The sequence below is a fragment of the Teleopsis dalmanni genome, chromosome X (assembly GCF_002237135.1).
Source record: "Teleopsis dalmanni isolate 2A chromosome X, ASM223713v2, whole genome shotgun sequence".
NCBI classification, from domain to species: domain Eukaryota; kingdom Metazoa; phylum Arthropoda; class Insecta; order Diptera; family Diopsidae; genus Teleopsis; species Teleopsis dalmanni.
In genome coordinates, this window is record NC_051848.1 from 2340164 (window position 1) to 2412252 (window position 72089).

At 29.4% G+C, this 72089-nt stretch overlaps 2 protein-coding genes across 2 annotated transcripts; both read right to left on the reverse strand.

Moving 5' to 3' along the window:
* Positions 1–13074: 13074 nt before the first annotated feature.
* LOC119687384 (uncharacterized protein PF11_0213-like) lies at positions 13075–14784 on the reverse strand. Its single transcript, XM_038101673.1, has 2 exons — positions 14769–14784; positions 13075–13493 (listed from the first exon to the last, which is right to left on the reverse strand). The coding sequence occupies exons 1-2, from the start codon at positions 14782–14784 to the stop codon at positions 13075–13077; spliced, it is 435 nt and encodes a 144-aa protein (XP_037957601.1).
* Positions 14785–24201: 9417 nt separating this feature from the next.
* Positions 24202–24976, reverse strand: LOC119662696. Its single transcript, XM_038072390.1, has 2 exons — positions 24517–24976; positions 24202–24445 (listed from the first exon to the last, which is right to left on the reverse strand). The coding sequence occupies exons 1-2, from the start codon at positions 24813–24815 to the stop codon at positions 24412–24414; spliced, it is 333 nt and encodes a 110-aa protein (XP_037928318.1). The 5' UTR covers positions 24816–24976; the 3' UTR covers positions 24202–24411.
* Between the last annotated feature and the right edge of the window lie 47113 nt (positions 24977–72089).

Here is a 72089-nt window from a genome sequence, read left to right on the forward strand (position 1 = left end):
AGACTTAAGTAAATGCCAGTTTGGTTCTTCATATTGATTTAAGGTTAATTATAGCTATCAAATAGATTATGCGTTAATGTGCGGAGCCTTGGAGGTCTCTTAAAAGTCTGTCCAAAGTAATATTTTGTAAGTGAAAGAAAACTCAAGATATAATGGCTTCCTCTAAATATTACGGAAGAATAATAGGTTCCGATCATAACCGTAGCCTTGAAGTTATATCCACAGCAATATGTTATAATTTATAGTAATAGAAGTTCATAATGTTTTTTAATATAAAGTAGATAAGATAATGGCCTTCTCTTCTTAGAATTTTTGCACAACAAATAAAACATATTGTTTGGATTTTTTTGGATTAAAATAAAATTCGTGAGTGGTTACAATAATAGATATTGAACATAACTATAGAGAATTTTTGTGTTGAATGATAATTTTTTTTTCTCTTCAGTTTTTATGTGGTTACGAGTATGGTATATTGGATCCCTATGCTCAGTTTTTTAGATGAAAATTGCCCAACGAATCTGTTTTTGTTAACATGACAAAGAATTACAATAGAGATGAGGCAATGGATACGTCTCGGCAGTTTGCGTCTTGGCACTCGCTCTTAAGTTATATACTAATAATATAAATAGAATAGTTTGAATTATGTATCTTACTCGTATCACTAAATAGTTATGGTTAAATGCGATAAGTAGTAGATTAGTAGATAAGTAGTATGCTCTCTTTAAGTAGAGTCACAAGTCCAAGTTCATGTGGCCCCATCCGGATACCTACAATCATCTGTGTTTAGTGAACCAATATGTGCAGTATAAGGAACCAATATGTGGATGTATAAGGTAGTGTGTCAACATTGAAACTCAACATATAAAACATCGCTCCAATGAAAACGAAGAGGAAGTTCCGGGTAAAACACCACATTTGCGGAAGTAGACGTCCGTATCTTCGGTGGAAAGATCAGATGAACAACAATATGAAGGCACTCGGGTAATAACTGATGACTGACTTTTCGGGGCTTGTTGACAGTGGTACTTGACGCGATCGAGGACGACTTACGATTGCAATGTAAGTAAGTAAGTAATTCGATATAGGAAATGTCTGGCTAAAACAGATGTATATATATACATATATATGTATATATATGTACGTACTATGCATTACTTTACTTGACTCTAATTCGTATCAAGATTTATACTTACACCTATACATAGTCACACACATATGTATATGTATTATAATATATTGTGGCTTACTGAGAATTTTTCATAAAATTAAAAAAAGTCGTTAAAATATAAATTAAATAATTTATTACTCTCTTTCGTGTTGTTGTGAGTTAATAATTTTGTTGCCAAATTTTTTTACTCTAAACGTTGTTGTTGGTATTGTTTCTTTAATTGTTTGCTTATTATTCGCTTTGAAGGGTGTCGCTGTTGATGTTGTTGTTGCATTCTGGTTTGGTCTCATTTGGTTTCGGTATTAAGTTCGATTTCGATTTCATTTTTGATTTTTTTCCTCACATTTTGTGTTTTTTTCTTTTTATGTATTGTTAATTTTTGTTCTTGTTTTCGTGTGTTTTTTTCCTGGTGACATTTTTTAAGCCATTCACCGCACCATTCTTATTCATGTCATTTTATTATTATTGTTATTGTTATTATTATTTTCTTAATATAAGCTTTTATATTGTTTTTTGTTGTTGTAAATTCATTTCTTAAATGAATTTTTTTTGCACCACTGCTGCCATCGCCGCATTTGTTCATATGTTTGTTGTTGTTTTAGATGTTGTTGCTGTTGTTGTTGCTTTTATTTGGCAATAAATTGTTGTATCTGTGCTTCATTATGATTTTGTTGGCTTTTAAGTTTAATTTGCACTCGCACATCTTTTGATGAAGTTGACCTTGAATTTGGTTAAAATCTTTTTTTGAATTTTGTATTATTATTTCTTAATACACATAATACTTTTTTTTTGCTTTTTTTGTTTGTTTGTTTGATATTTTATTGTTAATTTTTTTGGATGCAAGTTTGGTTCTTAAGTAAAATTGGTGCTGAGTTATTTTTGTATAAAAAAATTTTTTTTTTAAGTTAATTTTATTTTTTTTCCTCTGCTGGTATTGGTGTTAAAGATTATTTAAGAATTTTTAAATAAATTTTAATATAATTTTTAACAACTGAATATAAAGCAATGAAGTTGTGCAATTTATTTTATATATACATACATACATACATGTGTACATTTTTATGTACTCCTACATTCATATATGTATATAATTTCTAATAATATTATGGTAATGGTGATGGTAATGATAATGGTTTATTTTTGAAGCTAAGGCCTTTATGCACTGCGACTAGCTTTATTTATTGCGCACCCCTTTTGAAGTTCTTCGTTCTCTAGTTGATATGCACCTAATATTTTGTTTCTTCTATGACCTAGTATATCACAGTTGGTGATCAGATGTACTATAGACTCTTCCTCATCACACCAGAATCTGCAAATATTTGTGTCGGATATACCTACATATTTTGTGAAGGTGTTTATTGCAGGCGGTGTGCCCTGTTATTGTCCAAGAGAGTGATTTTAGATTAGTCTTGTTTAGATTAAGAAAGATATTTGCTCTTTTGGCAGCAATATTCAAGAATTTTTTGGAGTTATTAAGTTCTTATGTGCCATACCAATATTCTCTGAAATTTTGTTGTGACCATTTTTTTGTCTTATAGGCTCACCTTTTTGTGGCTTTATATCCGGATTCCCAAATCAGAGAGACCTGGTTGCAGGTGGCCAGTTGATTAATGTGCATTGTTATACTCCATAAGGACTTTTGATGTGAATGTATAGCAGTTTCTGTAAACAGTTGAACTGATTAACTGTCTGAGAGTATTTTGATTTTAACTCTCTTAAGTCTTCTTTTGAATAAGTACTCCACGGTCTCTATTATAAGATAGAGTTTCGCATGGATATTGATAATATAAATTTTTATATAACTTTATTTATATAGATATGTACGTACATATGTATATGTTAAAATGTATACACATGAGTTCATATACTTATTTACTTACTGCTGCCCTTCTTTCGTAAGGGAAGCATAGGGCCTTAATTTCGGTTTTAATCATCTGGATACTCAAATGTGAATTTGACGCCTCTACATTCGATGTGCCTATTGCTGTAGCAGGGGAATTAGCCGTGAACTGGTTGCGATACAGTTCCGCTGTGGTTTTGATTCATGTTTGTTACGAGTATATGAAAAGATTAGTCAATGAGTGATGGGTTCAAAGACTATTGTGACTCGCTTTCTTAGTGAGCGCCAGTAGAGTTGTTTGCCCTCACCTACTTTCTGAGACGTTATAATGTTCTAAAAGTCATTCAGATTAGCTGATCACGTTCCCTTCTCCCTTTTCAAAGGGGTTTGGGATGGGCTATGGCAGAGTGAGTTCATATAGTTATATACATATAACTTATCATAATATTTGTCGGTGAAGTTCTTAAAAAAATTTTTTTTCTTTTATTTTAATTAAAAATTAAATTGTTATTTATTAATATACATATGTGTATACAAATTTTTGCTATAAAAATATACTTACATATGTACATAAATAAAAGCAACGTGCCGGTTTTCTAAATTCCTATACAATTAAATTTTTACAGTTTCCTATAAAAATGACAATTGTAAAAGAAGAAGATCAGCGTGTTTATTTAATACACAAAAATTCCATTATTTGCTCTCAGCTAACCCTTTTTGTCGCCGACCACCTACTGCCTACCGTTTGCGTTAGTTACCCTTGTCATTTTTTTTTGTGGAGTGCAAAAATTCTTCTTATCTCTTTTTGTTGTTGCAATTATAATGAAAATTTATAGGCAGCAAACTGTTCTAACATTATGTATAACACCTTAAGTAACGAAAAAGTAATAAAACATTTGAAAGAGTGATTAATGAATGAGCAACAAAACAAGCAACAACTCTGTCTGTCTTCAGCATACACTGGAAAAATCATAACATACAATTATACATAAACACATCACATACAAATAAACAACCACACATACTTGCAATAAATCAAAAGGGGGCGAAGAAAACAACAATAACAATAACAACAACAACAACAACAACAACAACAACAATAAAAGATTTGTTAAATAAGTTGCATATTTCTTCAAAAGTTTTCTTCTTTGCTTGCTTAACAGTTAACATAATTCTTTTGCGTCGTTTGGAACATTAAAAAACATTAAAATTATGAAGAGTTTTATTGCAACATAAACACATAATTTTCTTCTTCATCTTCTTATTTTAATTGCAAAAACGATTGTGGTGAATTATTATTATTAAGAATAATAAAATAACTTACATTTTATGTACATACATATGTATGTACATATATTAACATAAAAACTTTTGGTAAGAAAAAAAGAAAATTAATTTTTAAAAAATGTTTATAATCATTAATGCCATAAAGTTGATCCCGTGTGTGTGTATGTATATATAGTTAGTTATAGAATACATGTTTAAGCATTTAATAAAAAATAAAGAACATAACAATTGTTAAAGTAAATTCCAATAAATAAAGCAACAAATTAACAGCAACGGCAAAAAAAAAGTATAAGCCCATTTTTATAACATTTCTAATGCTGCCAATATTAATGACGCTAACGTCAATAACTTAAGTGATACAATAATAAGACTTGTGTAATATGTAATACCAACAACAAAAGTAAAAAACAGCAACAACAAAAATAAAAAAAACAGCAACGCCAACAATAAAAGCAAAAATAATACAAATACTGCTAATAGCGGTGCCGGCACTGTTAGCACCAAAGCCAGCAGCAGCACCAATAACGATGGTGGTGTGTGCTGGCTATGAAACTTTTGATGATGATTAATTTTAGTGACGAGCTAAGATGAAAAATTCCAATTCCAAACAATTCTAAAATTACAAACATACACACATACATATGTATACATATATATTGTATTCGTGTGCATCAGTTTGTTTGTGCGTGTGTGTGCTCATGCAAGTTTATATGTGCAAAATGAATACTACAAAAGTACAAAAAAAAAAATTTTTTTTTAACCTTGGCAATGAAGCATGAAGCGCATTGTTGTTGCGTAGGTGCTGGGGAAGCGCAGTTATTTAATAGGGCGGAGTGGGTAAATAAATAAAGTAAAAAGTTAATAATGCCATTGTGAAAATGTAAAATGGAATAGGAAAAAAAAGTGTTATTCATTAGAAATGGCAGAGAAAACGACTGCATTCATAAAAAGTGATGACTTCAATAGATTTCCTTACCTTTCTGTCTTTCTCTTTCTTCATTGGAAAAGACGAATTGGAAATGGACGCTTAAGGTAAATAATATCTTAGACTGTAAAATATCGTTTATGGTGAAGGGTTCTTCAAAAATATTTTTTGTATTAAATATTTTTATTATAGATTATTATTAAAATTTTTTTATTTTTCTATTAAAGAAACTAATTATTATAATTATAAACTAATTATAATAATTAAATTACAATTATAATTCAATTATAAAATAATAAAATTGTATTTGTATTATATATACACATATACATGAATGTATGTACATGGTTAGCTACATATTTTAGGTGGATCCATTTGGCATTACGTGAATATTCGATGAATTTAAATACTAATGCATTTTTGGGAATATAGAAGTGTAACCTTTCCGCTCATTTATCTTTACTAGTTTGCATAGATTTATATCATTTGTGACTGATTTTGTAGAACTATTATTTAACTCTGATAAAACTGATATCTAATACATTAAAATTACAATACAAAATTAATGTATATTTTCAGTATTTGCATCGTAATGCTTCACTCTATCTTAAATATAGTGCTGATAAACAGCGCTTTAATGCTTCTTAAATGCACTTTTTTCGTGAGCACATACAATTGTGGGAAAAATTTAGGTGTTTCAATTATGCAATTAGTGCGAGGGGGATGATTTCAAAAAAAAATTTTAAACCTAAAATTAATTTACAAAAATTGAAAAAAAAACACTAAAATTATTAATTTTGATAAGATTTCATTAATGAATTTGTATAATGAATTTGTATAAATAAAATATTTATTTTTTTTTTCGTCTATTTATCAGTTCTGTTCAATTCTTTTATCAATTAATTTGTAATATTATGATTCGTATGTTCTTTTATCTACTTTTCGCTATACAAATAATTATCTTGTTAATGATCCATTAATCTATCTAAGATCTTAGCTTGTTTTTATAGATTTATCTACTTTAATATTTATATATATTTTTGACAATATCTGTTTATATTGTAAAGTTTTTAAAGGCAATAATATATAGCAAATAACGAATTTGATCAATGTTATGTGGATAACGTTTGAGTAAAATATTTATTTAGCATCTATACAGTCATCAATTTAGTCCAATTTTTGTATCTATACTTTATAATGAATCAATATTTCTGTCCGATTGTTGTTATATTTTTTAACTACCTATTATTTTTCATTCATTAATGTGGAGTGAATCTATTTATTGAATAATTTTTATTAAATAGTTTTTTTATATTTATGAATACATTGTCACCAATATTTGCACTATAGTTTATTGTCATCTTCAAGATACTGTGGTAGACTATAGTTGAAATATTCGTTTCAATAATATATAAATTGACCAATTAGCCCATTTAAAGAAATATAAATTAAATTTGGTTGTTAAAATAATTAAATAATAAATAATCATGCAACAAATAATGCCTCTACAAACAGAAAATTATTGAAATTTAACAATTAAGAATAAAAATATAATTAATTAATTTAATTATTCTACAGCTGGTTTATGATTTTGTTCTAATATAAACACAGCAAGTGAAATTGTTAATAAAACTTTAACAGCAAATTAAAAAACTTCAGAAAAATGTGCGAACATAAATGTCAAGTACGGCTTTGTGTCAGTTGGTTAAGGAGCGCTGACTCTGAGCTTCAAATTCGTCAGTGCACAAGTTCGATTCCTGGTTCTTGCAGAAAATTATTTATGAATAATTAAATATAAGAATAATTTCCAAGACCACTGATGATGGGTATTTGGCAGTACTTGAGACAGTTGTATGGTCAGCCAAAAATTCAATTAATTAAAATAATAAAACAAGAATTTTTGTTGTAGTTCACTACTTTATAAATAATTTTTTAAATTTCTAATTATGCATTTATCTGTCCATCTATCTTCTTTTATCAATGAAATTTTTTTGTATCGGTTTTTTTATCACTTAAATATGACAATCTAAAATATTTAGATAAACTATTTGTGAGATATTAAATGTTATTTTATACCATATTTTTTTTGGTGAAGGTTTATTTTGCCTTTAGAGTACAATTAAAAATTGACCTGTCCTTTTCTTGTCCAAGTATCTCTACCCAAATTAATGCCACTTAGCCTTGAAGCACCAAGTATTCACTATTAGTAATTGATAGTTCATTTTTATGTAACCAAATACTCTTAAAATAATCTTTCCTGTGAGCATTATATACTTAATGAAGAGTCTAAATTAATGACTATATTTATTCATTATATTATCTACACACAGTATATTATGTTGTATATTGGTTCAATAATTTATTCATCATCTTTTTATTTAGTATCTATAATTTTTTTTCTTTTTTTTAAACTAGTACATATATGATGTACCCACATTTACTTATCATTGATATTAGTTTTTATAAGTTTGTATATATCTTTTATATCTGTATATAAAGAGTATTATTTTTCTGAACTGTAAAAACTGTTTTATTTGTCTCAAGTGAGTCCCAAGTGCTTATAATAGCTGTCTTAATCAATTCTTCTTCATATATTTAAATATTTATATAGTATGTATCTCACTATCAATTCTCTGTAAATACCTTATATGAAATATCTATTTTATTTCTATTATATAATATATATTTGATTATACTATTTATATAATTTTTACCTTATTAACTTTTTAAGAGCTTAATTCTGTTTGAAGTCATTTCATCTGAATCACTTCACTTTACCCGCTTGCACTCCAGTTCCGGTCGTGTAACTTAGAACTATTAAGTATCAGTTTTTCTTATTCAGTTTGTTGTAGATTTTTTATTTTCCATATTTTAAGATTTTAGTGTTTAGTATTTACAATTACAGATTTCTTTGTAAAACGTCATGTATCATCATTATTATTATCAACAGCAGCAAAACTGAGCAGCAGCGACAGCAATTTTTATATGAACTTTGGTTTGCATCAAGTTCAAGGCTAGGCACTAAAAAGTATCTTTAAGTACGTATTTTAAATTATTCAATATTGCTGAGAAGAATTTAGAATTTGTTAGTTTACTTGACTTTTGTAGATTTTTCAGATGGCAAAAAATTCTCTTCTCTTCTCTAAGCTTTGAAATTAATTTTTTTGAAATTAATAATTAAAATTTTTTTCTACAAACGTTTTTATAATTATAATGCATTATAATGATTATTATCATTATAAATATTAATGTAATATATGTTAATAAGATAATAATTAGATAGTTAGGTTTTTTAAACTTTATTAAAATTTCCATAACTTAAGGTTAGCCTATTTTGGCTGACTAAATGCCAATCAGAGAACTATTCTTTAAAAGAATGTCAACTAGAGTGTAGTTTCGAGTAGCAGCCTTGTGCCTAGATCCTACCTCAGCCCAAAGAATGGCTCGTTATGATTAGAGAATCTAAAAAATATTCTAAAATGTATTCCTACTTACCAATTTATTGCGACCATTGGCAATTGAGGGGTATTCCTAATAATGGAAAACACAAGCATAAGAAATGTTCTAAAGGTGTCGGTGTTTTCAGGTTCCTATATATCCTACATATGTCATTACTTGTAATTCTGATCTCCACTTTGTATTTTATTTAGTGTCTTCAGAAAATTATAGCTTGTCAGTATAACTGTTATAGTTCTGCAGACCTTCCATTGACACAATATACTATATACAATTAATCTTTTAAAATAACTTCATAATGATCTATAATTATGTGATGGAAATTAATATTGGATCATGAGGAGTTGTAAATCCCGACAACAAAGTTTTATTATTTATTGATTAATTAAATTTTTGGTCCACCAAACAGCTGTTTTGAGTAAATACCCACCATCAGTGGTTTTCTAAATATATCGATATTATCAATTAATTAATAAATAATAAAATTGTGTTGTTGTGATTCACTACTGTTCAAGATACATCTCTAATAAAACAATAGTTTCTATTAAGAAACATGATTTTTTTAGTCTTCATTTATTTTAGAAATCAAATTTAATGTAGAAATTATATTTATGTAATTCTTATTATATATTTTTGAAAGTGTAGCCTGCAGTTGGTGATAATAAAATATATAATTTAAAAATGATTATGTATTAAAACAATAAAGTAATTTTAATTATATTTTGTCGACTTATGGTTATAATAATAATCACCTATAATAAAGATTATAATAAAGCTATAAGCTCAGTGAAGACAGTTAGACATCTATTGTTCTCAAAGAATAAAAGAAATTCAATTCCCATTGTATACAAACTATACTCGATTCCACATCGTCTCGGTATATTTTCATAATACGGTGGAGATTGATGAATGTGTAGATTTCTCCTTCAAACTATACATTGTATATAAAGATCAACATAGATATATATGTCATCTTACAAATATAATCTCGTGATATTATATACCTTGGGAAAGATTATATATATTTTTGAGGTTTAACATTTCAAATGTTAATGTCAAAATATAATTTTATATTATCTTGTACGGTTGTTATGTTTTGTGAAGTTTAATATTCTAACCAGCAATAGAATCAGTATACTCATAACTATGATTAACATAAAAGAATTTGGGACCTTTGGAGTTGATGCTAAGGATAGTGTTGTGCACATCTAATCAATTTATCGGTCCTTCAATTGCCAACAATGTCCCAAAAACTCCTTATTGATTTCTGACTAACCAAGGAATAATCCAACACCTCATTAAGAACTATATGATATTCTGGCACAAGCTTGGATGTTTTGAAAACATCATCTAATGATACAGTGGTAGCTTGGTTATAGGTTTGGTTAGGTTGGAGTGAGACCACCACTAAGTGCCTAAGGCCCATTGGAACTCAAAAAATGGCCCATTGTAATACCACGGATTAACATTATTCATATGTAGACGGAAAGGTTCGCTGTAATCAGCATATGAGCAAAAAGGTTCAATTTCCTCATTCAAATGAGAGTGACCAATGTGACACGCCTATAATCTTGATGAAGTAGCTTTCTTTGCGGGCTGTCAGCTTTGTCAGGTCTGTGAGAAAAGTGACTCTAAATATTTTGAATCATCTCCTAGCGAATGATAGATACTGACATATATCCTAACTTTTCTGAGGTGAAGGAGAGTTTCAAATAGTTTAATTGTAATCTCAAATTTGGGTATTGCTGCCAAATGTTTCATTGTGATGAAGCCATTTATTATTGAATTGGATAGTAGGAAATTTAGATTATGGTCTGGTATTTAAAAGAAAAATTTTAGGTAAAGAGCATGGAAGAATATTTTTTCAGTTATCTTATTTGACTTATCTATTATCAAGTATTTTTGTACTCACCTTATTATCAAGTATTCTTTCACTTACCTTACTATCAAATATTCTGTCATTTACCTTGTTATCAAGCATAGAGGCGTCTTAGTAGTAAACAATTTAAAAAATTTTAAAGGGTCTGGTCAGGAACTGCCTTAAGGACCTCTTCGTGTTTTGAGCCAGTTTAATTTATCTTTATTAATTTATTAATTTTTAATTTAAATTTACTTTAATATTTGTAAGGTCTTAAAGAATATTTGATTTTTGTCAAAATAAAATTTCGTCATAATCTTTTTTTAAAATCCGGAGTTCGGATCATCCATTGTTTCACAACTCTTAAAACCCTAAATTATTTCTGCACTAAATAATATATTTAGTGCTGTTGTAAGTACGCAAGTGCTTACATACATACATACATGTGTGTATATATGTATATATTTCTAAGATTCAGTAAATGGCAAAAAAAATTGCAATGTCAGAGAAACTAGAAGAAAAATACTGCGTACAATTCGCAATAGAAACGCAAATAAATGCATGGAAAAAATTAGAAACCACAAGAGAAGAAAAATGGATTGAATATCAAAAGACCTAGAAAATAAAAACAAATAAAAAAAAATAAAACTAATAATATATATCTGTGTTAGTGAATGTGGAAGAGGTTGTTAGAATTAGGGGTAGTGTTGGGAGGTAATGTATTGACAGTTTGTGCAATGAAACGATAACACATGAAATGGCATTAAATATTAGGGAATAAGAAGAGAACAAAGTGTAAAGTAAAGAAAAGCAAAGAACACAAACTGAAAAAGACGATCTTTGAACGCCGCGGTATACAAGAAAATTATTTGCATTCCTAACGAATGATCTTCTCACGAGCGAAATTTAAGAGGCCATATTTAATGAGAAGAGTATGCACAATTTCTACAGAGAGTGAATCAGATAGGTATATGTGCATTTGTAGTTACAAAATCCGTTATAAGAAAAAGAATTAATATATTAATTATTTTTATTTATTAATTATTTTTTTTATTTTATTACAATTTTATTTACTTTTCAAGGCATTATAAAGAACTGTGCTCTTAATTTTTTTGCTTAATAACATTTTTCTTTTAATAAAATATTTCTACTCTTTGAGTGCTGTTAATAGCAGCTGCATTTTTGCTGTATGTTAAGAACATAAGTACTCAATGTCAACAGCAGTGACTGTAAATTAACAGCACTGCTGCTGTGCTCTCACTTGTTGTGTTACATTTCCATACTCACAATTATGCGCAGCATTGTTGCTGTTGTCGCAGCATTGGTCGTCGGTGTTGAGTTTGTATGTTGTTGTTGTTGTTGCATTGCTTGCACACTTTATTTCTTCGTATTTTTCTGTGCGGTGATAAAAAAGCGACAGCAGCAGCAAACACAAAACACCGTCGCCGTCGTTGTTTTTATTATTCATAAAAGCGTCGCAGCAGCGTTTTTATCAACGCATTGAAAAATGAAATTGTTCTGTCTGCGTTGATCTGATCTGTGACGTGCTTATAAAAAATTTGACGTCCAAATTTGTTGGATTTAATTAAGAAGCAGTAAATTTTTTTTTATTTTTTTTGCTTCATTTCTTTCACACTTTTTTTTTCTCTGTTTATACGATGAATGATGCGTGTTAGATTAGATCAATTTTTGGTTGAAGATTTTCAATCGGATTCTACGTTTCTGGATTGCCTGGAGTAACGTTATATCTTCTTCAAATCGTGTCTTTATAACGATCGAAAATAAAAAAAATAAAATAAAAAATAAAAATTAAATAAACAAAAAAGAGAATAATTAAGGAACTATAAATTGGATGCTTCCAAAAAAAGTAAATTGTCGCTGGGAAGACGGACTTTGATCAAGATCTTTGATCTAGTACGTTCGTTAAAAAATTTTATTTGTCTTTTTCTTATAGAACAAAGTTCTAAATTATTGTAATATAATATGATAGGTGTAAGAGAGATGAATAATATTAGAACTTAAGAATATCTCAACGAATATGCAGAATAATCACTCGACTAGGTTAGGTTGGTAGGTAAAGTGGAAGAAAGTACCAATCATCCTCAATTTTGATTCCACATTCATCGTAAAAGAAAAGGGTAAAAGAATGGATATATTAGAACTAGCAAACAAGTATTTAGCCAATACTAATGTTGGAAATATTGTCGAGTGTTTTAAAGTACGGTGGGCCCGATAACTTAAGGCTAATATTAGATAAGTCTGAACATAGACACAATTGTCTTTTCTTCAAGCACCGGTAGACTACAAGAGAGGTACTACAAGAGAACTGAAAGAGCAGGTCAAGCCTGACTGCGTGGCATCCTGTAGTTCCGTGTTCCATTAGGTCAGATATTAAACTAAATACTTCCGATTTATGAAGCTTTATGAAGATTTATGAACCTTAATGAAGGTTCATGTGTATTGTGTTTCTGAGCCATTTGTAATCTATTGTGAGAAATGATAAATTTCTTGATGAAAGATTATTGCAGAAATAGTTGATCTCAAGTGAGACTATCTACTTCAAGATCTTCGATATATTCAAGGTCTTTATGGTATTTAGGGACTTTAACATCTTTAAGGTCTTCGAGGTGTTCAAGGTCTTCACGATATTTAAGGCCATTAATGTCTTCAAGCTCTTCAAGATCTTCATATTTTTCAATTTTTTCAAGGTTTTTAAGTTCATTAACGTTTTTAAAATCTTCATGGTGTTTAAGATCTTCAACTTTTTCAAGGTCTTCAAGGTTTTTATGGTATTTAGGGACTTCAAGGTTTCCACGGTCTTCAAGGAATTCAAGAACTTCAAAGTATTCGAGATATTCATGGTTTTCATAGTCTTCATAGTCTTCAAGGCCTTCAAAATCTTTGAGGTTCTCGAGATGTTCAAGGTCGTTATGGTCTTCACGACTGTCATGGAATCGAGCTAATCAACAAATGGTACTGCTCGGGACACAACTTTATTTCCGTACAAATTTTTAGCGTTTTATATGGTTCTAGGTATATTATTCAAGAAATAATATGATATTCTCTTACTGTTTTTTGATGTGCAAATGTTAAGTTACAGCAAAATTTCAAATGAATTCACTTAAATTATGACAAAGTCTACACCATCACGTCAGCATTTTTACTCATAGATGTCGCTGTGCTAAAAATTTTTATCTTTATAGTTCTGGATGTGTGTATGTGTCTGTTAAGATTTTGTGATTTACAAGCATAATATATGTATATATATATATATATATTTTGTTAAATACTATGTGTGTAAGTATGTCTTATAAAATAAAAAATATACCATATTTAGGCATGAGAGTTTTCCTATATTTTTATTTATTCATTTTATTTATAAAACAATATATTTCTTTTTAAATTTTAAAAAATGATTAAAATTTAAATATTTTCTATATACCACGAATATGAGAAGAAATGCCCCGACAAGTGCGATTTATTTAGCTGAAATCAAAGAAATTGATTAAATTGATAAGAGCCACCCAGTGCAGCTCATGCGGCACTGATTTTCGAATTTTTAATCTAAAATTATTCCAATTTACACACAACAACAAAAAGCACAGCAAAACCAAAAGCAAAAACAACAACAAACAAAACAAACCAAAAAAAAATATATAATTCAACACACAATTAGTGTGTTTCCTTGGGGAAATCTCATGTCACAAAAAAGTAAACTACATATACACACACACACACACAGAAACACACGCATGCATGCAAACACACATACAGTATAATTGCTTGCGATTTGAAGCGATTATATGATACCAGCATGGGGAAATCTCATGGCAAGATTCTGCTGCAATGCTCGTAAATAAATGAAGTAAAAATTTATTGAAAAGAGAGAAAAAGAAAGAAATAAATAAATATTTATTTTAACTTATATTTTTTTCATATAGTTTCACATATTTATTTATATTTTTACTTACTCATATATATTTTTATTTAATTATTTATTTTTATTGATTTATTTATTTATTAATATTTAAATAGTTTTCAAATACTTTAAGTATTTTTTTTTTCAACACTTTCCTATTTTTTTTGTTTCTTTTTGTATTTTTTTGCTCAATTAAATTTGCCATAAAACGTGTTCACTTTGTCATTTAAATATTTTTAAATATTTCTATTAATATTAAGCAAAAAATTTATTTACATAAATATTCAATTTGAATTGTTAAACACACACACATACACGTACGTATGTACATGTTTTTTAAGAGTTCAATTACATTTTTTTTTTTGTTTTTTTTTTTTGAGTTTTTTAACCAAACACACGTTTTTTATTTGCGCGTATTTGATTCACTTGTTGGTGTGCTTTGTTGTTGTTGTTACTGCTTTTGCTTGCCGTATGTGTGTTGCACTGATAAGCTTTGGCACATTTCAGTTGTTGTTTTTGTATTACACGTTAAATTAATAAAATTCTTTCTTTCCTCCTTTTTAGTTGTTGTTGTTGTGCTATTCTTTTTTTTTTGTTGGTTTTCGACTTTAGTAGTCAACACTTATAATGATTTTAATTTGTGCTATATTACTAAAAAAAAATATTAATAATTTATATTATTTTAAATTTTTATATTATATATATTGGTTCGTATATACATATGTACATGTTTCTATTAAATATTTATTATTTAATTTTCACGAAAATTTTTGAGTTTTTCGTGCAGTGACCCTGTTGCTTCGCTTTTTTTCTTCTATGTTTTTTATGTGCATTTTAATCAATGAGATTAGTCAAGTAAAGTCGTCGTGATGTGAGTATATGTGTGCACTTAGTAGCGTATGTGCGTTGGTTTAGTTGTGTTGGAAGTGAGGGTCATTGTCATTAATGTATTTGTTTATTTTTTGTTGTTGGGGCTGCTGTTCTAGTTTTTTTTTTTTTTGATTAGGTTTGATATCAATTTTTTTTTTCACTTTAGTTATTTATTTATTTTTTTTTTTTAGAATTATTTTTTTTGTTTTTGTATTTGATTTAATTTCTTTAATGAATTTGATTGTTTTTGACGTATGAACAGAATTTCGTTTTACTTTTAGAATTTATTTTTTTATTCAATAATTTACGTTTTCATTCATAATTAAACAAAATTTTAAATATTTTTGTAAAAAAAAAACAAAATATTTATATACATACGTATATATATTGTTCATTTTTTATCTCATATTTACTGATTAGTGTAGTAAATTTATTTTTTGTTGTTATATTTAATAAACAATTTTTTTTAATTTAATTTTTAACTTTCATTCCTAAACTTAATTTTAAGAAATAATTCTTAACTTTTTTTTATATAAAATTCCTTAATATAATTTTTAAATTTAATTCAGTTTAGTTTTAAAATATAATTTTCAAATTAAATGTTTATATTTATTTTTAAAATATAACTTTTTTAAATAAATATTTAAATATTGCAATGAAAATAATATTAATAATAATTTTAAAATATAATTTTTTAATTAAATGTTAAAATATAATTTAATGAAAATTATAATCAACATAAATTTTCACCATTTACTTAGGTTAGGTTATACCGGCGATCCTAAAGGGTTCACTATAAGCCCATTGTGTTACCGTATAATAAACCTAAGGATTAGAATCACTTAGAACCTTAGTAGCATTAATATCGTGATCGATTGACAAATCTAGAATAACTTTGTCACCCCAGATTTACTTTTAGTACATTTTTTATTTTCGATTGATTAATCTCATAACATTTTCGACTGGTGAATCTGGTATAACTTTTTTAATCAAGATTCAATTTTAATCCAATTTTCATTTTCTATTGGTAAATCTGTATAACACTCGAGATTAATATATAACATTCTAGAAATTTTCAGAATAGCAAGATTATACTGAAATTAACAGCTGTTTTATATTATATGACAAAAACTTTAAGCGATTACCCTAAACATTATTAAAGTGTCATAAAGTTCTATCAAAAATGACAGATTGACACCAAATCTAGATATGTCAATCACGTAAATAATTTTTTTTTTTAAATATTTTTCAAGAACTCAATGTAGACATTTTGCTGGTATCAGTCGAAGAATATGTTTAGATCTAACTTAATAAATGTACTTCCAAATCCAGTGATGGTAGTCAGATATTGCAATTCTTTCCATATATGCTTCGGTTTTAAAGGCACCGATTATGACAGACCCTTTCTGTAACTAAACTTAATGAACCGGATAGTAGAAGTTAAACGTTCTAGTGAATTGAAATAATGATCCAAAAATAACTTGCAACAATAACTATATAAAAGAATGGGGTATAATAAATAATATAATCATTATGGTTGCAAATGTTACAAATTATAAATTTACTATAAAATAAATAATTAATAATTATATGATTATAATATATACAATATAATATTATTGATTAAAGTAATTAAATCATACTTTAGGAGTGTTCTTATTACTTATTTTCTTATTCATATATCCCTTATATAAATACATGGCAAATCAATAATTATTCCTTTTTGCTGTCGTCCTCTAGTCTCAGTAGAGTATAGGGCCTGACACCAATAATTAGCTTAAAAAAATTTTCTTTATCCTTTGCCTTAAAATGGCTTTTGAATAATATAGTATATAAAGTATATATATACTACATGTAATGTATATTTATATATATATACCTCAGGTACCTCAGGTTATATTAATTACACTTTATTGTATGTATGTTCATATTATTCGTTGTTTTTATACTCAATCATATCATTTAATACAAAAAACTAAATACAAAAAAGTTTTTTACTTAAACAAACACAAACGTTTCTATTTCATAACAAAGACAGTTCTTATAAATAATAATTAATTATAAGATGTAATAGAATAATTGTAACAATGAATTAAACTTTTTTTGAGCTTCCATTTCTCTTGTCTTATTCGAAATCGAAGTCCAACTCACGAACCAGTTGGCATATCTCTCTGATAAATAGAATCCATTGTTGAAGATATATCCAAACAATACGGAGGAAAAATATGCAGAACAACAAGTAAACTAGAACCCCCACAAACCCATTAAAAACATAGTCCAAAGTATCGATGAAAGTTTCAGCGCCGTTAGTAGTAAGAATTTCTGTAACGCCTTCGATGGTATGCTTAATAAGCCCATCCATGAGATAACAAACGTTAAGTATTGGCTGGTAGTAAAACTTGCAGACTATATGTAGTAAAATCAGAAACACAAGAAAAATTCTAGTGAAAAATGGAGAATCTCATTATTTTTATTACAAGAAATAATTAAAACAAACTTAAAATAAACTTACAGCATTTTGGAGGTGCCGGTACTCTAGAGCAACTTGATGACAAACTTTGACAAACGTTCTCTCAATCTGGTAGAAGTTTTAAATAGAGATAATTCAAGAGTTGAAAGTTTATGTTCAATAAAAATTTTTAAATCAAAAATCTAATATTTTAAATTTGATTTCCGATATATTTTTCAATGCTAAGCATGTTTTTTTGGTCTAATAAAGTAAATGTTATTGTGAATTTTTGTTTAATATATGGTATATGATCTTAAATAGTTATAAAATCTTTTTTTGTCTTTTTCTGTTTATTTTTTGTATGGTGTATTTTTTGAAAATGCCGCCACGCTGTTCTTATTCACCACACTATGGTGTGTTAGTGAATTGCCAATGTTGGAAAATACTGAGTTGGTGAATTTGGTGAATTGTTCTTTAACGTAGAGCACACTGCATTATATAGTAATTTATATATATGAACTTTATTTAGCTATATAAAAATAGCAGGAAAAAATGAAAACGAAAAAAGACGAAAACGAAAAATACTCAGATTCATTGATTGTCTGATTAATTGCGTAATATTTTTATATATTAGTTGCCACTAGATGACGTGACAATTTTTTGTTAGTGGAATTAATAATAAATATATTGCAACTTTAAAGCCCGATGTCTGGAGAACCAAGCTATAGTATTATTAAGCGTAGTGGATGTAGTTATTTGAGACATACTAAGATAGACTAAAACAATATCGTAGATGGCACACGTACGTAATACGTGATTGAAATATAACGTGATTCATAATTATTATTTCCTTAGAGCAGCGAATAATCCAAAATAATATGTCTATTTTCTGAAAAGAAAAATAAATTTGAGCCAAGATCAAAGCAAAACTCGAGGCGGCTTTGGTAGACACCCATTGGAGGGCTCCTTAAAAAAAACCAGAAATGGAGAAGCCACACAAGAAGAAGCGATGAAATTAACAACTAAACATTTCTTTTGTAGATGCCAAGGTCTGGCAAGATTGAGACATTTCAGTATGGAAGTCTGCAACTTTTTAACTTTCGCAATTTTTAAAGTTTTGCCTTACATAGAAATTGATCTATCTAGATTAATGTTCAAAAAACAATTCAGTGTCTCTGGACTAATAGACGACTGTACGACTAGTGAATTGTAATTGCATCCAAGACCTGTACTAAACTATATGAAAACTATTACTATTTTTATTTTTATCCACTGCAACCACCTCTTAAGAATGAGTGGAGAAGATTTTCACTACATACTCGTAATTAGTGGAAAGAGTTGAGTTTCAGAGGCTAGGTATGTAGAAGCCTTTGTTCATCTAAGCCAGAAGGCATAAATATTATATAGTGGGAAGGTGCGTAGGTGTAGGGGGTGGAGTAAGTAGGGAGGGTGGTCATGGTTATTATTTTAAATTTTTGTGATACTTTGACAAAATACGTAGTGTTCTGTGACGGCACGTGATGATTCACGGATTTGGCTCATTATTATAAAAATTATAAACATATTCTTATTAAATTAAATTATTAAAACTGGTTTTTAAAATTTAAAAATATAATATATAGCAAAGTGATTAGTAAAAATTAGTGGAATATGCACAATAGAACAAAGGGGATAACGTAGATATAGTTTTAGTAATATTAATTTATGCTGGGTAAACATTACATAAATTTCTTAGTTAAGAAACTTCAATATATATATTTCTAAAATATTTAAAAAATATTTTTTTAAAAACATTTTTGTGTTTTTTGTATTCATAATAAATCATGTAAATAATAATTACAATATTGTAAATTGTTATAATTATCTTTGTAGATCGTGGTTCTGAGGATGACTCTCAAGAAGAGTCGAAATATAGAATATAATAAAAAATATTAAACGTTGAATGATTTAACAAAAAGGGACCTATAGCCGGACTACAAAATATAAAAACCATTATAAAAAAAGAAAATTTGAAAAAAATAAAATTTAAATAAAAATTAATATGAAAACTTAATTTAAGCTTTATAAAGTATCTTAACATTTTCAATGTTAAACATATTTTAATTTAATACAATTTGACTAACAAAACCTAAAAAAATAATACGAGTATTGACACTATTTGATAAAAAAAAACAAATGTACTTAAGGTGACCTAATTTCAATAATTTTCTATAATTTGCTCAAAAATGTTATTCCTTCCTTTCTTGTGTTTTTTTATACATATATTAAAGTTAAAAAAAAAACCATATTGCTGCTCTTCAGTGCTTTTTGTTAGTGTAAACCTGAGCAAACGAAGCGTACACATTCTGTTCGTCTTTGTCACTTAAGTGGAGTGAATTTATTTATCACAAGAATATTTGCAAAGTGTATTTTTAAATTAACCAAACATAAGTCGTACGTAGGGAGCATGTGGTTGTTAGTATTATTATTGTTGTTGTTGTTGTATATGAATAAGCATAAGTGCGATTGCTTAAAAGTAGAACACTCATGAAAAATTAACAAAAAATATATAAATAAACTAATTCAACCACAGAGCAATGATGGTAAGCTTACAACTACAACTGCAACAACAACAACAACAATAAGGAATACAACAACAAAGTAACAAGAATAACATCAAAGCTTAAGTGCAATGTGTAATAAGAACTGTGTTGGTGGTAGTGGTGGTGAGCGTAGCTACCCAGTAGAAAACGGATCGATCCGTCATCGAAGACGTCTTCAAGACATGGATACATACATGAAGACCGATCGATCCAAATGTATGACGGTCTTTGAAGACACTTTCATACAAATTAGCCAAATGTCTTCAATGAATTTTTGTGTACATGTCTCGAAGACCGTCTCGAAGACCATGTCTTGCATAACGGACGCATTCGACAGAAAGTTGTGCGCTCTTAGTGCAGTGCTCATATAATGTTTTCACCCTTTTTTTATTTCTACTCTTTTATTGCGCTCTTTAAATTTTAAATGAATTTCAATTTTCTCTTTAAATAAGTAGAAAGAAATTGTTGTATTTTGTACTTTTATTTATTTTATATAATAATTTCTTAAATTACATTCAAAATTAAAAGTTTTAAAAATAAATTATAAATTTTATTATAAATTATTATAAATTTTATTAAGATATTAATAATAAACTAGTAAAAACTAGTAAACATAATGAAAATTAATTTAAATAATTAACTTAATATAACTTAGCATATCTAAAATTAACTAAAACTAATATAAAATAATTTATAGCATTTCGCTATCATCAAATGTTGAAGTTTTATATGTTTTCAAAAGCGTTGAAGAGGATTTTGGTACAATTAAACCTTCTGATCTTAAGAGTTCTAAAATATCATTACCACAATGCCTGTTAATCCTGTGTTTTTTTAATATAACAGCTAATTTTTCACAAGTGTTTTTAGTTTTTTTATTTTCAACATCCTTTGTTTTGTTTCTTAAACAACTTTCACTGGAATTATTGTCTTTAATATTAATATCAATATATTTTCCAGGAACTAAGTCAATATTTCATTTGTTTTGATTTAATTTCTTTTTTTTAATATTTCATAGTTTAATGATTTTGTTTCTTTATTCATTTTGATTTTTTTAATATTTATTTCACAAATGTTTATTCACTACACTTCAAAATTATTGCGTCACTTCGCTTATAAAACATAGCGTCATCTGAGGCAAAATTCAAATATGTTGCTATGAACACTAAAAATGAGAGAGAAAGCAAAGAAAGAGTATTTACATTCATGTTCTGAGCAATTGTTTTGCAAATTTGCTTGAACATGCGGACGCGGTATCAAAGACCGTCTTGAAGACAATGTCTTCGAAGACCACTTTTTCTACTGGGTAATGATGACGCTGCATTTGATATAAATGTTACGTTAATGCAAATATCATATTCTTTACTTATATGAACTGTAGGTGTAAAGTGTGTGTATGTGTGTGTATCTGCATGTTTTTTGTTTTTGTTTATTGATGGTGTTTGACAAATTAACTCAATTTATGTTTACACATGTTAACACAAAAGTTTTCTTTTATTTTTCTTTTGCACTTTTAATTTGTGTTGTTGAACTTTTTCTTGATTTTCTTTAGTTTTTCTGTTGTTTTTTTGTTTTCTTTTTTTTCCAAAGAAAATATTAACAAGAAAAGTCTGTATATGAATAAGTATGAGTTTATTTTGAACTTGTGATATGAAGAAGAAAAAATGTTTGAAAAGTTTTTAACATGTACTAAACACAAAAAAAAAAAAAATAAAAACAAAAACAATAACAAAACTTTAGAAACAAAACCAAAGTGGAAGTGTTACGACATTTTTGAAGTGGGCGTGTGAGTATTTGCTACTTCATTGAAATGACATATCAATACATGCGTTTGTGTGTGTGTGTATATGTGTGCTTATTTATGGACTTTTGTGTGACTTCAGCATAACCTTAAAGCCTAAATATATAATATAGGCTCTTATCAATTATCAAAAAAAGTCTTGCTTTTACATATGTATATTTTACATGTATTTTCGCCTCAATGAAAAGGAAAATGGTTTTAAAAAAGGAATCTCTGAAAATGCTACGAGTCTATAGTTGACATATGGTAATTTTATTTTTCTATAAAAAAATTGATAAAGCTTCAGTTTATAAAGCCCCTGAATAAAGCTTTGATAAACTGAGAGACTTAGATTTTTTTACAGCTCTTTGACGATGAGCATTTTCTTAGTAAATAATAATAATAGAATAATGATTGCTGTGTAGTTTTTACTTAGCGTTAAAAAAAAAACAACGGCTATTGTCCGCCTCAACGTAAAAGCTATGCTCGTATAGCACCTCACTGTGACGCTTTTACAAACGTCATAATTTTTCATTTTTTGTTTCTTTACAGAAAAAGAAAATGAGTGTAAATAGCTTCGTAAGGCAAAACACGCTATGTTCAGGCGCCATAGCACACACACATGCATGATTCGAAGCAAAAAAGATCACATATAAAGAGATCTTCATATTAGAAGAGAAAAGATACGCTCATGTGACTCATTTAGAATAATATTTCTTGCTCTAAGGAGTGCCTAAATAAACGTTTAATCCTAGTTGATACACTAATACAAAAAAAAAACAGTTACATATTAGGAGTGAAGCGATATGCTCACGTGACATATATATTTTCTATACGTCAACTATATTTTCTGCTCTAGAAAGTGCCTTAAGAAAAAACTTTATCCTAATGGGAGAGATTGCATTAAATTAAAAAGTTTCTATAAAGAAAATTACTTTATAAAAGCTTTTTTATATATAGTTATTTATAAAGTTATTATTTTATATATTATAAAAATCTATATTTAACAAGACTTAATTCATAATTCATAATTAATTCCTAAAACTTTTACAACCATTCACACACTTCTATTACTTAAAGTCAGGCATTGCCGCAGAGTTGTATTTACTCCAATATAAACATTCAACATATTTTAACTTGTTCATCCTAAACATAATTATCCAATTATATACTGATAAAAACCTACGCTTTAGACATTAGCAAAAGCGATTATAGCATATTTCAGCATTCAGCATCTACTTAATGTTGGGTGGTATAAAAAGTATTCGGCGTTTTTTCGCTAGGTCACGTAAGGTTATACTGACGTTCCTAAACATGTAGATGTTAAGATCCGCATAAAAATTTAGACGTTTGAAAATTACTTTAAGCCTTTGTTAAAGTCTAAAATGCTCTTTGAAAAGAGGTCCTACAACTGGATAAGATTCTCAAAAAAAAGAAGCTCATATAAAATAACTTGGAGCCTCACATGCATTTCTTTTGCAGTGATACAGCAAACGTGCGACACTTTCGAAGTGCTCTCTACAACTGCGAAAGGAATGTTTAAAATTTATCTTCTATTAATCTTCTACCTTGGTACCTTAAACAGTTGTGACCCGTCAACAAACCTACTACAAAACTAATATCTTTATGCGACATCTCAATGAGAGTATAGTATTTTATTAAAGGAATGTGGCATATAAATGTCTACATATCGTTCAGTATTCCCATGGTTTCCTAAATTGTTCAGCACAGAAAGCACTCAACAAAGAATTGTCACTTAAAATGTCGATTACATTTTGTAACCGGTGGAGCAGGATAGACACCTAAACTATAAGGAGATAATGGAGGCACTAAAGATCAATCATCTGTCATATATAACATAATTTGTTATGGTCGCTACAAAATTCTCTTAATGGTGAAAAAAAACTCTACAAATCATGAAATTATGAAGGCATAAGAAAAATATCAAACAAGCAATATAAACCTTATTAAAATTAATTTTTAATAAAAAAAAATTATTCATAAATGTGCTAAAACACACCAAAAATTTACTTTTTATTCCACCAAATATATGTATTATAATATATCAAAATACTCAAATCAGAAAGATCTGTAGTTTCTATTTGTGTTTTATTGAAAAGTATGTAGTAACAAAACAGATGAAGAATTACAATTATTTGGACTGACAAATTTACTCACAAGGCCATCGTCATTAGTTGTGCGGTACATGGTTTCGACACTTAGGATCTCTTATTAGATTATTGTATTAATTTTTATTACGGTATGCAGGCTGCTAACGTATTAGTTGGCACCGTTATATGTATCCCATATATTTCTTATAAAAAAAATCAAAAAAATTATGTCAAAACAAAAAAAAAATACAAAGAATATTATTGTAGTGCTTACTCGAAGGTTAAGACTTCAAAGGTGTTACAATAAAGGCTACGGGTTTCTTTTGGGTCATCGAATAAAAGTTTCAGTAGATAGAAATTAACTTGTAGACGAAAGAACTTTTCGAACTTTTGCAATTTTTCCAATGAACCCTCAATATGTCCAACATACACGTCACGGTGACTATCGAAGAAAACATAGCCTTTAACACCTGCAACCGCAGCCAAGTCTTTAACATATTTTGGAAAGAGATTATCTTCAATGGGACCAATTACAGTAAAATTGGTGAAGAAAATGTTGTCGGAAGAGTCCATTGTATTCGAATTGATAGACGAGTTATCGAAGTCAGCTTCGATGGCAAAGCTTTTTTTATTAACAGTGGTTCCAAAATAATTTGAAACTATTGCAATTTGGAAGAAACTTAAAAAATATGGTTTGAATTCTATGGAATTAGATTAGTGAATGAAAAATTTTGACAGTTTTAGATTCTAAATTTTATTTAGAACATTTTATTTCTAGTATTTATATAGTCTATTCATAATTAATTCTATTATATATGTAGTCATCTCTTTCTTTCGTTTAAGCTATAACGTATAGAATAGTTTAAATTTTTTGATTTTTTATTTACTAATTTTCCTTATCGTTCGTATATATTTTCCATAAGGGCCATGTTATGCAGAGCTTTTATTTTTTCTATTGTTCTGTCATCTCTTTCACTTATGCAGACAATAATGCATTTATTTAAATAAGTATGTTTTTGCTTTTTCTTTTTTAGTAGTTCTGATTTTTAGTACTAGAGTTAGTCCTAAATAAGTATTGAATTAATGTTCAAAAATATATATTGTATTTTTATAAATAAATTTCTTATAAATCTCTTCTATAAATAAAAATTATATTGTATTATATTAACTATATTATTAATTATAAGTGTAGTAATTATACTTAAGAGTTTTATTTAAAAATTAGTAATAAATTTAGATTGTGATTGGCAATTAGTATATAAATCCGAAAAGTTCCGAGGTTGCTTAATCTCAAAAATTAATTTATATTATATCATTAAAAATTTTCTTTATAGAATAATACACATTCTTCTACTTCAGAGAGTTCTCAATATTTCTTATTTGAAGGTACTATATATGATGGTAAGTTTACGACTAACTAGCAATAATAGATATATTTGTCGTCTAAATACTAAGCCTTATGTATTCTAATGTCTGCCTTTCCCTTGATTTCTGCAGTGGGGTTGTAGCTTTTGACCTTTATGGTCCAATGGCTGAAATTTGTTCATTTTGCATTTCCCTAAGAGGTGTTTTTAGTGGGTTCAAGTCTCTCATAGTGGTTTTCAATACGTTCCTCTTACTGGAAAAAATAAAACTGGCTATTCATTACGCTTTATGCAGATATAGCGTATTTCTTCAGACATCGGAGTTTTTAGTTGTCAAGTTTTTATATTGATATTGATATTTTATATTGATATGTACTTAACGACCGTCCCTAAAAATAGTTTTTAAATTAAGGCGTCTCTAAAATCATAATTTTGAATAAACGATTAATATTCTTATTTCCCCATAAAAAATAATATGACAACTATAAGCAAGTCAGGATACAGATTTTGAGCTACTTAAAAAGAAGAAGTCTGAAAAATTAATACATAATTATGCCTTCTTCAGAAGGAGGAATCTTAGAAGCTAAAATAATGTGTTCAGATTTTAAATCATATTAATGTTTTTTAAGTAAAACACTCTTGCAATGTAAAAGGTAGTAAAATATTTATTAATTATAATCTCACATATTTTGAATACAATACTACTGACAACCAAATGAGAATTCTGATGGTGCTAGTAAAAATATCCAACATGCCTTGCCATTTGTAAAATAATTAGAGTGTGTTTCCAATCACACTAATGTATATAGTCGTATATAATATTAGATTTTGTGTTACCGTATCAGAAACTCAGAGGTTTAAAAACCACAAAAATATGCCTATGACCGTTAACCCAAAGTACAAAAATGTCGACAACTGTATCGACATCTATTTTAGAGATGTGTAGCAGTCAGAAACTGTCTTGGATGTAAATTCGATTGAACTCAAATACTTTAAAACAGCTTGAATGTTTCATAACAAGTATATCTGGTATTATTAATTTATATATTATTTACTTCCAGATAAGTTATAGCATCTCTAATAGCGATCACCTCCGCCTGTAACTTGAACACTGTAATGGGCGGGAAGTCTATTATAAATAGATTTGTTCAGTCCCTTCAGGTAAACTTCACTGCAACAATTGTAGAGTCGTCTGTGAAAATAGTTAGACTTTGTTCTGTTGAGGGACTTCCCAACTAAACAAGTTTTCATCTCTATGCACCTGTGTTAAAATTTATTGAAATCCGAAACATATACTACTCTATATGCTAATATTTCTTATTTGTCCAGTTATAGAGGTTTAAAAAAACTAAATATGTCACCTATCGGCAAGTAGTGTATAGATTTGATATTGATTATAAGTAAAAATAATAAATTTCGAAATTTTGAAATGTCTAATATTCGAATTTTGAAACATATGTTTCATTTGCTCGAAAACTTTATGTATACATATGTATTATATATATAGATATTTGATTGACTCAAAAATTATAGAATTTTACTTAAAGTCTAAATTGACAATAACATATTTGTTGTGTGTCAGAATATATATATATATAAATGATTTTATATATCAATTATACCTATATTTAATTTTTTGTGTAATATATTGAGTGAAATTTTTCTGAAGAAACAAAAGCTCTCTCAACTCATTCAAAGAACTTTCTGATATGTGAGAGCCTTTTTACATGCAATAAGCAACTTATGTCAATGGAAACGACAAAATCTTTAGGTTACTTAAGTATCTTAAGTAAGTAAGCAATGGAAACATGGCATAAAATAGCTGTCTTTACTAAGATCCATTGCAAAATCGGCGTTCACAAGAAATCTGAATCGTGCCCATATATAAAAAATAAACTATTACAACAAATTTAATTTATTAATTAAATTTAATTAATTTAATTATTATATACTAACATGTATATATACATAAACACACATACATGAATACGCACATATAGGTATATATATATTTCCTTTTCTCATACAAGTGGTTATTGCGTACTTTAGCTGCGTCATTTGCGCTGCTACGTAATGCTGCTTTCTTCTATTTTCGATGCTACATCGCTTTGGAAAGCTTGGACTTAATATTATCATAACATTTATGTGTATATTGTTGTTGTTGTTGTGGCTTTTATTGCTGATGCTTCTATTGTTGTTGCTATGATTGTTGTTGATTTTATTAATGCTGCTTTCATTGTTGTTGGCATTATTTTCGTTATTGTTACTATCGTAGCTAAATGCTTCTTGTTGCAATCTAGTTGTTATAATAATTTTTTTTTAATAAATTTTTATTTTAGTTTTATTAAAGAAATCACCATTATTTTTTGTTGTATTTAATGTTATTGTTAAATGGCTATTGCATATTTAACCATCTCCGTTGGTGAGTTCTTTGCTTTATGTTGTCCAACGCCTAAAGTGTTGGCGAAGAGCTTATGTTATAATTTTTTTTTTATTAAGCATTTTAATAAATTTTTTTTGATTGTCTTTTTTTTTATATTCTGTTCTTAAGTCTACATACTTATCTCGATTGAGGCAATAAGTAAAATTAAAAAAAAAAAAAACATAAAAACATTCAACGTTTATCATTGCGTATGCTTGTTGGCGGTGGTGGTGGGTTTAAAGAAGCGTTGAAGTCATTTTTACAAGCAAACAAGCGCAAATTCCGTGCAAGAATAGACCAAAGATTAAGTAATCGTAAACAGCGCAGAGTAGCTTATGCATGTGCTGTACCGTATTTTGTGTGTTGTTATTATTATTGTTTTTGGCGATGTTGTTGCTTTTTTCTTCTTTTATTTGTTTGCTTGTTGCAAACTGTTGAAAGGCAAGGAGAAGAAGACAAGCAAGCACAAATAGAATTAAGTATGTGTAGAAAGCTTTTAATAAAATATGCATGCATTACGCATGCCATAATTGAAACCACACCACACTTGACAGCGACAGAAGCAAAAAAAAAATATTATGACAAATATGATGAGCTTAGAAAAGTGCGGCAATAAATACATATACACACAGGCGTATGTTTAAGTGTGTATGAATGTTTGCCAACTGTAGTAATTTGTGTTTGCACATATGTATGTGTATATGTAATCTACTTTCTCAAGTAGATTTTAAAGCAAAAACATCAACATAATATGCAAATATTTGCTATGATTTACTTACCAAAAAAAGTCTGTATTCATATGCATGTATGCGTGTGTGTGGTTGTGTGCGTGTTTGTATGTTTATAAGAATGAAATTAAATTTCCTTAATTTTTGTACAAACATATGTAAGAATGTGTGTCGACTGACACTTTCTTTGTTAATTTCTGTTTTTATCATGTTTTTCTTATCGTTTTTATCTTCGCTTAATAAAATTTTTATTGGTTAATGAAAGTTTTTCCTTTTGAGTAAATTTCCTTTATGTCTTTTTTGTTTGTGTTTGTCAAATGAATTTTGACATTCTCTGTCTGTGGGTCTAAGAGAATGGATTATGCCAAAAACTTTGGCAGCACTTTTCATGATGGCTTAGCACTTTTTTGTTTTTATTTCTGTGTTTATAGAATCGTTAAAATTTAATTAGAATTATTAAATTAACAATAAAAAAAAATTATAATGAGACTAAAACTTCTATTATACTAAAATTGAATAAAAATTATAATAGAAATAATTGTTTATAATATATAGATTAGGTTCTATACACACAAAAAGAATAATATAAAAGTATGCAACAAATAATGCCCTTACAAACAGAGTAGTATTGATATTTAACAAAACAAAAATAAAATACAATTTATTCAATTATTCTATAGCTGGTTCATGATGTCGTTCTAATATAAACACAGCAAGTGAATTTGTTAATAAAATTTTCACAGAAAATTTACAAAACGCTACAAAAATGTGCGAACCTAAAAGCCAAGTACGGCTTTGTGTCAGTTGGCAAATGAACGCTGACTCTGAGCTTCAAATTTGGCAGGGCACGACATACAGATAATACTTGGTAGATAAAACTAAATTATACATAATTACAATAATGAGAAGTAATAGTTTTAGATAGCTAATAGAAAGGATTTTCTAAATAGATATAATTATGTCGGTGGTGAGAAAAGTCATATAATAAAGTAGCACACACAAAATATATTATAAGTATTAGAAATGTTTCAGAACTTGGAAAAAACTCTGTTTTAGTCATATCTTATTTCATAATAATATCTTAATAGCTCTAAAAACAAAACATACTAAATAATACTCCTGGAAGTACAGATGAAGTTGTGTAGTGTTCGTATACTATAATTTTTCTACTATTTCGAAAATCGTAAAATATTAGTAATATTTTTTGGACACTTAAGTGCTTTCTGCTAGCACTCCTTTATATTATATATGTATATAAGTAAATAATTCACTTACAGTAGTGTGATTAAACCGTTTGATATAATTTATTCGAAATAATTTAATTAACATATATTGGATATCGAGCAGTACATACAATACTATGCATTTAATAGTGCATATATAATGTTTCATATATAATTTTCTAATTAAAATAATTGAATTAGATTTAATATATGAATAATATACAAATTAATGGATGTATTCAAAATGGTCATTAATTAGTAAAAGGAGCGTAAGAAGTCGATGTAATAATTATGAATCGATATAGTCACGTCAATCTATTTGTCAATGCTTTTGATTTTCAGTCTTACTATTTGTCTATTTACTTGACTATTTCTTTGTCTATTTGAGTTCACAGAAAATTATTTAGAATTTTCAATGTAGTCCAAATTTGGATTGTGAGTCGTTCATCATACGAATCGCATACGCTCAAATGTAGATCTATGGAATCTCAAATCATTTACAAAGAACGCCGTTCTTAAGTACATTAACACTTTGGTGTTTTTTGTTATTAACCTTGATCACGCTGGATAAACGATTCACATGGCTTAAACATGTTCAACTGAAAAGAATTAGCTGTGCCAAAATTCTTCATCACCTTCAACCGCTATTCAGAAATGAAAATCTCAATGCTAACAGCAGGAAACTGATATATAACCAAATAATTCGTCCGTCACTTCTATATGATTGTGTAGCGTTTAGCAAAGCTTCAAACACTACTGTTCGCCAGCTAGAAATTGCACAAAGTCAGCCTTTGAGAAGACTTTACAAAGAACCATGGTACATTACGGCGAATAACATCCTCAGGGACCTCAATATTGATCCCAACCAAAAATACATAAAGGATAGAGCCCTGAAATTATTTGCGAAAACTGACAGACTTACCAACGCCGCGTTTTAAAATCTCAGAATGGTTACAGGCTCCTCGGGGAGGTATGCAGATCTGGGGTCAATTATTTCTTAGTCTGATGAAGTGATAAACAATAATCCAGTGAAGGCGTAAAGAGGGGTTTTAAAAATACCTCGAATTAAGAAAGAGTAAAAGTGTTCAAGTATACTAGCTCAAAGAGCTTCAACATAATAATTGATCTATAAGTTGTTCATATTCCAAATCTTTTTTTTTACAATTGCAAGAGCGTAGATATATTAATTAGTCGTCATAAGTCTAAATATGATTGAAGTGTTCTCTCATTCTCTCTTTACTTAGTGAAACGAGAGATGCAATTTACACTCATTAGTACTCGCGACTATTAGCCTAATCCACGGTAACAAGAGCTTCATTGAATTATGATAATGAGTTATTTAGGTGATTTTACAGAAGTATAGCTTAAAGATCAACATATGTAATGTCTATGGGCTCAATTTTAAGAGAAAGTATCCAGAGAATTAAACAATTTTGGTACCCTGTTCTTGATATACTTTTGTCATCAGTCTAAAGGATATGGCAAAAAAATTTTTTCGATTTTTTGACCTTTATTTAGTGAACCTGGTTATAGAACGACTAAAATCATGGCAAATTTATTTATTTCTTTTTGATATATGAGCTCACATTTTCAGTCGGAAAAACTTTTGCGTCTCAATGACGTTGTGTGAAGGGTATTAAAGCTTCAGCAAAGTTGGCATTTTTTTGGTTTTTTTTTAAGAATTATTTGCACTATAATTGAAATCTGACTTGTAATAGTCCTGTGGGACGAAAATGCTTTAGTGTAATAAGCTGTTTCGGAATAAGTTATATTATTTATTCGTATTACACAAACTTCTGCTATTCCTGCTATACGATACCATATACCTTAAATAAACATTTTATTTACATTTGTTATATTATTTTCCGGCTCGATTTGTTTTTATTTACATTTTCTTTGGATTTTAAATTGATAAAGTTTATAAACTTTTCGAATCTGCAGTTTTATTGGCACAAGACTCACTGCGAAAATCCTCTTTAAATTGCTTTTATTGTTGTTGGGTTTGTTTGTATACGAGTCCATTGGTTTTACGAGTAGTGTGTATATAAAAATTTACCGCCCTATTTTTACACGCCTCATTTGATGATACAAATTTGTCAATACAGAACACAAACAAAAAAAAATAGAAAAAACTTTTGACGTGGAAAATTTGGAATAGAGCATTTAACCATCTGCCCCAAAAAGCCAAAATAAGTTACAGCAACGACTCTGGATTACAGCTACACACACAAACAATTGATTGGGGCGAATGACAGAAGGTCGTCGGATGTATGGTGTGTCCGACTGATGTACTGTGATGTACAGTGATGTACTGTGATATACGGCTATCAAACATCAAATGACAAATGCGAAAAACTGACAGTAAAAAGTTCGCAAGAGAGCAATCGAGGGTCAATAAACTTTTCACAGAAATGGCATGGAAATTCAGATATTTAGAAATTTCAAGTAATCACATTGAAGTCTATTGTCAATGGGCGTGTTAAGAGCACAACCTCATGGGTACTCTGTGCACTTATAGGTGCGCTGTCAAAAAAGATACTTTGGATATTTAGTAGAAATCCTCGACAAATGCGTAATGCTACATTCAAGATAATTAAGTGTTTCCACTTTAATTTGTTTTTCAGGGGCGGCTATACTGGCAAGTCGTTGAGAAGACTGTTTGGAATATGGCATTTGGTTGTTATGCTGAAAGAAATAAAAGAAATTTGTATATTTGGCAGATTGGGGCCAAACCTACATGACTCCACAGCACTCTCTTTGGCATGATAAGAAAGATGTGAAAAGTTCAGCTTATGGCTGTTAAGATTTTTTTAATGAAAACCATGAAATTAAGAAAAATTTCAAAGATTCTTAAATTTATTGCGGCACAGCACGTTTGTCACTTGTCAAGCAACTGAGCGATGTTGGCTGTTGATGATGACAATGACAATGATAATCTCTGCATGGGAAATATACATAATTCGAGCAGAATTCTGCAAAGTTCGTTGGTATGGTCGGTCGGTGGGTGACAGTCTAAGTGCCCAAGTGTCCAAGTAGCTGAATGACTGCCTAGTGAGTGGGTGGTTGTTTGCTGGTATTTTTAACTTGCCTTGCCTATGCTTAATAAATTATCTGCCGCATTTAATAAAGCTTCTGCTATCGCATTTTTGTGGATGACATTAAATGGTTTTATAATTTCTTTATATTTTATTTATTCTTCATTTTAAATTTATCAGCATATTTTGTTTTCTTTTATGTATTATATTATTTATTATTTGACGAATTTTTTTCTTGGCTATCATCTGTTGCTGTTTCATCCGGACCATTTCATCTGTCGTCTTCGATAATAAATCAACAATTAAGAGAGCCAAGGAAAAGTGCAGAGTAATGTACGACAATTTTCATCTTTTTATATACGATTATATGTGTATTTATTTATTAATAATTAAATATACATAAAATATTGTCACAATAGTAGAATCCTTTGACTTTTTGTACGCAATGCTGACATTGTCCCTGACGTTGTCATCACTTGCACATCCGATTTATGGCTGGCCACTTCAATGCGTTGACGTTTCACTTTTATTGGACACTTGAAGAGTTTAATTTAAGACTCGTTTTTCTCTCTGACTTCTGTGGGAAAACAATTAATATATTTTCTTCTGTTTTAAATACGGTTGGACCACTGGCAATGAAATGGTCCAGCCGTTGCCTTTGCATTCTTCATGCACATTTATATGTTATTAAAATTCTTTCAAGACACGTCTTTGTACTTACTTTAAAGAATTGCAATGACTTCAATAAGTGACAAAAGAAAATTCATTTATTTATAGTTATTACAAGGTGAAAAAATAATTAAATAAATTTAAAAGCATATATGTACATGTGCATATGAATAATATTAAATATTTATTTTTTAAATATGGGAAAAGCAAAATTGTATTTATGCAGTTCAAAAGCCAATTGGAAAAACCTTACATGTTACAAAATTTGACTCAAAGTTTTCTTTGTGAACTCTGCTGTCAGTAAAATGACAGGAATTCGAATTAATTACAAAAGATATTGAATGATGTCAAGTAGTTTAATATATATATGTAAGGAACGTACAACCTATTACAAAAAGAAAGTATGTATATGAATTTATATATAATAGATCTCCAACAGAATAGTTACCTAATACAAGAAGATAATACATATAAAGATATATACAATACATACCTCCGATAAAATAGCTATTTGTACTAAAATAAAACAATTTGAGGCTTAAAATATCTATACTAAATTTTTATACCGTCGATTGTTCTGGAGTTATTTGTATGTCATGATGTTCCAAAAAGGAAGTACAATTATTTTATTCCACTTAATCGGATGTTTCATGTTGGATCGAAATTTTATGTGCAAATGATCTACACCATATAATCCACATACCAACAATCAATCGATGAATTTATCGCATCTAAGTTATACATCAACAACCAGTCAATGATCTTTCAAAATGTAATCCTTGCACCAGTTACTTGGGTATGAATTTGCCTTAAATTATTTATATATCAACAATCAGTTTATGAATCTGTCCCATGTAATTCATATGTTAGCAACCAATATATGGATCTATACCATATTATCTATATACCAACAATCAGTCTCTGAATCTGTCTCATGTGATCTATATATCAGTAATTAGTCTTTGAATCTGTCTCATGTAATCTATATATCAACAATCAGTGTATGGATGATATTGTGTTGATATATATGTCATCCGCGGAGAGGTTTACAAGTACTGGATCACATATACAACTCCTTTGACTGAAGCCTTATTCCAGAACGATTTCGTTCACAACCTTCAAGAAAGATATTACTATATACACAATACTCTAGGTAACCCTGAGACTAAAAAAGTAGTTAGTCCATATAACTACGGTAGGGCGTACTTTCACCGTACAGAGATAAGTAATTTGACTGGTTATCTGATTGATCATGATGCCTTGAGCTATCATTTCAACAAAATAGGGCAGATATTTTGGGACTAAACCAGAAGTCTAAACATTAGTCTAAACCAGAAGGAAATTATTACATCAGTAGCTACCATTCCTCTAAGATTTTATGAAATCATCAACATATGATATTTTGATCTTTATTGAAAGAGTTCAGTGTTCTTTGTTGAGTTAGAGTGGGTTAGCAGCATAAAAGATCGTTGAGAGTCAATGCTCTATATATTTTAATTCTTTTGTTCATATATATTCTAATATGACTTTGCACCCAAAGTCCAGCTAAAGTTAAATAACAGACTGTTGCAACGAAAACAGAAACACATATAAGACTTTCAGAAGAAATATTATCACGTTTCCAAAAAAGAAGTCAGCTAAGTACGTCATACATTTATTATCCTTTTTTTTATTATTATTTCAAATCAATTAAGTATGAACATTTCTTTATGTATTTTATGATTTTGATTTACTTTTTGTTTCTTACTTGTTTTTTATTATGAAAAAAATCTCTCTAAAAGCCCAGTCAACTATTCCTTTTAACTTAAAGTTGGAATTTTTTATGCAAACACATAACTGAATAAATGTAGATAATTAGAAAGAAATAAAATAAAAGTGCTTGAGTAACCGAGAGATGCGATTCTTTTACCTATTTGCCAAACTAAAAATTACGCACGATTGCTTGGAAAAATTTTACTGAATCACGCACACAATATTACTCTTATCATTTGCCTTAGTTGCATCAAATCCTCCACTTAGTTAAAGTTGGTTCTATCCTTCACTTGCCATACATCCTTGTCATCTAATGCGCCTTCACAATCAGAAATTTTGATTGCTCATTCGATATGCAATGCCAACACCCTAACGCCCTTACACCACATCAAGGCACACATCCAATCACACGTACTCGCAGCACAGATTGTCCACAGAAAACACAATCTCCGACTGTTAATGCTTAAGGGTCTATGAAATTGAGATAATTCGATTGTATACTTCATTTCTTGCACACCCGCCCTTCATGAGGAAATAGACACCTCATGGAAATAGACGCCTCATGGTATAGACATGAATGAGCATGTAAATGCGTCTCATGTGCTCTGTGTATGCTAAGTATACGTACTGTAGTGCCGAATTTGCCAAGGAACACACTTAATGAAACATAAGTTCATCAACATTGGCAGCTAGCATTAATACTCATATCCACACAAAAGGATATCATATCCTTTCTGTTGATTTGGCATGATATTATATGAGATGTTGTTGCTTTCACTGTTTTTGTTGTTTTTGTTGTTGTGTAATTCTATATGGATAAACATCTTAAAATTAAATTCAAATGCTTTAGTTTGCACAAACAAACATAAATAAATAAGTCCTTTGTATAGATATTTTGTAGGAATCCTAAATCCCAAAGACATTAGGGCATTTGTGATTGGATTTCATTTATTTACTTTCCCCAAGTTGTGAATAAAACTTAATTGTCAATCAATGAACATTTTATATTCAGTTTATATATACCTAAAGACATATTCATACATACTAGTATAAATAAATAAATATACATATCGTTATAGTTATGCGTTACCATATACTATAAGTATCAAAAGTTAAGTTTTAATTTTTCCTAAAGGCTTTAGCTAAAAATATATTTTCTTGGTTTTAATATCTCTTGAGTTGAGTATGTATCTATGTATAGCAACCATTTTTGATTCAAATTTGAAATTTATGAAGAAGTTTATAAAAAAAAACTATATCCTTAAGTATTCAATTATAACACAATGGCTGATAAGTCCGTAAGATGATATACTGGCAGAGCCATTAATGAAAAATTCATAAACGATCTGATAAGTCTCTCTTCGCTATATTAGAGAGTGCTGTTAGCAATCAAACGCTTACATAATGAAGTCACTTGATAAGTAGTTGTAGTATGGAACATAACAGCTATTTGACTTAGGAACAGATTTCATCAGAAATGTTTATCTGTTTATTAGTAGCAAATTGGCTGGAGACATAAAATTCCTATCTTTTTAAATAAATTGTAGGTAAGAAAGAATTTCTCCAGGAACATGAATAAGAAAAACATAAATAATAAAATACTTTCTCAACATATACTTTGACATTCTTCATTCATATTTTGAGAATACATGGACATTTTTTCATAATTTTATCATTGTGAGTACATTCTCCAAAAACTTTAGCATTGCTCCATTATATTTTGACGAAGTGAGTCCATTCTCCTAAAACTTTACCTTAGTTCCATTATATTTTGAGAATGTAAGCATGACTTTATCATTGTTCTATCATAATTTGAAGTTGCGAGGATCTTTTCCCATAACTTCATCATCGTTTTATTATATTTTGAGGTTGCGAGAACATTTTTCCATATCTTTATCGTAGTTCCATCATATTGTGGGGATGCAAGGACATTCTCCCATAACTTCATCATTGTTCAATCATATTTTGAGGATGCACGGATATTTTTTCATAATTCAATAATTGTATCATCATATTCGGACGACGCAAGGATATTTTTCCATGACTCTACCGTAGTTCCATCATATTTCGTGAATAAAAGGACATTCTACTATAATTTTATTGTTGTTTTATCTTAATTTGATGATGCAAGGATATGCTTAAAAATCTTCAGCGTTCTTTTATTGTGCTTTGAGGATATGTGGATATTCTTCTTTAAATTCATCGATATTTTATTATATTTTGAGGTTGCGAGAACATTCTTCCATAACTTCATCATTATTCTATAGTATTTTGTGGATGCGAGGATGTGTTTCCTATAATTTCATCACCATTCTATTATATTTGGAGAATACTAAGATATTTTCATATAACTTCGTCGTTGTTCTATCATATTTCGGGGTCACGGGGATATAATCTCTTAACTTGGTCAGTTTTTCATTAGGTTTTGAGAATGCGAGGACATTCTACCATAACTTTATTCTAGATTCTTCACATTTTGAGGGTGCAAGAACGTTCTCTCTAGCAACTTTTTCATATAATAAAATTTTATTTAAGCTAAATTGAGAAAAGGAACACATAAGTAGACGGATGTTCTATTTTGTTTAAATTTGTATTTTTGAAAGCTATTAGCAAACATGTACATGTCCAGTTATGACGTCAGTGATAGATCTGATCTCAGATCTATTTACCTTATGATGAAACCTGCCAATATTTGGAGTGAAAAATTTGTATGTATTTTCAGTCCACAGTGTTACTAGTAATTACTGTTCCAATATTTAATCCACATTTCCTAAATTATTTGTTACAATAAATTATTTCTCATTCACTTAATTCGCCGCTTTTAGTTCTTAGTTTGTTGTTTGTTTTTTATTTAAGCAAAATCACTTTCACTCTTTAAAGCTTGCGCTGTCTTCTTCTTAGTATTCTTCTTAGTATTTATAACCTTGACCAACTTTGCTGCCATGTAAAAAGTCCAAAAATTTAAATAAGAATGACGACGACGACGGCACACAAATTTCAATTCATTTTCCTTTTGTGCTTTTACTTTTTCTTTCTGCTTTTCGCACCCCACCTTGTGTTTAACTTCATAATTTCTTTTGCTTTCGTTACTTTCGCTTTCTTCCTCCAAATATCATTAAGAATGTTCTGTGCGGCGTTGATAGTTTGTTAGTTGGTTGAAGCAGAAGTCTTGCTGTCAGGTTTGACGATGGCGTGAAGGTGGTGTGAAGGGATGTGCAAATGAAGACAACAGAAACTAAATTGAATTTGAGTGCTGCGTGAAGGCGACGACACTAAAAACAAATTTTCATATACGCTTTGTGAATGCGGCAAAAATACTGCCTGCTATGGACGCCGCAACAACAACAACAATCCGGTTAACAGCAAAGAGCGCCAACAACAACAACACGTACAGTGGCATAGTGGCTGGCGGCACTTCATAATAAATTTTAATTAATATGTTTATGTGAATTTCTTGAGTTCTTTCATTATTGATTTCATTTTATTTAATTTTTTTTTTTTAATTTTTTTTGTTTTTATTTTTTCCTACTGCTGAATTTTATTTGCATAGCAATTTGTTGCCATTGCTGTCGTTGCTGTTGTTGTATTGTTGTTGTTGGTACTTCTATATAATTTTTCTTGTTTTATTCATTAAAGACGTCATTCCATATGCCATCGTCATTGATATTTTATGTGAGTACAAAAACAAAAAAAAAACACAAACACAAACATAACCACGTTAAGTGTTGTTTGGAAAAAAATTTTTTTTGTTTTTTTTTTTTGGAAAGCCAGTTTCCGTATTATTTACTTCCTACTTTTTTTATGGCTTGCTTATGAACTATTTTGCTTATGGAATTGTCGAGCTTTGGATTGCTGCATACCAAACTCCAACGCATATTTTATGTCTTCAAGTCATTAATTCTCGTTTCCAACTGAAAATCATTTGTTCTTGTTTTTTCTGCTAATTCGTTTTTTATTACATGCTTAATTTTTTTTTTGTTTTATTGCTTTTTAATGTTTTCTTGCTTCCATCGCTTCCATCTCGCTTCAAATAAATTTGGTTTTAGCATTCATTTATGCCTGTCATCCGCTATGTCAACTAAAATAAATTTTCTATTATAGTTGTTGTTTTTCTTATTGTTGTTGTTTTTATTGTTTCTCCAACAGCTGTTAGCGTCTTGTCTTGGACTTTGTCTTCCACACTTTCTGTTGGGTTTGTTGTTGTTGTTGTTGCGCCGCATCGACTGTTCCAAGTCTAAGAGGAAGAATTTTTTTAGAGAAATTCTAATTAAGCGCTGTACCCTACATTAGGGCATGCTTAGTGTGTTTGGCATATGCTGGGTTGCTCTAGGACGATTAAGTATAATAAAGTAATTATTAATTGTAATTAAGTATATAATTGTTAAACATGACCAAAAGAGTTAGTTAAGTCATTTAATTGCGAAAAAGTAAGAAGAAAAACCGTGAAATAAGCTAAACATGAAGTAGGTGAAAAAAAACAAAAAAAAAAGAATGGAAAACAGGAAAACAAAATGTCAACTATAAAGAAAAATTAAAAAAGGAAAGCAAGAAGAGTGAGAAAAAAAAATCACTACTACAAAAGAAAGAGAGACAGAAGCAGGTGGAATAAAAATAAGGAGCAAGAGAGAGAGAGAGGAGGAAGCTATAACTTTAATAATTTACTGTCGTTTCATCTGTAATTTCGAAAAAATGGCCTGTACGTTTACCATTTCTACAAGTGGAAAGAATTTAGTAGCCTGTCCTTAGTGAAGAAGACTGCACCATATTAAAGAAGGTGGAGAATTCTAGCGCAATAATCATAGGGAACTTTTTTAGGTATGATGTCATTAAAGTGGCATTAAGATTTTTTTTAAATATTTTGTTATCCATTTAGTTTATGTAGATTTGAGAACAGAAATTGTACAGTGATATAGTTTCTTAATCAAGGGAAGTCAAAGTAAAATTGAAAGTTGAAAGCTATCTAGAAATCATAAAGAAGGAACCGTACTATTCGACATTAGACTTGTGCTCTAATTAAATATAGTCTTCTTCGTTCACTCGATAACCATTAGACATTATTCATGGCTAAGACCAGATAAAAATCTATTTCCAACTACTTTTGCGTCCAGGAAGAAGCACTACTAACAGTATACCATAGTTACCGTACCTATACAGAATACATATTGGTTCTTTTGTGTAACCAACGGCTGACCGAATTTGAATAATTTAAACTTGATACAAAGTTATTGTTGTTTTATAAATATTATATTAAAAATTGTAAAGTTTTTTTAACTATACTCTTAACGACTTAAAAACATATATAAAAATAACATATCTGGTTATTGTTAGTAGTAAGTGTATTACTAAAAATATCGTAAATGACAATTATGTAAAAGTTAATTAATTATTAATTATCATTTACGATATTATTGTTAATAGACCTACTAACAATAATTAGATATTATTCCCGTTCACAATACGTCTTGGGTTAACAAGCGCTAGTATGTTTAAAAGAGTATTTTTATTTCTATATTTTATGTTTACCATCCTTAGAACTATATTATATGGACAATCATATGTCGAATGCTCACGACAATTTCACGCTCTTTATGGTCAATATTGTCAATTTTTTACTTTTAATCCCATCATAATACCTTTTTATGGAACCAAATTTTAATGTGATGTGAACTTATCCACACAAAAATACACATGTTTACTCTTAATAGGTCTAAAATCTGATATTTATTACTGAGCAAGACGGTTTTGATAAACGTGACACAGAAAACCCCGTCACCGTGACTAAATTTAAATCGACATTTTTCTCTTTCGCCCACTTTCAATTTATATTGAAAACAATAATTTGAATTTTGAAATGACCATTAGTCGCTGTGATTATTTGCAACATTTCTAGGCTCAAGAGCGTAAAGCATGATGGCAAGTAAAGCCTTCATCGTTTTAACATACCACCACACCAGTAGTAGTATGGCAGCAGCGTTGGAACTCTAATAACCGTGGATGGTGGTTTGTATGGCTCATACTAGAGCTTAACAACTGGATAGCAAGCAACTTCGGATAAACCAACGACTATCTCACTCTGTTCCTGTCTAGCCATGTGTATTCCAACAACTAACTCTACCGTATGTACAAAGTAATATCATTAAATTGACTATATTGCGGAGCTAGAAATAATAGCGCAGAGCACACGTCCTTCGAGTGTAATAGGGAACCGGAATGATGATAGAAAATATAATCGAAAACAAAGCAAAGTGGAATTACAATCTGCTCCTGAGGCTGAAAAAAGTAAATCTATACAAAAGGCAGTTGGAGGCAAGCTATTAATAGAACAACAAGACGAAGTATGAGAATAGTCAGCCACCTGAAGTAGTAGCAGAGGCTCTGGTGACATCAATCGGTGGTCACATCACTTAAATTATTAACAGAGATCTTACCTCGAAGTAATGCTAGCGCAATCTTGGGATTGTACAAGGTCTTTAGAAATGACGGGTAGGAGTTTAGTTCGTGTAAGTCGGCCACACACTTTTGAGGCATTAAACTGAGGTCAGTGCGTAGGCATTTCCTTCCCGAAGCAATTTAACGTAGTCTCGAGGTGAGATTAGACCTGTTGCAAAAAGGGTTAGGGATGTAGTTCTCTTTGCCACACAAATAAAATTTTTCTCTCTATATAACATGGCCTTTATAAACCATACAAAGCTAAGATATACGATATGCCCCTCCCGGCAAAATTTTTGAGGGCATCACAATGGGCAATATATGCCTCTGAGTGGAAGTGCTGACAACTGTCAGCACGTGCCTTCCGAACCTAACCTAAGACATTCGATGTGCATGTAGAAATGCTTATCGATGTGTACAAAAACCCTGTATAACATGCCCATTAGTTGTAACCAAAAAGAGTGTGACCATTTGTCATATGATTCTCTATATAACATGGCTTTTAATTGACTCTTAACTATATTTTTTCAACATAGAACCACTTAAAGAAATCGTAGCTTCCTTTTCTCCATGATAATCATATCCTCTCTGTCACTCATACAATGGCAACATAAGCAAAAGTAAGACGTAAGCAACAATTCGAGTCTTACTGTGCGACATCTGACGTCTTTACGCACTTGAACTGTTGGTGAAGAGCACGGCTTAGTCCTTCACTTCATTCACTTACGTTCCTCTGCTTATTCACTTATTTGGCATTAATTACTTTGAAATTAATTATTCTTAGTTTTAAAGTCAATGCGTACCGCTTTTACTTGAAACCCACTTACATAATGATTACTATGTGTCTCGTCTTGAGCTTAAAAGAACTTGACATTGGACAAAATGAAAATTACGTCACCGTCGGCGGCATGAAGCTCGCGTGCCACGTCATCCACACACAAGCGAATTCATTAAAATAATTAAGCTTAACTAGCGGCGTCATTTGTGCTGTTAATGGCAGTTTTGCTTTTTGCTTTTCGCTTTTTGCCGCTGCAACCAATTAACAATTTTCACTGTCAGCCAGTTTCAGTTGCCTCAGCCGCCGACGCAGTCTCAGCATTTTACCAACCAACCAACCAACCAACCAACCAACCAACCAACCGACCAACGTAACAAATAATAAAGAAAAGTAATAAATGAAAGAATAAATAAATTAAAAAAACTAAAAAAATAAAAAAAAAAACAATAAAAAGTAGAATTCAAAAACGTCAACATTTAAATTTAAATATAAATTAGTGTTGTTGTTGTATTTGTTGTTGTCTGTTACGCTTATTGCACCCGCTCGTACCATGTGTGCAACAGAATTTTCTCTTATTGCATCCCTTTTACTCTACAAACTTAATATCAATACCATTATTATTTTCATTAAGCATTACCAACCAACCAACAAACAACAACCAACAATCATCATCATCATCATCTCATGCCAATATAACTACAACAATAACAACAATACCAACAAAAACATGTAGAAACAATTTTACACTTGTCATATTTTTGCATTTTTTGTTGGTGTTTTGCCGCTGTTGTAATTCTTTTTTCCATATTCATTAAAGTACTTAGTAGATTTAATACGAAAAAAAAAAACGAAAAAGACAGTAAAAAAAATTATAAAATAACCAGTTTTTCTATATCTAATATCAAGTTCAAGGTCAATATAAAATGCAATATTTATTTTTTATTATTGTATTATAATCACTACACCAACAACATCAACAATGCCAACAAATATATTACTTCCATACTAATAATAACGATAGCAGCGACAGCAGTCAAAGTCTCAGCCGCAGACACAGTCGCGGCAGTGGCAGTAACAGCGTAAGCAGTGATAGCAGCGCGTAGGCAATATTAACAATTTACTTTAATACTCGTACCTATGAGGAAAATTATACACACATACATATGTACATATATTTGATTATAAATATATTTATAGTCAGTCAAAAGTAAACATCAGCTTTACTACGTATTACAATTAAGAAAAAAAATAGAAAACTGAAAACAAAAAAAAAATTAAAAAACAAGTGTTGGCATAGAAAATAAAAATAAAAAAAATTTATACAAATAAATTGCAACAACAGCAATGCTCTTTACTTGGCTAAAAAAGTTAACTTCACGCTTTTGACTTTGGTTTAGCTTTTTAAGCTAACTTATTTAACTCGTAATTGCAAACAAGTTAACTCTTCTTCGCTGCTCTGCTCTGCTTTTCGCTGTTCAGTGCAGCTATTCAAAGCTTTGTGCTGCTCGGTTCTGTCTAATTTAAGTGCTGTGTGCAGCGCTGCTTAAACTGAGTTTAGTTAACATTGGCTAACAACGTTGGTGTGTTACTTAGTTTGGCTTCGTTCAAGTTAATACGTTCGTTCTGGCTGCGCTGTTAGCTTTTGGCACGTTGCTGTTTGATTTTGTTTGTTAAATGGTACCCAATGTGCTATTTTTACATCTGTTAAGTTTTGCCATTGGAATTGATTTGTGGTTGATTTTGACTTATGTACAGCTTCAGCTGCTGTTATTAATCGCTTGCATCGTTCATGTGTGTCTCTGCTGCTGCAACCGGCATTTTGGCTTTTGTTATTTTTTCTATTGTATTTTGTTTTTGCCTTTTACTTATTTTTTGTTTTTTTTATGTTCGTGATCACAAAATTAGTATCAAGTGCGCTTAAATTGCTGAATAAGTATGATTGCATAAAGTTTTTTACTCTTTTAATTTTTTTCACATTATTATTAATTAATTTTGTTTAATTTTTTACGCTCGTTATTCTTTCTTTGCTTTAGTTTTTTTTCTTCAATTTAATTTATTTTGATATTATATGATTTATTTATTGCATTAAAGAATTATTATAACTTAATTATTTTTTGTTATTTTGATTGATAGTTTAAAAAAATTATTTTGTCCAAAGAGTGTACATTACTGTAAGCAAACAAAATAAACAGGGTGCCACTGTAATAACAGCATAGCTAGTTATAAGATTAATTATGATATTGTTTATTTTTTTTGAGCATTACTGAGTGCCGTTATTATTTTAGTTTATATATTATTAAGATTCATTTTCCTTTTTAATTTGTTTTTTTTTTGGTATTTTGTTAGGGTTTATTTTATTAAGATTACAATATTTTAATTAACGTAAGTAATTTCTATTCTGGTAAGCATAGCTGTTGCGTATCTGTTGGGTTAGCAGCAATGAAAATTTACCAAGAGAACAACAAACATTAAATCAGCTGATTACAAAACAAAATTGGTACAACCATTGTGTAATTTTTTAGTGCATGTCAATGAGCATTGCTATTTGCACGTCGCAAATTATAGCGTTGCTTAGCTTTTAAGGGCCAAGGGTTATGCTGAGGATCAGGGTTTTCAATATAAATTACAATGTTGAGAATGAGCGAAATTTCGATTGTAATTTCGTCAAGTTGGTCAAAACAGTGTTAGGCTTAGTTTGCGTGTGTCGTCAACAGTGAATGCTTTCCTTAACCAAGGCTGACTCTTAGTTTTCATTGACAGGTGTTTTTTAATGGTGTGTTCCAAGCCCGACGAATATCCTCATATATCTATGAGGAGGATTTCGCTGCACACATCAGTTTACTACGCACAGACGATTGTAGCTAATCAGAAGGAAGTTTCTAGATTATTACTCTGGAAATAGTCTGCGATCGTTTACTGCTCATTATTACGTTTCTTTAATCAAGTGTATTATCCAATAAAATATAGTAATTAGTTTACTATCAATAACAATGAGCTGAATTTCAAGAAATTGATAATTTTTAACAAATTTTTAACCATGACGATGATTGTAGGATTCTTGAATTCATCGAAGGAAGTCCAGGAAGTGAAGAAGTGACTAAAAGATTTATTGGTACTTTATAAGTCTTTCTAACACTGAAGAATATAGTCACCAATGAAATATGTACGCCGGTTTTTTTGCAGGATCCTGACCTGCTGAAATATGAGTCTGCTTTCTTTAGGGTATCTTAGTTCAATTAATATTGTTGTTATTTTGTTTTTGTGAGTTGCAGGTATGTACGTATGTAGTCTCTTTTGTAAACGGCACTTAGTCTTTGAACTTGACTGTTTTGAATATAAATTATCATAAGCAATATACACGCAGTAGCATTTTTTATTGAAGGTAATTTTATCAGAAGAGATTTTTTTTTTAAGAGAGGGTATTGACGCCCAGTTTCAGTATTAAGTATCGTTGGCCTAAATTGCACTAAAACTTAATTGTTGTGTTGTTCATTAATAGATAACTCACCCTGTAACATTTTTTGTGTATTAGAATAACGATTGCAATTGAAGAAAAGAGTTTAGCAAGTAGAGTTTCGCAATTAATGGGTCGGAAATACAATGTACGAGTACAATCTTTTTAGGTATGATCTAATTGCTGAAGTTATAATTATCTCGAACATTTATTGGTAATAATTATTTTTTATTTTTATTGTCATAATTAAGCTTGCAGTAACTAATTTTTGTAAAATTTGAAGACAGGTGTTTCGACCACAACACATTTCATTAAATAAAAATATTCAAAGTATTTGAATCAATTTACCTTTCTCATAATATTTAGTAAATATAAAATGAGTTGAATATATAAAATGAATTAAAAATTAAAAAAAAAAAATAAAAAATTTTAGTTTCAAATTCTGCAAAATTTAAAATATAAAAAAAATTCTGTTTATGAAACTTTTTGGCAATTTCTTTTCCTTCAGTCTTTCATGATGGATCTTCTGCGCATACTAAACACCTATGAAAATTCAAAGGTTTCGAATGCTGTCCTGGTCACAACCGGTATTCTTATGCATTTGTTGTGCTTGCGACCAATAAACACAAAACTATTAATATGGTCTCCAAATCTATCATCTTGCATTGTTGTCTATACGATTATTTGCTTATATATTAAATTCCGTTTTTGGTGGTCCGATTGGATTAAGACATATCTGATTGAGCCAAGTATGAGACTGTTTTTTTATATCGCAGAGTTGTTTATTCTAAGTTTTTTGGTGAACGTTTGCATATATAAACTATGGATTCCCTTCGTTATGCAACTCAAATTTGCAAATAACAATTTTCGATGGTATATTGAAGATCTTAAATACGGTCCTGTGGGATTTCAACTTTATTTGCTCGCTCAATGGGTGTTCAACAATGGATTCAATATACTAAGCATGTCATCTGCTTTTGGATTATTAATTTTGGCTGTTTTGCTACAAAATGTTATTAATATAATAAGATATATTCTCCACTGTATGCTACAAATTTTAAATGGATTTTTATTTAATGAGACAATACAAAACTACTTTGGTGTGTCAACTGCAGAGGAGGACAATCTGTCTGAAAACAATGAGGAAAGTACGTGTTGAAAAAGAAACTATTATTAAATTAGAACAATAAAGATTAGGTAATTAATAATGCATTGCTTCTTTTATTTTAAATTGATATAAGTATTTTGATCAACATTTATAATAATTATAATAATAAAATAATAGCAATAATAATAATTCTGGTTAGAAGCCTCAATCACTGTGTCTGTATAAGAGAATCTGAAAATTTTGAGAAAATTAAGAGAGTTATAAAGAATATATTAATAAAAAGTAAGAATATATTACTATATATACATAAATACATATTTTTATTGAAACAAATTCTCATTCCCTAGTGGGAAACTCCCTTCATCACCAGACGTAGTAGACTTTTAGGGCAATTATATACATATAAAGAAAACTTGATACAGTTCAGTTTAGCAAAAAATACTATGATCGGGTTGTTTAAACTAGCAGTTTCTCAGCAGATTCTTTAAACTAGCTTTGTTGACTTTATTCATTAAAATAAAAGTTCCTCGATTAAATAACCGTTTGGCTTATAATGTCATAATGAAATTTTGGATGCCCTATAAACTCATAGATCTATTAGTTTACTTAATAAAATAGCCTTCACGTTATAATATCATTTAAAAAACTTAAGTGTCCTATATCCTTCTAGTTCTGTTTGTTCACTTTTTAGAACAGAGTGTTCTTTTGTCAACAACGTTCTGCAAAACATACAGATATTATTTTTAAAATCTACTTTTACAGCTGGGCAGCAAAAATGCTTCCAATTTTAGTCTCTAATAACGGGAAAACAAGGCCAATAATAAACCTCCATTTCAAGATTCACTTTCATTAATATGAAAATTATCGTATAACTTTTATCAAACTAGAAACATACCAAAAGTGAATGTCCTATTCGATATTTTTTTTAAAGCTGTAGTAATTCGCATATAGAATAATCTAACCATTAGATTGATTCACTTCAGGAATATTCCCGCAGGGGTACATATTGCAAACAATACAAATGTAGAATATTTAAATAGTGAACCCGCACACTTTTTATCTTCACATAGAATAATATTTCTAAAATAACGCTTGGTTTAAATAATGTCTACATCCGTATTAGTAATTATGGATCACTCTTATGATATCTGACATTTTCACTGAATTTCGCATTTTCCTTTAATACCACATTCTCATTTACATCTTTCTCCTGATCCTAAAATGTTATTAGTTGACATAATTAAATCCGTTGTTAGTTCATAGAAATCTATTTATCTATTTATTTTATCTATTTATCTATTTACTATTTATCACTTTTATGGAATCTATCATCCAAATGATATTGAAAGTGCTATATATACGTCTTATGCAAGAATACCATTGATATGAATATGTGTAAGGTGTCATCAAGTTCTCCAGATTCCAGATTCTTTACTCAATCTCATACCTAATATGACATACAATTTCTCAACCTATTGAGATGTCTAGATAGTTGGGATGTCCAGTTTGTTAACATACCTCATGCTTGTTATAGTTAAATAATTTAGTAGTTGCACTGCTCTTCATTTTTATTCCTAAAAACAAAAATCCATTAAAAATTTCATTGTGGAATTTATGAGCCTGAAAAGTATTTTGCCGGTTGGTTCATTTTCAAATTTTAATTTTTTCTTAATTAAACATGAATTTATGGCGCCAATTAATTAACTTTTATATGCAAAAAAATGATGTTGTGTATAATTTCAAACAAATTGCCAAAGAGTTTTATGTTAATTTTTTTAAAAGTTTTTTCTAATTAAAGCATTAATTTTAGTTCCAATATTTTTAAGGTGTGACAGAACTCTGAATAGCACCAGTAAGAGATCTCTTAGCACTTCACAAACGAAGCGAAGTCATCCATTAATTGTATGTGTATTATATGACTCGCAAATAATTTTTGAACTATTAAGCCAACTTCAAATGTTTGCTTAAAATTGTTACTGTTTTTATATATATACTCCTATACATATAAATATGCATTAAATTTTGCAAAATCAGGAAACAAAAGCAGATATTTTTAATACCAAAGATTTTTATTGAATTTGAAGAAATAACGTTGAAACGTTTCATGGCACCATGAAGTCACACACTACCGGAATTACAGCCCCTGTAAATGAGTTACTTGAGTTGCGGTTGCTCAGCCTTTACTGGGGGGTAGACGACAACCTTACGCTGCTTACCAAAATGAATGCAGCCACCCAACATAAAAGCCGGAAACTCATAAGATGAAACGCGCCTGCACATCAGAGCAGCTTTTGGACCGTAAACCATGTCAACCTGACAACCATCGCCTACTTCAGAGCCCGGCGCAGCAATGGGCTTAGCTGCTATCCCGGGAAATATATCCGGTACGCTTAGGACGCAACGATTGGAAATCGATTCACCATTCATACCTGAAGTTTTTTAGTTTTTTAGTTTTTGTGTTGAAGAGAAAATGAAACTTACTTCAATAAATAGAAAATTTCAAATGCTTTCTATTCTCAACTATTTTCAAAGTAATTTCTTCTGATTTCATTTGACAAATTTTTTTGATAACTTGATCTTTGGTAACCATGATAATAACTTTATATATACATTTGAATTTTTTTAGATACTTCAATATATTTACAAAAAATATTTAATATATATACAATATCGGTTACTCGTATATATCTACATATAATTATTGAAAAAATACTTGGGATATATAAATAAATAATATAAAAGGTATTAAAACTAGTGAACTTCAAAATGTTTTTAAATTGTAAATCGAAAAAAGGTCTTACAGATTATATCACTGCTAAATTTTTCCTTATATGTACTAAGTTATCGAAGACGAACTTTGACTGGAATAGACTAGAGGTACTATTGCTAAACAATTTGCGCAATAGGTTAAGGTGTTACAATAATTAATACGACACTGTCACAACTCTGGATTGGTTATTACGGTTTTGATTATGAAGGTTTTCGAAAGACACGAAACAGCTGACAGTCTTGCGATAAAGAGTGAACAAGCTTCCTTAATAGGATCCGAAACAATTTGTGGGATAAACTTGTTAAACGTGTAAGACAGCTAATTCGAGTCAAAAAAAAAAAACTAAAGATTTCTCAGCTTAGATAGATCTGAACTCAGATTAGTTATTGTTCTCTTAACTAGACATACTCCTGCTAGTTACCACCTTTGAAAGATGAGATTAAAAAATACCGACCTTAACAGGATGGTAATGTGACAGTTTCGTTGGCGGTTACTACCCGGAGGTGTAAATCTGGTACCACGGAAGAAAGAGTCCATAGCTTCAGCTGTCGTGACTAATTGAGGTTAGCCCCTGCATTGGGAGTATCGTGGTGGCTGTGGTTGAAATCTAAAGTAATGCGCGTAGAATGACTATTCATTACTTTCATTCTATAAAGAGTTGCAATTGGGTGCTGTGCCAGTTAAATGGGATGGTGTTTATCGTAGCATTGTTCTGATAGATGTGTTAAGAACATCACATTGTTAAGAGTTTATGTCAGGTAATCACGTTAAAAACTATGGAATTTGAATTACAACCACCAAACATGAGGGGCAACTACCATAATTTAGCAAGTAACTCTATGCTCTGATCATAACACTAAGAAATAATCCTTAACCATAATGGTCAGATGGGAGATGAGGATAAGAGAATTAGAATGGTTAGACGAACTATATATTACGATACAACAAATACTGTGAAAATAATCAGGTTATTGCACTGCGGATTGTAGACGCTTGATTCAAGTCATGATACAAAATTTGTAGACCTAAGGTAAGTCGAAAAGCATTCATGACAAACTGTATGTATGATATAACCCATCGATATTCATAAAAGTACAGGGCAATTGCTTTCTTCTTACTGTGCAATGCAAAGACTATACTGATGAGACACTATTTCATGCGAACGTTTGCCGACTGATTTGGGATTGCTTATACTGATTTCTATCATAAATGTGGCTCGGACCAACAAGAGAAAAATATCAGTCATTAATTACTCATCTTATATAGATATTGCAAATATTACATGTATTATTTTCCGATCCAAAATAGTATCTGTATCCAAATTCCGCAGAATAGCTAATGTATTGCAAAGACTGTCGTATCACAATAGCTCATTTTTAGAAGTCTAAATGGGATGCATTTTAAGTGAGATGGGCTGTTACTGATGTCCATCATCGAATATTTATATAATTGTGTGAGACTAGAACCAACTCAAATCACTTCTTAGAAATCAGTTGAGAAGTTAGCAGTCAACTTAACTTATTCTACTTAGATAATTTATAAATTTAAGGGTATAATAAAACTTGAAGTGTGATTAATTTTTTACAAAATTATCTATTACTTTGATTTGACATTGAAGGAAAATATATAATCACACTTACCAACACCGAAATGATGTAATAACTCAGTTTATTTCATTCTAAATAATGTACTATCGACTTCCTTTTACGATTACAGATGGCAATATTTTCATTTTTCTTTCTCATCAAATTCATTAGAATAAAAATAGAAGAAAAAAATATGTCATTTTTTAATATTTAAAATGAATCATGGCTAGAAGCCACCTTTATACCTTTATGGTAATTAATTTGTTCTGCGAAGTCCAACTGAGCTATGAACCATGAGCAAGCACCAACCGGAAACTATCGATTACACTATATACGATATCATCGACGATTAGCGATGGCTGCTTTAATTATTATATGCATAATTAATCCATCTAGTATGAATATTGAAATCTGCTTAGTAACGCTGAAGTACTTTATGGTTTTATGGTAGAAATTTTCGAAAATGCATAAGCCAGCAGTTAATCCAACAGCCATGGTTGCAAAGTCAGAAACTGTCACATTTTCACACGAAATTCCCACACTTGACTTTAGTGGCACTGCGATGCTATGCGATGCGATGTGAACACGATGCGATATGACATCAAATTTTATTACACCTATCCGCATACAACGTATAGCTCCCATATGTCATCGTTGTAAGCATATATTTGTATGCCTTAATATGTGCTCGCTGCTGCTCTTGCACACGATTTGCTCATCCATCTGGTCGATGTACGAGTATGTATGTAGATATATTTATGTACTTATATGTATACAAAGTGTTTCATCCATAAAATGAAATAACGAAAATTATAGGTTTTGAAGCATATCGCTTACCTGCAGTCTTGACTGGGTCAGGCTTGGCATTTGATGCTGGACAAAAGATATCAGCACATAATTACCTTAGTTTGGATGTCGATAAAAGCCGCATCCAAACTGAATTAATTCATTTTGGGTGGTGGCATTATTCATAGATAATAAATAAGAAAATTTATATACATATATAGATAAAAATAAAACAACAACAAACAAGAGTAAAAATTTGTTTGAGTAAAAATACTATAAAAAAATAAAAATAAAATAAATAAAACAAAATATAAATAAAAATAAAACAAATCATTCAATTAAACTAAAAACAGGGCACACCCCAAAAATAGTGCAGCACCACTGACACTGAAATACACCAACAACACTAACAACAAATAATCTTCAAAAAAAAAATAAATAAATAAAAAAAAGGTAAAATTAATTTGCAAATTACGCCTCAAACGAAGTCGCTTGATTGGCTTGTTTTGTTGTTGTTGGACGTTGTTTGGTCATTTCATGGCTTGGGTTGGTGCATATTGTGACTAACACGGCAGGGTAGTCATTTAAATGCAAAGCAAAACAAATGTAAATTAAATGGTGGAGTGAGATGAACAACAACAACAACAGCAGCAGCTTTTAGGCAAAAAAAAAAACAATAAAAATACAAAAACAAGCAACAGAAAAAAGTATAAGAAAAAAGTTAGAACTACATTACATTAGCATTGACTTAAGCAACAATTGTAACAAAGTAAGAACAATATTGCCTTGACCCAGCAGGAAATTGTATTACGAAAAATTTAACACCATTTGCCTCGTTGCGTACGTAAGCTTGCGTGTAACTGCAAAGAATTGTACGGGTTAACGTTAAGTATTTCTTAATAATTTATTTTATGAATTGCATTTTGTTTTTTTTTTGTATTAAAATTGCAAATAACAGCTATTTCAAAATTTTTTATGAAAAAAAAGCAGCAAAAAACAGTTGCCTAAACTCATATTTAAATATATAGTTATCAATCTAACAACTTTTATGCTTAATACTATGCATGGTTTTTATATATAAGTATTTTAAAATAAAAGTCAAAAAATAATAATTAAATTTGCTTTATATTATATTCCTCAAAAATAATTATTTTATATTATTTTATTTTTTCGCGCAGAAATAACTCTCAAAATTTTGCACAAATGACTGTTATTTTTGCGTTATAAATATAAAAATCATGAATAACTGGCACTTGCCTGCCGAATATTTTTAAAACGAAAATTTAAAATGCATTTTTTTTAGTTCCATACAAAATTTTTATGATTTTTTATAATAAAATCTTAATCTGAAAAAAAAGAGTAGCTCTTTACAGAAACAACTACCTCAATTGTAACTTATTATGCCTTCTAAATCTTCTATTTAGCAAAAAATTGACAACATTATTTGACAGAATACATATTAAATTTAAAATTATATAAAAAAAATATCCTGATGCTTACACTGCAAAAATTATATACGGATTATTAATTCTTAAAATAATTCCAAAAATCATTGGTAATAAGTATTGGACAATATTTGTTACAGCTGTATGTTCAGTCCTAGAACTCACTCTAGAACTTTTACTGCATTGTATGCATTACAGTTTTTGTATTAGTATGTGGTTGTCATACATATATTGTGTCGTATTAAAATGTAACTGCATAAAGCATCTGTGTAGTTTATTATTAAAAAATTCATCTGGATTGTTGATGCTAACATGTTTCAATAGTGTTGCAGTGGGTGGGATATCATGAAATTATTCGGGCATATGCATTATATTGCAAGTATTTAGAACACCAAATTTCAACTATCTACCTGTCATAGTTTTTGAGGTAACTAAGAAAGTGTGAAAATGGATCATTGGATCATGGATCATGGCCCTTAATTTGGAAAGGTTCCTGTAGGCCGATTGGGCTCAAATCAAATTCAAAAAAAGGCCACAGTGTCTCTACTGTGTCAGAAAATATAGAATTTTGATCGGCTAATTTTTGTTTTGGCACACTGTGCGAGGGGGAAAGATATGTTGGTGGTTCATCTCTATAAGTGTAGTACAAGTAATATTTCTTATGATGAGTTGATGGGTTGAGGTTTTGTTCATATCCACTCGCATATCACTTTTTGGCTACTTTTTATGCACTTTATACACTGATCCACATTTCATAGATGGGTCAGTGATACTATCAAATTTTTGGTTATCAATTTTAACACGAAACTGGTATTGAAAGAAATTAAATTACTAACTTACTACTAATTACTGTTGACTTTCATAAACTTTACCTATTTAATGTTCAACTGCAAATTATAATCTACTATTTTCTGCTTGGTCATTTGTTATGAAAAATCAAAACAACAACAACAACATTTTCATTATCAATATGAAATGCACTTAGCACAGCACTAACAACAACAGCAGCAGCAATGCATATTAGAGATGTTGTTGTTGCTAACGTAACCGAGTATTTACCCGTGTATCGAATAAAACGAGGGTAGTAATTCAAGAACGTGTGCTTCACTCAGCTTTGACTTACAATAGTTTTTTTTTTGCCATTTGTTCGTATACTCGTATATTACATATTTTGTAAATATGTAGTAAAACTATTAAAAAGTAGCACGATTTTTTCACTATGATTCACATAGTATAGAATAAATAATATTCTGAATATTATATTAATTAAGTCATTCCGAGAATTCAATAACAAAATCAAAGCAACAACAAAAAAATTACAAAATTAAATTAGTGACACTTGATTCAGTAGTACGCTGACACTACTTAAACCGTGTTGATTGTTTAATTGATATGCACTCGTATGTATAATAGTCATAGTAGTATGGGTACTTCGATCCGGAAACTTAACACCTGTTGAATTAAAATTGCCATTAATTTTATTCAAAGTTAACGTACTTTGCATTAGTAATTATATATGTACTCGTGCACTATCAGGCATTAATATGCAGAACGTAGCGGAGCAGAAGCCTTACCTTATATACGAGTATGCTTGAATGTTTTTGGTAATGGCATATATAGTATAAAATCGGTGTAAAAGAGAATAAAAAGTAGACTGTATCCTTTATAAGGATATATGCGTTATTTAACTACAGTTAATAGTACAAGATTAAAAACCACCGAGATTAGTATGATCTAAGAACAAAGTTATCGTTTAAAATGGAAGTAGAGTAATTGAATTTTGAATAACAAAAAATAATTGAAGACATTAAAGAAAATCAAAATTTTATGTAACTATACATATTTTAGAGAGATCTTGGAATATGAGAAATAATTGCAAGACCCCCGAAGATGAGTGATTGGCAATACTCGGTATAGCTATATGGTCAGCCAAAAATTTAGTTAATTAAAATAATATAAAAAGATCGTCGTTTGTAATTTGTCAGGCACGAGCTTTAAATCTGGTACTTGCACTCTAATAAATTATATACTATAAACTAAAAAAAAAAAATTCGAATATATCCTAAGATCACTGATAAATGTGTACTTGGCAATACTCGAAACATCATTGTATGTTAATTTAACAAAATTATCAAATTTTTGTTGTTGTTGTTTCATTACTATTTGAACCGTTCTAATATAAACATAATTTTTTTTTGTTGTAGTTCACTACTTTTTGAAACTCCTCTAATATATACAATAGTTTTTATAAGGTCAAGTAGTCACTACCATCAAATTAAAATCAAATTTAAAGATATTTTATGTATAATTATAATGAGGACTCAATTAATAATGCCACATTTGAGTAAAATTGAGGATTAAAACTAGTTTTTAAAATAGTTTGAGGACAATTTACTGTATTTTCATTTTAAAGCCATCCAATATCTCGATCCCGCTAAAGTAAATGAGTACTATACAGTATTTTAGAACGATATTTTTACTATATTTTCCATATTTAAAAGAAAAGAATTGTAAATAAATTAACAAGTATAAGTAAATGTTTAATAATAAAAAATATTTAAGTGACGGTTAGCTTAGCTTAAACTACTAGAGCATAAATAATGGCTCTAATTTTCGGTATACAAGATCGTCATTCTAACCTAATTGAACTATGATTAAAATATCGTATTATATATTAGATTTACTTAATAATATGACAGTTAAAGTGTTATTAATACGATAGACCAGGAAGATGACTATAAAGAGGTACTAGAGTGGAAGAGTGGAAAAAAGGTGTATTATATTTCCTTACCGGTATCGCAGATTAAGTGTTATGCATCTAATAGACCAGGAAGATCACTTAAAAGAACTGTAAGAGTGGAACCGAAGTGGTGGGCGTATTAAACGTTTTGTTAAAATTAATATAGCCTTTTGGATTATAGCGGAAAGGGAATAAAAAATTATACGGGTATACAAAAATAAAAAAAATAAATTTTTCTTAAAAATGTTTTAGCATTATTTTGATAACTACATTAGAACTTCTTAAGTTGGTTTTTTATTGTTGGACAATATCGATGAGTTCTCTTAATAAGCGGTTTTTAACACTAACCATCTTTTTAAACAATGTTTAATAAACCCATAAAATAGAAGATTTTAACTATGCGAAATTAAGTTTTATACAAAATTATTTTTTTAAATCTTTTTTTTGTCATACGATATTATAAAGACATTTTAAATTTTCCTCCTTTGTCAACTTTTATTCCATGCAATTAATTTTTAATTTTTATCATCCTTCAAGCACCAATTTCACAGTCATTTTACCTAATTGCCAGCAACTCAGAAACTAATTAAGAGCGATGCACCAGAAGAAGTTGAAATTTTCATTTTCTTCATTTTGAATGAAATTTTGTGATGGCAACTTTGTATAAAAAGTTGTTAAAAATTTTTATTAACCAAAAATATTACTTAAGAAAAACTATTTAAAGTGATTTTAATTAAACTGAAACTTAATAAATTTAAATTTAAATTTTATAGCAAAATGTATAATAAATCAAATAATTTGTTAAAACTATTAAACTTTTTTAAAAATGGTAATCATAATAGTTTATTATAAGTCAATATATGTAATATATATAGAATATAATTTATGTGTTGAAAACTCAACAAACATATATACAAGGTTAGACGATTGAAGTGTAACTTGACTAACACTTCAATCTCTAACCTCTAAACTTGACTAAGGCCATCTTTTGCCTTGACTATGGCCTTCAAATGGTTAAAAAATGTGGTTCACGAATGTGATCTTTTTCAGTCCTCACTTTGTTCTCCAAAATAGCCCAGATGGAATAGTCCGACGGATTTGCATCTGGCAAATTCAATTCTTAGTTAACAATTCTTAGTTCGTATAAGGCTTATGAGACGGTGCCGAGTCGGTATTCATAGCCTACAACCGAAAAGTTTACGTGCTTACGGTTCTTAAGCTACTTCCAAAATATTTTCCGGTAATAAGTCGCATATACTTTGACACCAAATTGATTGAAGATTGAATGATTTCATCGACGATCACAGCTGCCCACCTCATTATTTGAGATGGAAAATTGCTTCGGGTAGTCTTTCGTAGTCTCACATTTTCGGCAGTGCGGTCAGTTAATACAATCATTTTGAGAGTTTTTAGTCTTTAAAATTTTAGTAAGCTAAAAGTGTTCTTTCATCAAGATAATGGAAGGGAACGTATGTAAATAATCAGACTTGCGAAATTTAACGAAGTTTAGCACGAATAGGTACCCCCTTAGCATCTTTACCAGCTTTATCTTCCTGTAACTGTTAACTATTTGGAAATAGGAGTATATGATTGGAAGAAATGAAACTTTCCAACAAAAATGTTGAAGAAATTGTATTATTGTGAAAGTATGAAAGCGTTGAAGAAACATTGAATATATTATACCATATTAGGCTATGAATAGGCATAGCCCTTTCAGTTGTACTATGTTGCTCTAATATTTAAGTGGCTTTTGCTCTTGCTGACGGTAAAGAGTCGTCGCCAACAATTTATCCAAATATGTGAATTCACCTTCCATAATATTAAAAAATTTAAGTTCAAATGTAAAAGATACTTTAAGAAAGAAACTAAAAGCACGCTAAAGTATATTACAGCATCTAATACTTACTAAATGCACCACCCAAAGGAAGTTGAATCGATTTTTATTCTACATATGAACCAAAGAAGTCGCAGAGAAGCAGTTTAGAAAAGTTTTACACTGCAACCAAAATGCTGCCACTGCATCTGAAGTTATTATTCTTATGTATATATTTAAATATTTAAATATCCAACTGCACATATACGACAAATTGTTCCATTAGAATTTTCAACAATAAAAGAGCAAAAAAAGAAAAAATTAAAAAGCATCAGCATGAATCCGTGAAATCAGCAACAGAAGAAAGAAGTAGCAGCATAACAATACCACACATGTCTTTTGTTGCTGTTAAAATTGTTGCTGCTGATGTTGCTGCTTCTGCTGCAACTTTTTCACTCATGGGAAGATGCTAAAATTGCTGTGTCTACTCTCATCTGTGGTTTATGTAATATTCCTTCATCTGTGAATATCACTGCAGACTTACAGACACAAACGGATTCAACTATTTAGAGAACAGATAACAGACAACAGACAAATGGACAGACATGCTCGTAGAATCGGGGCATTAGCCTCGGGAGTGCATTGTGATATGTAAAATGGAAAAATGTTAATGCAAAGACTATCTTTGAGTGTTTATAATCATTTATGCTGTCATCGTGGTGCTCTGGTTTTGCTGCAATTACTGCTGCTGGTGTTGTTGCTGATGACTCTAATTTTGAAGATATATTCTACTTCATCTTGTTTGAATGTATTTCATTTTTTTCTTCTACATATTATAGCGTTGAAGTAAAGAATGGAGATTCTTTAGAGAGTTACTCCTCATTTTTTGCTTATAGAGCACAACGATTACATGCAAAATAGCTGTGGGGGTTTCATCCTAACTAGACTATTTTTGGAATAATTGACTGAAGTCATTATGAAGTGCATTAAAAACAAATATTACGTTTAAGAATTTTAATAGTTCTCCATAAAAAGTATATATTACTTAAAATTCATTAAAGAGTAAAATGCTCTAAAATGAGTTGAAATCGTTTGAACGAGAGAAAAACTCAATAAAAGTGTAAAAGATTGCTAGTTAAAAAAAATTGCAAGATAATAAATATTTAAGAGTTAAACATTTAATCAAGAGAGTCGAAGATAATTAAGAGCGTGAAACAGAAACAAATAATTAAATTAGTAAAATTAATAAAAAGAATTAAAGTTGGTGAGAAGTAAAGAAACGAATTTGAACAGTAAAATTCTTTCTAAGTTGATTAAGAGAGTAAAAGTTGATTGAGACACCAAAATTAATTAAGAGAGTAAAGGCTGATTGAGACAATTAAACTTGATTAAGACAGTAAAAGCTGATTGAGATGTAAAGGTTGATTAAGAGAGTAAAAGAAGATTGGAATAATAAAAGTTGATTAAGAAAGAATAAGTTCATTGAGTCATAAAAATTGATTAAGAGAGTAAAAGCTAATTGAGACATAAAAGTTGATTTATAGAGTAAAAGTTTGTTGGGATAATAAAAGTTGATTAAGAGAGTAAAAATCGATTGAGACATAAAAGTTGATTAAGAGAGTAAAAGGTGATTGAGTCAATAAAAGTAAATTAAGAGAGAAAAATTTGATTGAGACACAGATGTGGATTAACAGAATGAAAGATGATTAGGATAATAAAAGTTAATTGAGAGAGTAAAAGGTGATTGTGACATAAATACTGATTAAGACGGTAAAAGTTGATTGAGGCAATATAAGTTGATTAAGAGAGTAAAAGATGATTGAGACATACAAGTTGATTAAGAAAGTAAAAACGGATTGAGACACAAAGGTAGATTTAGAGAGTAAAAGATAATTAGGATAATAAAAGTTGATTAAGAGAGTAAAAGTTGATTGAAACAATAAAAGTTGATTAAGAGATTAAAAGTTTATTGAGACATAAAGATTGATGAAGAGAGTAAAAAATGATTGAGACATGAAAGTTGATTACGAGAGTAAAAGTTGATTGACACAACTGAAGTTGATTAAGAGAACAAAAGTTGATTAAGACAGGAGTGTGATGGAGAAACACTCAAAGTCGACTTAAAGAGTATGTATTTATTAAAAGAGTAAATATTTATTTAAATAATAATTTTGTTTTTTAAACAGGCAAACTGGTCAATTAATAAATAATATTATTTGTTAAGGAAACTATGTAGATTATAAAAAATTTGTTGTTTTCACCAATATTTCGATCATATTCTGTAGATATCTTCAAGGTACTCTGAAGATTTATTTATTTGTTTAAACAATAAATTTTTTAAAAATTAATTTTTTTTAAAAAAGTTTATTATTTAATAATTGACCAATAGGCTCGTTTCAAAAATAAAATTATTATAAACAATTTTGGTTATTGATACATTAAATGACAGAACTGAAATGACAGAAATAAAGAAATGACAGAATAGCTGCAGGGAGATTGAGAGAATGATATGAGCAGTAAAAAAAAGAAATGAGAAAAAAGAGAATCAAAACTGAAAAAATGAAGAGAAAAAAGAAAGAGAATGGAAGAAAGGTAGAGAAGAAAAGAAAGTAAGAAGAGAAAAGATAGAGAAATAGAATAAAAAGACACAAATTCGTTTTGAGGAATGAGAGAAAAGAGAAAGAGGACACGGAATCCCGAGAGAAAAAAAAAAATTGATGAAACTCATAATAGTAAGATACCAATACCTAAATAATTGCTAAAAAAATTGCCTTGATATGACAATAAAGTGTCTATTGATATTAAAAGGAACCTGGTTTATTATATGGTATAATAATATCTACAGGAATGTTGAGGTTATATCAAATACTTTTATTAAAATACATCGTACTTGCTGAAAACACTGAATAGTTTTTGAAAATTTTGGAGCTCTTGAAAATTCATATAAAGTATTTTATTCTGTATAAATATTTGTGGAACTTTAAATTGGACTACATCCATTAAAATAGTGATGCAGTACATTAAGTTGGTAACCATCAAAAATGCGAAGGTGAGGAATATATAATTAAAAGATTAATTAAAAAAATGTTCGAAAAAGTTATCTCAACAATTGTGATATTTATTATTCTGAATTTTAGTAAGTTACTGATATACTACTGTATTCTGGATTGGATCTTAATTTTAACTTGTTTGGCAGTGTTTCTACAGAATATCTGTAGCTAATACTGTAAATACGGGATGTGTCATTTAACCTTCTTAGATACGCTACTAGATATTCCATGTTATCTGAATTTATTTTGAAAATCTCAGAAATAATTTGCTGATCACTGCTTCTCCATTGGTGCTGTATATAATGATGTTTTTGAAGAGGTTTAGAATTTCAAAATAAACAGAATTTGAGCAAATGAGACATAAATTTATTTATTTTATAGACAGTTTTATTGTATTAGTAATGAAAAACTTTTGTCATGGAATATGAGTTATATATTATATTGTACATATACCTATTCCTTTAAGAGAATTCTTTAAAAATTGTTTCCTTGTCATACACGTACGAAAAGATAGAAATTATTCATGAACACTTAACATATTTATTTATTAGTGAACATAATTATATTTTTTATTATATATTCTTAGTCGGTGATAGCCTTGATAGTATTGCTAGTCTAAATTAAACATTTTTAATTAACATAATTGAGTTTTGTATCAATAAACCACACCTTCATGCTCATCCCTACCTCCCATATCTATGATATCGCATAAGCTCTAATAGCGAATTTATAGTTTTTTTAGATAATCGTACGTACTTTGCAATAATTTTCTTTAAACCTATTCACACTGTCACACTGAGAAACGGCAGCAAAGAGAAGATAGATAAAACAACAATAAACATAAAATAAATTAAAATTAAATTGTGGCGCCCAAAATCATAAATCGCCTTAACTAAATTTATGCAAATTAGTTTTAGATAAATTTTTTTTAGATAAAAAAAAATGATTGTATTATTTACGTTAACAGATGTTAAATCGTTGAGGCTATTTAGCATAAAATTTAATTCAATAAATAAACAGTTTAGATAATTTAGCAAAATTTGTGTTGGTATTATGAATTTGTCGAGGAGCTACATTATTTAACAGCTACACATAGATGTAACTTTTTTTAATACTAATAATGGCAATATAGTACATTGAATACATTTTTTATTACTATAGGGAGTTTCTTAACCTATGTAAAAACTATCGATATTGATAACAATAGTGTGACAGCTCAGCATGTCAAACTGTGGTGATACTTCTGTTCACTAAGGTTTAGCTATTCATTATCAATCATTTAACGCTAGAACAACGCTTCCAAATTGTTGAAATTTACTTTGAAGAAAATAAATCTGTTCACGAAGTTCGTTAACGAAGCTGTCGTTACAGTGACTGGTGAGCGCTATCGAGTCATGGTCGAACCAAATGATTTGGTTCCAACAAGATACAAGACCACGCAAATTGCCATACAGCACGTTAACAATCGAGTTATTGCGAAACAATTTGGCAGCAACTTTATTACTAGAAGTGATCCTGCTAATTGACTCCATCGTTTGTGCGATTTAACGCCCATTTAATTTACTGCAGAATTTTTATGGGGCTATGTGAAGTTATTGGCTTGTACCGACAAACCAGAGTCGATTGGAAGCCAATGTTCATGGTTTCATTAACGCTATACGGCTACATTTATTGTAAAATTTGGATTAATAGTCCAAAATTGTGTTGATCGAATGTACCATATAAGTCGTAGATATGGCGAACATATGCCGGAAAATATTGCTCATGAATAAGAACTTAAATTATGACTTTACAAGGTTCTTGTCTCCAGGTGGAGTACAGCAATACCCTTATAATAATAGATATTTTGTACTAATAGCGAATCATTACCGAATACTAGATTCATAGTCAGTCATTTATCTTTTTCATTTTAGTACTCTACACCCAATCCAAATCAATAATTGTCAGTCATAAAGACTACGACTAAAGGTTACAGTTACAGGTAGAGATCGCATTATATTAGCTCGAACTAACCTATTTTGTTACGATGGCAACACAGTTTAAGAAGACCGGTTTTGACCCAACATAGTTAAGATTCCAAAAAATAAAAAATATATTAAACAGTTCTTTAATATTGTTTGGAAATTCTACGAGTTTTCTGTTTTGTTTTATTGTTTCCAAAAATTTTTTTTTTAAATTTTTTATATCGTGCAGTTTCTGCTTGATCCACTGTTTCGCCTTCAATAATTTGTCGGAAAAAAATCTGCTGTTTATGTTCTTCGGAAACCGAAGTCAGAATGTGGTCTGTGGTAATTCTCTTAACTTCATTTCTTTCATTACAAACTATTTTTTTCTTATAATGTGTTTTTTTTTATATTTGTTTATTTAGCTGATATAAATGAAATTCAAGTAAGTAATTTATAAAATCACAATATTTTGGTGTGCGTGTTATGAAAGTCGGTAGTTACGAGTGACTGGGTGGTGGTATTTTGAGTTCGGACTTACACGACTAATGACTAATAAGAAATCGAAGATTTGCTGATAAAATGCAATACGTGCTGAAGAGTATATATAGACTGTTCTACATTATATTACAGAAATTCAGGGAATACTTCTTTCGTGCTAGAGATGACAAAAGTCACACAATACCATAAAATATTTCCAATAGAATTGAAAAGATCACTTCGGTACTTCTTTTAATCATTCTAAACGCATATTAGGTTTAATAAAATATCAAAATATGTGTGCATTTATTATCAACTATAACATTATAAAGTGAGCATTATTGCAAATAATGTTGGAGTTCTTAGATTAAGTGCTTCATATTAATTTTTCACAAAAGTTTGAATATCTGATGATTATATTTACTGATATACATATTGTATTTAATTGTATAAATATATAAACCATATATGAATATAAAATATGTTTATATATCTTGAAGTTGAATTTCTTAAATGCTACATTTTTGATTGGTGCGTTTGTCCTTAAAAGAATTCATCGACGGCCAGCTTGGACTCCGGTTTCGTTGCCTTGCTTAGTTTATTCATTACTCGTCTAAAAACGTAGAAATAGTGTAAGTTGAGATCTTTTTACTATTAAATAATACTTACTTAGTGACGCCGGCATCTGAGGAGTGCAATATATATATGAGTTCCCATCAGTATGAAAAGATATAAGAAGAATATCATAATTAGTGCCAAAACGATTTGCGACATTTTTCCTATTTTTATAAAATTTGTGTTCACAAAAATCGAACCAAACTCTGCAACTTGCAATCAGAGACTGATATTTCATCAATATCATGGTCGAGGTTTCATATAGAGAATCGTATGAGTGTATCTCTAGTGCGCGTAATCTGAAATGCTGCGTAATCTGAATACATAGATTGGGGAGTTTATTGCTATTTTGTAGTGAATTTAATTGGCAGAGTAGACATATTAGATGAAAAGGTTCGCATTGAGAGTGTATACATATTTTTATATCTCTACTGACGGTATGACTAGAGAAAACAAATGATTCAATATGAAGAGATATATATTTTAATATATGTGTTCAATATGCATGGAAAGTAGAACATTCAAATAAATTATTATTTGGTCGATATCAAACATAAACTTAAGGAAAAGAATTAATCATTTTAAAAGGATACATAATATAAAGGGCGAAATTATATTCTATAAACTAAAAGTATTCAAATGAGGATATTTATCAATTAAATAATAAGGATTTGTTTATAAATAACTGAAGGAAGGTCTTTGAAGTGAAAATATAACCGCAATAGATACAGAAAATGAAAGTATAAGAGGGGTCTTCAATTATGGGAGATATAGTATATGACATAAGAAGGAATATCTAAAAACGTTCCTATTTCGCGCCTGTACATTCTAAGCACAGAACAAGACAGAATACTAGATGGAATACAATAGATGGAGTAGACTTCTTCTACTCCAGAGAAGTTTGGAGCTATTTTTTAAATTTATAGGCTTTAAAATATGATAAATTGCAATAGAATATAAAATGTAGTGATTTTTGAAAACTTCATTGCATGTCCTGAATAACATTTCGCATATTGAATGCAACTCTGGTCTTTTGTTCAGACAAGGTTCGTCTGTGTTTGTATATTTATCATGAAACCTACTTAGGTATATAGAATAACTGAAATGCAATACACATGTGTTTTGCACTAAAAACAGAACTTAATGTAAACGATCAAAGTTAACAATCACATAGATAACTAAGTGTATATAATCAGTAGCCATCCTCATATTGAGTATCCGAATTCATATATATGTATATGTATACCCACACATTCAACGACAATTGCGAAGAAGTATATTGACTTGTGTTAGAAAAATGTTGTACTATAGTAGCTATAATGTAGACTGTGTTGATAAATAACTTCTTTTGAATAAATGTTTTATCATCATTGAGAAGGCAGTTTCATCGATGTATGTTAAACAATCTATTGCCAAAATATTATGGTGGGGATACACGTATGTGCTCATATATATGCTGTGGTTAACAGTTATATCCGAACTTATAAGTTAAGTGTGATTATTTTAGATTGATTTATATACTTATATGAAATGATATGTGTGTATGTACATTTCTTAGCACACAGCCAGTGTATTGGTAGTTTTATTGAACATATTTTCCCAAAAAAGTGCTGAGGTAATTATATTTTATAATCTAACCATGTATATCATGCTTTAATTTAAGGTTGGTCAGTGAAAAATAAGTTGGATTTTGATACATAAAAATATTGATATGTATATTAATATGTGGGCCATTCGCAGCATTTTTAAATAAACGCTGAGGAAATTGTGATATTCATAAAGTCTGATAGCCCGTACACTTTACACACATAATTCATTATCTTTACTTTATTTAGGATTCCGCTATACACTAAATCACCCACTTGTCCAAACACTTTTGCTTCGGGTATCCTCAAGGAAGCAATATTCTCATTCAATTCTTTTCCAGTTGGTAGTTATACATTAATTTTAAGTTAACTAAAATCAAGAAAGTTAATTTTTGTCTTTAACAATATGTGATAAACTACACTTTATTTAGAAGTCCAAAACTTACTTAAACAAGTAGGAAAAATATTCTAGGATTCAAGGATTCAGGGTGCATCAAAGTAGTTCATGTTTATGTTTTTTAAACTTAAATTTAAAAATTATTCATGTATACTCAATACACTCATTAGTTATTTCATAAGCTAATGGATTTCTTTATTTATGTTAAGAATACAACTGATATTAATTACTTCTGCTACGAATTTATTTTATTATTATTATTGAATTTTGACTTATTATTATGTAGACATTTAAGGCAAGATATTTTTATTCATAACTTAATTTATATACAGTAATCTGGTACTACACAGAATTCATACAAATTTCTAATTAAAATTGATTAAACATGTTTCCAGTTCGGATTTCCATTATAGATTTATAGTCATCAGATTTATAATTCATCTAATTCATTCATATAATTCAGGCTTGCATATAAGTTATCGAAATTTGCGATCAAAATTTTGGCAAGAACTTTTCCTGAATCGAGGGTTATGTGAACGAACGAATTTCCAGTATGAATTATACAGCGCAAATATATAGTAACGACCCATATATTTACGAATTAAATTATACTTATTTTATCAGATAGAAGAATATTTAACAACAAGAAAATTTATTAAAAAAAACAACATATAATGAATAAAAAAAGTATTTTTTTTATTTTTATTAAAGGTGACTATTATTATTAAAATTTTAACGTGAAATCGCCCCATAGTCGGTGCTACGGCCAGAAGAGTCTAATATTATCAATTTCACTATTGATCACACAAAGCCATTTAAAATCTTTGTGAAAAAAGTCCAGAACTAAATCTAGAGAAGAGCTCTTAATCTGCTCTGGCGACAGAAATTCCATATGAAACAAGTTTTTTCTGTGTGTTTTTAAAGCGGGATAGTCACAAAGAATATGCATAGTAGTTTCCTCATCTTCGAGGTATGATCTGCATTCCGAACTAGAGGATAATCGTAGTTTATGAAGGTGATATTTCAGGCTATAATGACCTGTAATGAAACCTGCTATCAATCTTAAATTACATTTTGAGAATTTAACAATATTTTTGTAGGAGTCCGGTTTTATAAGTGCCTTGTTTTGTCTACGTCCGGGGAAGTCTTCAGAGAACTCTAGCCGCATATGATTTTCCTTTTCTTTGATAATTTGTTTTGTGCTAGTCCAGTTAAACCCACAAAAGGGTTGAGAACCTGTGAAAGCAGTTTTTGATGCAGTTAGCTCATCAGCTTGTATTCCTTTATTGGTAATAATAGAGATTTCTATAAATATCTGATACGATGTTTGTGAATAATATTTCTGATAAATTGCAATTAAATTGGTGTGTATTTAGATATAACGGCTTTTGCCGTTTGATAATTTACATTATTATACATAATAGGGTACATCATTATTATAATCACCGATACACCTGTATAGTTCATTTAAAACTTAAGTTTGTTTAACAGCAACCTTTCATTTTCCTTTGTTTTTTGCCGTTGCTTTCCAGTTGCTGATATTCAGCTCTCTGAGTTGAATATTGCCATATCATTTTTTCTTGGTATTCACGTTTACTAGTTGTTCTTAATTTACCTTCCCCTAATCAGGATGGCGTAAGTAAACTGTGTCCTTGCAACAGTTTTTGGAGTTTTTCGCAGCGTCTTATATTAGTGGATTAATGTCATGGTTTTATCTGATATGATACGATGATACGGTGCGATGGTTCGATTATCCTACAATGCTCCTAAAATTTTTTGTATTATTATTCCATTAAATACCACTATATTGTTTACTCATGTCTAGGTTTTACATCTTTAGTTACTTCTTATTTTATACAAAAACGTATTAGCTTTTCTTTTTCTTCATAAATGCAGATATGTACTTATATAAAAAAGAAACTTTATTATATATTTATTAACACACAATAATCAAATAACAAAATCATTTACACCAAACATACACCAATCAAAATGTAGCATATATTATATGTAAACTGATGATTCAGATACAAGAAAATATGGGAAAAATGTTTGTAGCTATATGTGCACATATGTATTAAAAATTTATTATTTCATTAATGGCAAATAAAGACAGAGCTAATGGCATCGAATTAGAATGTAACCTCACTACCTATTATTTTCAAATAATATATAAATTAATCATTTAACATAATTAAATAATATTAATATTTTCCGAAAAGTTGTTTAAAAAGCATTTAATTATTAATAACAATTCCTTATGTGTAGACAAATTTTAATGAAATTAAAATGTTTTATATTAATACAAATATCTCACTAAGGTAAGCTATTATATAAAATTTTGACCAACTCCGCCCATTTATATCCATCGCCCATTTATTTTATAATAAGTATCACACAATCACACAAATACAGTTTATTATTACGTAGACAGTTAATGTAAGGCGTTTTACTTATATCTAAAACTCCATATCGAAGTTGATAAAATCATTATTGATTCACATTTCTCAGATTTATAATTCATCTTCTTCAGAAAATTCACCATCATCGCCTGCTATTTCAACTATATTGAATAGCATCCACTGTAGAGATAAATGTAGTTGTATATTAAACAGAATATTATGTATCGTCTCATATATTAGCTGCAACTCACCAGGATAGCATGAAAGAACAGTATAAGAAATATATCGAAGCCATAAAGAATTTGTATATACATCGTGTTTAAAATCGTTTCTTCTGCACCACTATTAATCCGCGAGATCACGTCAGTTGTCCGTCAGTTGTGCACTTAACAATGATTGGCAGAGTGCGTGTTGTGAAAGTCGGTAGTTACGAGTGACTGAGTGGTGGTATTTTGAGTTCGGACTTACACGACTAATGACTAATAAGAAATCGAAGATTTGCTGATAAAATGCAATACGTGCTGAAGAGTATATATAGACTGTTTTATATTATATTACAGAAATTCAGGGAATACTTCTTTCGTGCTAGAGATGACAAAAGTCACACAATACCATAAAATATTTCCAATAGAATTGAAAAGATCACTTCGGTACTTCTTTTAATCATTCTAAACGCATATTAGGTTTAATAAAATATCAAAATATGTGTGCATTTATTATCAACTATAACATTATAAAGTGAGCATTATTAAAAATAATGTTGGAGGTCTTAGATTAAGTGCTTCATATTAATTTTTCACAAAAGTTTGAATATCTGATGATTATATTTACTGATGTACATATTTTATTTAATTGTATAAATATATAAACCATATATGAATATAAAATATGTTTATATATCTTGAAGTTGAATTTCTTAAATGCTACATTTTTGATTGGTGCGTTTGTCCTTAAAAGAATTCATCGACGGCCAGCTTAGACTCCGGTTTCGTTGTCTGTGTTATTTAGTTCATGCAATACTCGTCTAAAAAACTAAGAATTATATAAGTAAAATTCTTAAAGCCGATTTCATAGTCATATGTGAGGTCCCTCTGACTTATTTCATGCTTAAGCCAGTTGCGACACACAAATAAAAACTTTGAAATCGGCAATAAATAATATAAATTAATACTTACTTGAGGGTTCCGGTATTTCAGCACAGTAACATATATGTAATCTACCACCAGGATGAAAATATATAATAAGAAAAGTACAACTAATGCCAAAGCGATTTGCGCCATTTCTTCTATTTTCACAAATCTTTATTCACAAAAATCGAACCAAACTCTCCAACTCGCAAACGTCGATTGATGTTTTGTTAATGGTACGGTCGAGTTTTTATATAGGGAGTAGTGTTAGTGTAACTGTAATACGCTTTAACATGGTGTGCAATCCGAATGTAGAAATTGGGAAGTTTTTTGTTATTTTGTAGTGAATTTAGTTGGCACTGTAGACATATTCGATGTGAAGGTTGTTATTAAAACGGTATTCATATCTTTACATCTCTACTAATGGTATTACTAGGAAGCAGAACGATTTAGTATGGAATGGTATAAAATTTATTATATACCTTAATGTCAATACGAAAGGGATGTAGCATATTTAAATAGATTTTTATTTGGTTGGAATGAATTATTATTAGTTTAATATACAATAATATTACATATTATATTACATATTCTTTCTGGAAGAATAGATAGTGCAAAATGCATTAAGATAAGGATATGTATATGTTAAATCGTGAAATCATATCATCGTAAAATTATGATCGCTTTCATAAAGATGGGCAAATAAGACAACTTCCTTCTTAGAGTACAAAATTGGGTTTATAATTGACGATGAAAGAGTTTTTCTAATATAACATGAAATATCTAAAAACTTATCCATCTTTAGTATCCATTGTTTAAATCTAACACTACATGAAATACTTTGCTTGATTTTATAAATAGGTACTTAGGAATACAATATAAGGAATACACATAGGTATAAGGAATGTACATATTGCATCTATAAACGAAATATTTGTAAAAATGAATGAGTTTCTTAAAACTATATCCCTTTAAGTTGGTATTGTAAACACCAGAATATGAATTGTAGTGCTCTTTAAAAACTTCATTGCGTGTCCTCAATAATATACGCATTGTCAATATAAATCCGATCTTTTGTTTAGATAAAGTCCGTTTGTGTTGGTATTTTTAATACGAAATCGATTTATATAGAATAACTGAAATGCAATACACAAATGTTTTGCGCCAAAAGCAGAAGTTTATATATATGATCAAATTTCAGAACTATCTAGAAAACTATGTATATAATGAGTGGGGATTTTTATATCGGGTCTTTAAAATATGTATATATGTATATATATACATGTACACGCGTGCAATGACAGCTGTTAAGGGACATACCGATTTATGTTAGAACTAAGTTGTGCTATAGATACATAAATAAAATATTAAAAATATAGATATTTTGACAAATAACGTGTTTGGAATAAATGTTTTACCATAGAGAAGGCAGTTTCACTGATGTATGTCAAAGCGTCCACTGCAACAATATTATGAATGTGATATTAGGATGGGTCTAGTTATATAGAGGAAAATTAAAAATTTCGTTTTGAATAGTTTCAACCTTTAGAAATATACAATTGAACAAACATTTTTTTTATTAGAATTTTTTATGGTGCTTTATGCACCGTTAGATCGTTCGCAGTCGGAATGGTGTGCCTGACTCTCTAACATTAATATATAGTATACGGACTAAAACAGCCACCTTCAGCGAGACTTATTCCACCTCGGAACCACTTTCGCATTATTTTGAGGAAGGTCTTTTTTATATTGGTATTTCAAGCCAGATCTCCATTTTTTCACCGCATTTTCTTAGCGTATGTACTATTTATTAGCCTTGCTTCTGGTTTTTCTTATAAGTCTAATTTTTTCGCTTTGAGGACTTTAATCTCATTTGACTCTATCGTTTGGCAGCTCTCCGGATTCGCTATCATCTTTTCTACTATATTTTCGGGATTTATTGGTTCAATTTTAGCTATTGTCTCTTCTCTAATTGTTTGCCACCTATTACTGTAGTCCGGTCAGTATCTGAGTAAGATAGTAATTTGTGTCTACCCGATTTTCATTTATGACAGTTGATTACATTTGGTATCAGTCTATCAGTCTTTGTGATCACATTTTGATGGTTTGCTCCTGATCTTCTCTTGCCATTTGTCAGACTTTGAA

What these genes read in the sequence shown, in the direction of transcription:
- LOC119662696 (XM_038072390.1), bottom strand. Translation starts at nt 24,815, where the DNA reads ATGGACTCTTCCGACAACATTTTCTTCACCAATTTTACTGTAATTGGT. An exon ending in TTTGAAGTCTTAACCTTCGA is followed by an intron (nt 24,446 to 24,516) that starts GTAAGCACTACA and finishes TTTTTTTATAAG; the next exon opens with AAATATATGGGATACATATA.